At 32.4% G+C, this 61,770-nt stretch overlaps 1 protein-coding gene across 2 annotated transcripts; it reads right to left on the bottom strand.

Annotated features, from left to right (window-relative positions):
- Positions 1-500: 500 nt before the first annotated feature.
- LOC114332597 (uncharacterized) lies at positions 501-40,839 on the bottom strand. 2 transcript variants are annotated; one of them, XM_028282419.2, is made up of 7 exons: positions 40,769-40,839; positions 38,961-39,059; positions 28,748-28,879; positions 20,450-20,485; positions 20,285-20,396; positions 2,356-2,423; positions 501-620 (listed from the first exon to the last, which is right to left on the bottom strand). In XM_028282419.2, exons 2-7 carry the CDS (start codon positions 39,033-39,035, stop codon positions 603-605), a joined length of 441 nt encoding a protein of 146 aa, XP_028138220.1. In that variant the 5' UTR covers positions 39,036-39,059; positions 40,769-40,839; the 3' UTR covers positions 501-602. The 2 variants fall into 2 exon arrangements, with proteins under 2 accessions (XP_028138220.1, XP_028138221.1); XM_028282420.2 differs by having other exon boundaries at positions 40,761-40,813.
- Positions 40,840-61,770: the final 20,931 nt, after the last annotated feature.

Here is a 61,770-nt window from a genome sequence, read left to right on the forward strand (position 1 = left end):
TATAACATTTTTGTACTTTCCAATAAAGTAGGTGCTCAATAGTTGTCAGGAAAATTAATATTATCAGTGATGATTATGTTTCACTACGAAGCAGTTGATTGGGATAATTGGATAATTACTTGCACATTCTTCAAGCGTTCTGCAGTTTTTAACATGTAAGCAAATATTTTCTTCAGTACTGTTATCAAAGCTGATTACCTTAGAATCGCACAACATCCTATCCAAAATATAAATACAGTCTCATCCTCCTATTCTGCTATTGTGATCATTATGGTGTATAGTCTATCCGGAAATACTGACTATTACATCTTTTCTTTTTGGAGCGAACCATGAAGAACTCGTTTTTTTTTTGTAATTAACTAATTTGTGTGACACTAATTTCATTAAATTTAGCACTCAATAATGCATTGTTGTTTCGGAACAATGATCCATTGACAATTGTTTCTTCTGCGATCATACTTCGCTTAACGAAAAGAATGCGAGGTATAAAGAAAAACATGTTTAATATTGATATAAGAGTTTATTCAGAATTATTAACAGGTAATCAAATTGTTTTTCACATAATTTTTAACATATCAACTCCGGTAATCCAGTCTGCGTCTTTAGAAGAATATGTAGTGCTAAAAAACAAAGCAACAATTATATTTTATGTTTAACATAAACAGTTTTACTTGTAGACGCTAGTGTATAACAGATTCCATTTACCAGATATAATCTTGGTATATATTTTTCTTTGATAGTTGTGTTTACCCGCTAATAATAATACATACAAACATCGTATTTTGAACAAATATCTACAAAAATAACAAAATAAAAGTAAAAGTAGAAGAATAACTAACTGACCCAATTGATGCTGGAATTCGGATAAGACAGGGAGACTCCCTGAGTTCTCTATTGTTCAACCTCATCTTGGATAAAATATAAGAAAGTACGAACTAAAACAGGATACCAAAAAGAAACAACTTAAAATAATCTGCTATAAGAACTACTAATAGAAAAAATGATGCCGTTTAAATATCCAGGTACATATTTCACAAATGTGTCTCGAGACACACCTGGAAAATTAAGTGAATAGAGCAAGCAAAGAATTAAACAAATAAAACCAAGGTAGTTACTAAAAGTAGAAAATTGCTCCCTCGAAAACTTTTACAATGCTGACGAAACTGGAATTGGAAAGCTTTGCCACTAAAAATCATTGCATTTCTGATTTAGCAGCACCTAGACCTAAAATAAGCAAAAATCGTATCACAATAAAATAAAAAAAAAAACAGAACAAGTCATCAATCGAAGTAGCACAGAAAATGACAATAAATATCGTTCCCGTACCACCAGATTGACAACAGGTGGAATACTTTCTTTGGATACACCTCCTGAGATTTTCAAAACTTATAAATCAAACAGGATGCCGAGGAAATTAAGAGGGGAGAATTTTAAATAATTCACAACTCATCTGCTCAGGAAAATCTCTGGAGGTGTAACCAAAGAAAGTATTCCACCTGTTGTCAATCTGGTGGTATGGGAAAGATATTTGTTGTCGTTTTCTGTGCTACTTAGATTGATAACTTACTTTTATTTTCGATAGATGGCTCTAGTTCATCCGTGACATTTCTTTTATGGCAATTCGGAAAGTTTCAATGTGTGATACCTAGAGAAATCAGAGAGAAGAGGATATGGACTACTGATGAAGGGGAAAAGACCTCCGAAACCGGTATAGACTCTAGTATTTAATCGAGTTAACCAGAGTATTATGCTGCTGCTGCATTTTCGTGTTGCAAAGAAATTGAAAATATTTATACATTTTTAATTCATTTATTCTTTTGTAGGAGTATTAACGAATCTTTCTTGTTGGAACTTTTACCAAGCTGAGCGATGGGTTGTGAATGTGAATTATTTAAAATTCTCTTATCTTAATTTCCTCGGCATCCTGTTTGATTTATAAATTTTGAAATTCTCAGGAGGTGTAACCAAAGAAAGTATTCTACCTGCTGTCAATTTGGTGGTATGGGAACGATATTTATTGTCGTTTTCTGTGTTACTTCGACTGATAACTTACTTTGTTTTTCGGTAGATGGCTCTAGTTCATCCATGACATTTCTTTCTTTGCAATTCGGAAAGGCCCAAAGTGCGGTACCTGGAGAAATCGGAGAGAAGAGGATATGAGACTACTGATGAAGGGGAAAATACCTCCGAAACCTGTATAGACTCTTCCTGCAGTCTCCGATTTAACCAGAGTATTATGCAGCTGCTGCATTTTCGTGTTGCAAAAAATTGAAAATATTTATACGTTAAAAAAAACACGTTTCAACAAGTCAATTAACTCGCTATATTATATTATTTGTATTTTTTTTTACTTACTTCGTTATCCACTGACTTTTGAACGCACTTTTGCATCTCCCACACCTTCTGGACATGATTTTTGTTAGCTGAAATACAATCGTTTATTAATGTTAAACCAATAGAACATGTCATTACCAGTTATTCTGATTCATTTTCCTAAATTGGTGTAAGATAAAAATCTAGTGTAGAGGAGATATGTCGTATAGCGGATACAGTGCAGACAAAGTCTGCTTCCAAAACACTGTGCTAGGTGGCAACAGATAAATGGTTGCCATGCAAGCTCGTTGTCACTCAAAGCCACTGTACGTGATCTCAAGGATTTACGGCCAGTTTTTTCTGAACCGTGTCTTGCATCCAGGTCGTTTGCTTTCCAGCCTGCGATATTTTTCTCGTTTATTTTTCTTCTTTTTCGTCCTCTCACTAGGCAATTCTGCTTGTTCACAGGCAGATTGATATCTCTATTGAAGGTTGTCACTCCGTTTTTTGTGTGCGGTAGTCCAATTCTTTTTCTGCCAATCGGAAACTGGAAAGAAAATTAGTGAAGTAAAAATGTAATGAAAAATGATTACTTAAAACACATGTCAACCAAGAAAAAATAGGTACACGAAAACTACAAGGCAATAAGGAACTAAACACATGCACTTGTAAGAAGAATAAAAAATTGTCACTTGAAATGTTTTCAAAAGAAATGGAAAATGATTTGTATGGGTTACAAAAGAAAATTTGGCGCTTTATAAGAAATCAAAGAACTAAGATTAAGGAGCTAATAGAACCAAAACACATTGAGAAAGATACATGGCTTGACTATTAAAAAATTCTATGCAGAGGAACAACAAATGCCGCCGGAGTTACAACTTCCAGAAATTACCACAATTGAAGAAGCTAATAGCAGCACGTAAGGATGGAATACAAAACGAATTAAAAAGGAAATAATTTTAAGCAACATTTAAAAACTTTGATTAATAAAATGTAAAGACAACTTCCTGTTATGTTGTTAATCAAAGCGACATACAACACAATAAAATCCCATGGAAATGGCGAACGAGCAAACAAATTCTACTATTCAAAAAAGGAAATAAAAAATGACAAGAAAACTTCTTTCTTCTTCTTCGTCTAGCCATTCACGTCTACATCTGAACATAAGCCTCTTCAAGACTTCCTTTTCATTGTTTTTTGTTGTACGCTACTTGTAGCCAATTTTTCCCGACAGTTCGTTTCAGATTAACTGTCCATCTCTTAGGAGGTGTGCCTCTAGGTATTTTGTGTTGGTATGGTCTCCAGGTTAGAATTGTTCTGTGTCATTTGTTTTGATCGCTCCTGGCTACATATCCAGCGTAGTCCCATTTTAATTTTAATGATTTTTGTACTACATCGGTGACTTGGTTTTCTGTCTTATCCATGTGTTTGTTTTCCTGTCGCTAAGTGATATGCCAAGCATTGCTCTTTCCATCACGTGTTGAGTGACTCTGAGTATGTTCATATTCTTTTTTGTGTTTGTCCATGTTTGTGCCACATATCTTAATATCGGAATAATGCATACATCAAAAACTTTAGATCTAAGATGTAGTTGAATTTGCTGATTTCTGAGTATATAGTTCAGTTTACCGAATGATGTCCATGCTATCTTTCTTCTTCTTTTTATTTCTTCCGTTTGAATTTCCCTATTTAGTATTATTTTTTGTCCTAATATATACAGGGTGCGCCAAACCTCTGGTCTTCTTTGATTACGGCTAAACTATGAGATATACAAAAAAATGTTTATAACAAAACTAATGTGTATCAAAGAGGTCTATAATTTTAAATTATTTTTAATTATACAGGGTGAGTCAGAACGACGGTATGAACCAAAGTTGTATTTTTTTAAATGGAACACCCTGTATATTAAATCATTTTTGAATATATTATTTAAAAATATGAAAAATTTGTATAAGGTCTTATAGGCCTAAAGTTAATAATTTTCGAAATATTTACATTTTTATTGAGAAAAATGGTAATATTTATAGGGTTGTGGATTATGTTTCCAAGGAAATAAAAATTTAGGTGATAGGTCAAAGTTTTTAAAATATAGTGTTATTTTTAAATAATTTAATATTTTTTACTTTTAGCCATAAAATATACAGTGTGATCACTATTTGCAAATACAAAATTTTCTCATTTTTTTTAAATGGGACACCCTGTATATTAGTTTTGCGTTTTGTAGTAAATATTACAACCTTTCTTTTCGTATAAGGTTGTATGTACCTAGCATGTTTCGTTTTGTAGATATTTTAAAAAACTATAGATTTTACGTGTTTGCGGATTTTTTATTTAATTTTTTTTTTGCAAAAAAAATAATTATAATCTGGTTTTAGAAACATACACTAAAATATAAAATATGAAAATAAAAACGTAATTAAAGATTAAAATAAATCGTATGCTAGTACAACTCAATTGAATTTAATAACTTTAAATTATTTTACAAAAAATATTTTACCATATTAATGAATGCATAAAATAGTTACTAAATTAAATAAACAACCAAATTTTAAATCAACCATAGTAATTTTTCTACTACAGCAACTTTCCTGTACCAAATTAATTGTTAGTTAAATTGTATTTAGTTAAACTTTTAAATTGACTTACATACATCTTGAGAATATAAAAGTTATTATAAAGTATGCTTTGAAACAAATGAATGTTAAATGTATCATCCAAATTATTTATTAATATAAATAGTATTTACTGGTGTCACAAAAACTGGTAATACTTTTGTAGTTGAAATTTTGTAACAATTTTTTATATTTTTAATTTTAATTTTTTAACCGAAAAATGTTTGGATATGACATTTGTTTTGGGCGAAACCATTAGAAATTATTACCAGCTTTTGTGACACGAGTAGGTACATAGATACTATTTACTTCTTAATATACTTCCATAACGTTCATTTGTTTTAAAGCATACTTTATACGTTCTCAAGATGTAGGTAAATTAAAAAGTTATTAACTGATCTTACTCGTAAATACAATATAACTAACAATTAATTTGGTACAGGAAAGTTGCTGCGGTAGAAGAATTACTACGATTGATTTAAAATTTGGTTGTTTATTTAATTTAGTAACTAATTTGTGTATTCATTAATAAGGTAAAATATTTTTTGTAAAATAATTTAAAGTTATTAAATTCAATTGAATTGTACTAGCATACGATTTATTTTAATCTTTAATTACGTTTTTATTTTCATATTTTATATTTTAGTGTATGTTTCTAAAACCAGATTATAATTATTTTTTTTGCAAAAAAATTTTTAAATAAAAAATCCGCAAAAACGTAAAATCTATAATTTTTTTAAAATATCTACAAAACGAAACATGCTAGGTACATACAACCTTATACCAAAAGAAAGGTTGTAATATTTACTACCAAACGCAAAACTAATATACAGGGTGTCCCATTTAAAAAAATGAGAAAATTTTGTATTTGCAAATAGTGATCACACTGTATATTTTATGGCTAAAAGTAAAAAATATTAAATTATTTAAAAATAACACTATATTTTAAAAACTTTGACCTATCACCTAAATTTTTATTTCCTTGGAAACATAATCCACAACCCTATAAATATTACCATTTTTCTCAATAAAAATGTAAATATTTTGAAAATTATTAACTTTAGGCCTATAAGACCTTATACAAATTTTTCATATTTTTAAATAATATATTCAAAAATGATTTAATATACAGGGTGTTCCATTTAAAAAAATAAAACTTTGGTTCATACCGTCGTTCTGACTCACCCTGTATAATTGAAAATAATTTTAAATTATAGACCTCTTTGATACACATTAGTTTTGTTATAAACATTTTTTTGTATATCTCATAGTTTAGCCGTAATCAAAGAAGACCAGAGGTTTGGCGCACCCTGTATTATATAGCAAGAAAACTACAGAGATATAAACATGTTAAATACTACTCACAAATTTGCATATAAAATTTTACATGAACTAATGAATCCGAGCATTTGTTAAGCAGATAAACAACAAGGTTACAGATGCAGTATTCGACGTGAAACAACAAATTGCTGAGAAATCACTAGAGTATAATAGACCAGTGGTTCTGTGTTTAGTCGACTTTAACACTTCACAAAGTAAAACTCAAAGTGAAGCCCATCTTCTGTATAGTGGGGAAGTTCCTCTAAATATATTTACCAAAACTATTGAAGACATCTACTAAATCAACAAAATGAAAATCAGAATTGACGGACAACTTAAAACTATATAAATATATGTATAGCCTTACGATCAGTAACCTGACAATTTAAATGGTTAAATGATTAAATTTTTGAATGAAAATAACTTAACACTTCAGGTTACGAGACATATACTGGACACCAGGTACCTAGAGAATATAGTCATAATGATATTCATATTCAGCGATCTTTAAAACCGCCTAGAAATGACTTTGGACTGATTTAGAATGAAAATATGTAACATAAAACTGAAGATAACGAAAATACCATAAAGAGACGATTTCAGCCCTGGGCACCAGGTCGAAGCACTAGTCCAAAACCTAGTAATTTTCTGCAGTAAGATGAATCGTCATGCAACTTTTTGCATTCGATTCGAGAGAGTGTCAGACAATTTTGTGAACTAAATTGATCTCCGGCAAAAAAATTTTGTGCAGCCTAGGAAAATGCATTTTCAAAGTGCATCTTGAAGGGATGGAAAACGACAAACTCAGGAAATATTGACGCAAATGACCTCAATTTTTATACTTAGAATTTTTGGAGATCACTGAATACTAATTTCATGACGGCGATAGTATCCTACGTACTCGGTGCCCAGGGTGGAACTCGTCACCTAGGACGATTGGATAATTCGTGAGACGATCAAATAATTCGCGAAATGAAGATTAGATTGAAAAACTGAAAAATACGTTTTCAAAATTTTTTCAAAATCTATCGAATGGCACTAAACACGAACCAACCAACCCCACCCGTTGGAAGTGAGTTGGGGGTAACTTTAAAATCTTAAATGGAAACCCCCATTGATTATTGTAGACTTGCATTGCTTTATATTATGCTTTATATTATATTTACTTATTTTGTAAAAATAAGCAAATTTTATTCGAAACATTCTTTGGAATTTTGGATAGATGGCGCTATAATCGGAAAAAACGATTTATCGTGATACCATAGGTAAATTATAGAAACGGTCTAATATCTCGAGAAATACACTTCCAAAAAAAAACCAAAAAATAAGTTTTCAAAATTTCATATAATATTTCAAGAACCTATCGAATAACATCAAACGCGACTCTCCACTCCACCCCCTGGAGGTTGGGTGAGGGGTAATTTTAAGACCTTCAAAAGGAACCTCCATTTCTTATTGCAGATTTGGATTCCTTACGTACAAATAAGTAACTTTTAATCTAGACATTTTTTCGAATTATATACAGGGTGGGGCATTAGTAGGACAAAGTCCAAATACTCGTTTGTCGTAAGAGATACGAAAAAAAGTTATTTAGTTAAAAGTTGGGGCTCTGATAGGACCATAATTTAAAAATATTTTCAAATATACAGGGGCCTGCTTATTGACAGGGTGACACAAAATTATGTTTTTTAAATGGAACACCCTGTATATTTTTACATTTTTGGATTCTCCTCAATGTTTCCATTTTTAAAATATACGGTTTTTTAATATTATTCGAGGTAGTTTAAAAGATAATTACGTTTTTTTGTTAATTCTTGATTCTTAATTTACACCCTGTAGAATTGTAGTGATTTGATATCAAATTTTTGTTTTATGTTCAAACGATTTTTAATATAGTCTACTATTGTTAAACATTAACAGTATAGCGAAATGCTAAATTTTAGTATACAGGGATGGTCGAAACTCGGAATGAGTATTTTCATAGTTTTCTTAAATGGAACACCCTGTATTTTAGTATTGCAATGAAATGATATTTTATGGTACTTTTTTTATTTCTTAGCATTCCCTATACCTAAGTGTTTTAATTTTTAATTTATTCGTGATTCTTTAAGCCAAACATTAATTGCAACAAAAATTACGTGAAATTTTATTAGGTGGCCGTGAAACTATTCAATCAAAAATAATTTTTCGAAAAAAAAATACATTCTAATTTGGACTGATCCTTAATTTATTAATATTGGATGAGATATCCAAATAAATTCGTAGTTAACATTGTTGGTGCGCAAAATATTAATAAAAACATACAATATTCTACCTAGTCGGCTATGACACTAAATTTCCTTTAAAATTTGATATTATACTATTTTTATAGTTCCAGTTGCTTTGTTACCATTACTAATATGAATTTTTCTAATGAGGAACTAATTAATAAGATTTTTGTGCTAGTGGAGTATAACAAAAATGTGCTAATAGCAATAAGAATTTTTCACCAGAAATTCCCTGATAGACGACAATTAAGAAAAGAAACATTTAAAAATATACTAGAACGGTTTCAACGGACTGAACACTAAGATTATGATAAACCTGATCGAACAAAAACTATTGTAAGTGAAGAAAACAGGAAACATTAAAAGTAATCCTTAATGTCACTGAGAATCTGCATATTAGTACAACCGTTCTTACAATCTAAGTATCTAGTCTGTTGAAACCGTTTTAGTATACTTTCAAAAGATTATCTTTTTGGTTTTCTATCAGCGAATTGCTGATGATAAATTTTTATTGCAAGTAGCTCATTTTTGTTATACTCTCCTAGCACAAAGCCATTTTAATCAGTTCCTCATTAGAAAAATTAATATTAGTACTAATAACAAATCAACTGGAACTAAGTATAATGTCAAATGTTTAAGCAAATTTTCTGTCATAGCCAACTAGGGAAAATTTTGTATGTTTGATTAATATTTTAAGCACCAACAACCTTAACTACGAACGTATTTGGATATCTCATCCAATATTAATAAATTAAGGATCAGGCTAGATTATTGTGAATTTTTTTTGAAAAATTATTTTTGATTGGATATCTTCACGGCCACCTAATAAAATTTCACGTAATTTTTGTTGCAATTAATGTTTGGCTTAAAGAATTACGAATAACTTACAAATTAAAGCACTTAGGTATAGGGAATGCTTAAGAAATAAAAAAGTATCATAAAATATAATTTCATTACAATACTAAAATACAGGGTGTTCCTTTTAAGAAAACTAAGAAAATACTCATTCCGAGTTTCGACCCACCCTGTATACTAAAATTAAACATTTCGCTATAATGTTAATGATTAACAATAGTAGACTATATTAAAAATTGTTTGAATATTAATATAAGTTTTGGTGTCAAATCACTACAATTCTACAGGGTGTAGATATTGCACGAAATTAACAAAAAAACGTAATTAACTTTTAAAGTACCTCGTATAATATTACAAAACCATACATTATAAGAAAGGAAACATTGAGGATAATCCAAAAATGTAAAAATATACAGCATGTTCCATTTAAAAAAACATAAGTTTGTGTCACCCTGTTAACACGGACGCCTCTGTATATTTGAAAATATTTTTAGATTATGTTACTATGTATGCCCCAACTTTTACCTAAATAACTTTTTTTCGTATCTCTTACGACAAACGAGTAATTGGACTTTGTCACATTAATGCCCCACCCTGTATAAATAATCAACTATTTTCAATGAGAAATAAGCCACAATTTTACCAAAAAAATTATTTTATTAACGTTTCGACGCCCAGGTCGGGTGTCGTTGTCAAAATACAAAACAATACTAAATTAAACAAAAATGTTGTTGCTTAGTAAAAAATTCTTCTAATAATTTATTTAATCTGACTCATTTATATCGGCAATTCAAACATGTATTATACATTTTAAAGTAAAATACTTAAAAATGATATTGCCGATATTGATGAGTTACGTTCCTGGGACGACTTTACTAAAAGATAGTTCAATAGATTACATGAGATCAACCCAGCTCAAGAATATCCACCACAAAAAATCATAACATGTGATCTGTCTTTAAAAAGACAACCAAATACAACGGTGGCAGTAAAATTCTCGCGCTAGAGACTCCATAGTAAAAACCTCGTGATACTATCCCGACATCGTATTTGGGCTTACATTTAGTTTACTCTCCAATGTAATACCAAATTCCGACTTTATAATATATATACTATTATATAATTGATGGATTCGACAGTTACTTGATGAAAGTTCATTTTATCTAACAATAAAACACTGAAAACGTTAGTTTTCTATACTTCCACAAAATTTATTACAACTAAGTGACTACAGCTGTTTCGGCAGAGTGCCTTTCTCAAGTGATATAGTTTACAATGTGTTTGCCTTTTTAAGTCTTTAACTGAAGAGGTTGAGGAGTGGGGAGCTGTTTTTCTCGAGTTGGTCATTCAGAATTACATCCGTATTTTTCAATTTATTAATTTCCATAGATTCTAGAAAAGATAGCTTAAGGCCTTTATTTTGAATATGCAGATTTTAAAACTCTTAATTCAAAGAATGATTATGACCTAGAAGGTGAAGTGCGTATGTAGAAGTGTCTGTTTTTCTATTGTTGAAAGCCCTTTTGTGTTCTGCTATCCGTTTGTCAAAGGTTCTGCCAGTTTGACCGATGTAAGTTTTCGGACAGTCACCACACGTTAGTTTGTACACACCACTCTGCAGTTGCTTCCTTAAGCAAATATATTAAAAACAATAAAAGCCGAAAGAGAAAGAACTTAAGCAAATATATTAAGAACAATAAAAGCCGAAAGAGAAAGCAACTACAGAGTGGTGTGTAGAAACTAACGTGTGGTGACTGTCCGAAAACTTACATGGGTCAAACTGGCAGAACCTTTGACAAACGGATAGCAGAACACAAAAGGCTTTCAACAATAGAAAAACAGATACTTCTACATAGGCACTTCACCTTCTAGATCATAAACATTTTTTGAATGAAGAGTTTCAAATTATGTATATTCAAAATAAAGGCCTTAAGCTATCTTTTTTAGAATCTATGGAAATTAATAAATTGAAAAATGCGGATGTAATTCTGAATGACCAACTCAAGACAAACAGCCCCCCACTCCTCAACCTCATCAGTTAAAGACTTAAAAAGGCAAACACATTTTAAACTATATCACTTGAGAAAGGCACTCTGCCGAAACAGCTGTAGTCACTTAGTTGTAATAAATTTTGTGGAAGTATAGAAAACTAACGTTTTTAGTGTTTTATTGTTAGATATATGCTATTTTAAATAATAAATAATATTAACAATACATAGATATTATATCCATAATATTAAAACATAAAATATGTGTATTGATTCGATATGTTACTGATTTACTAATCAATAGAAAGAAAATACCACGATTAGTATGTCAGTAACATATCGAGTTAGTACATATTTTATATTTTAGTATTATGTATACACTGTGTCCGTAAAGTATGGAACAAATTCTTTTTTAGCTAAACAGAGCATTTTAAGAAATAATCCTGAAACACGTCGATTTTTGATTTTAATTTACGGTGTTTTAAAATAATATTCTGATATACAGGGTGAATTACTTTCGAATAATAACGTCACCGTCATTTTTTTTAAATAGAACACCCCCATTTTGTCTCAATTTTCGGATTACTCTAGCTGAGCTGATTCCAAAAATGTATCACATATTGATTCAAATTGGTACAGGGTGGACAAAAATACAATAGTTTTGTGTATGCTCATATTATTAAAGTTTAATTAATTTTTGATATTAAATTAAAATATTCAACTAAACAATATCAAAAATTAATTAAAATTAAAATATAATTAAAATATCAAAAATAAAATAAGTATTTTTGAAAATATTGTTAATTTAACTAACGCGTTAAACTACATCTACATATATACGCGTCTCTACATATGAGAAAAATGGTAAAATGAGTGATTTTGATAATATAATACAAGATTTTTAAAGAATAATCTATTAAAGCAGAAATTTTGATAGCATTTTTCGTCTATTGAAACAAATGGCCATAAAGGCTATGAAAAAAATTTAGACTTTTTTTTAACAAATAAACGTAACATATAATCACAAAGAAGGCATAAAATAGCATTTTCAAAAATTTTTAGATCCATGAGAAAAAATCTGCAAGGGGTAAAATTGTCATAGGGTTAAATGGCAATTCCATTTTTGCAAAGTTGCCTCAAAATTTTTGTCTTCAAATTTAACCTTCATTGAAGGTCCAGGATGACTACCACAGTCCATTTCTTTACTTTTTCTATAAAAACACAAAAAATAATATAAACATTTCACATTTACAAATAAAGTACCCACATAAGAATACTTACTTAACACAGACATCCGGTAAATTTTACCGTTTAAGATTTTTGATGTGTGCTACAAAAGAAAATATTGATAATACACGCTACACGCTTTGACTAGCACTGTTATACAAACTGCCCGAGAGCTACAGAGACACATGAACTTGTAAGTGGTGAGATTACCACGAAATCCGCATTTTGGGAATGCCCACCGGTAAAAAATACCGGATGTCTGTAGTTAAGGGTTAAAGCTACCCCCACCCCACCTACATGGGGTGGAGTAGAGGGTCGTGTTTGATGTTATTCGATAGGATCTTGAAATATATTAAAAAAGTGTTTTTTGGTTTTTTATTTGGAACATTTCTCGAGATATTAGACCGTTTCTCCAATTTACCTATGGTATCATGATAAATCGTTTTTTTCCAATTATAGCGCCATCTATCCGCAATTCGAAAAATGTCTCGAATAAAAGTTGCTTATTTTTACGTAAGAAATCCAAATATGCAATAAAAAATGGGGATTTCTGTTTAAGATTTTAAAGATACTCCAGCCCTACCTCCAGGGGGTGTTGTGGGGCTGGCGTGTTTAGTGTCGTTCGATAGATTTTTTAAAAATCTTGAACTGAGATTTTTCACTTTTTCGATCCAATTTTCATTTCGCGAATTATTCGATCGTCCCAGATGACGAGTTCCACCCTGGGCAACAGGTACCTCGGAGACCATCGGCGTCATGAAATTCGTCTTCAGTGACTTCCAAAACCCCTAAGTATAAAAATTAAACTCATTTTTGTCAATGATATTTCCTGAGCTCTAAATTTTTCATTTTCCATCTCTTTGAGATGATGCACTTTGAAAATGCGTTTTCTCATGCACAAAAATTTTTGCCGGAGATCAATTTATATATAGTGGCTAAACACCCCTTTAGGGATTACGCCGCTTACGCTCTCTAGATCTATGGTTTGAGGTAGATCAGTCCTCATGTTCGTTATTTAATTTTCTCGGTTATTTTTCTCCACTCTTTCCTGTCTCTGGTTTTTTCTTTCCAATGTCGTATGCCCGCCTTTTTGAGATCACTTACTACTTCTTGTAACCATGTAGATTTTGGTCTTCCACGTCTTCTCTTGCCAGCTGGTGTCCATTCCAATATTGAGAATATCGTCGTAGTTGATCCGGATCTCCATATGTGTCCTAGCCATTTTGCTCTTTGCTGTTTTATTTTACACACTATATCTTCCTTAATTTCATCCAGTAGCTCAAGGTTCGTTCTTTGTCTAAATTCATTGTCACTTATTTTTATTGGTCCTAGTATTGCTCTTAGTATTTTTCTTTCTTGTATTCTAAGGTTTTCCTCTTGTTTTTTTGTCATGCTAAGAGTTTATGCTGCATACATCATCGTCGGTCGAATTATTGTTTTGTATACTTTCATTTTTGATTTCTTACTCAATAACTTATTTTTAAGTAATTTTTTATTTGCATGTAAGCCCTTATTTGCTGTAATAATCTTTCTTTGATTTCGGTTTCTCTTTCTCCATTGTTTGTTATTAATATTCCTAAGTATTTAAATTTTTCGACTTCTTCAAAAGTGTATTCTCCTACTCTAGCCTTTCTCTTTTCAAAGTTTTTGTCAAATCTTATTATTTTGGTTTTTTCTTGGTTTATTTTTAATCCCATTACTTTTCCTTCTGTTACCAATTCGTTTAACATTCGTTCCATTGTTTTTCTATTTTTTGTTATTAGAACAATATCATCAGCGTATGCTATTATTTGTCCTTCTCTCGTTCGGAGGGTGCCTTTGTTGATATTCCTGACGATGTATTCTAGGGTAAGATTAAACAGAGTTGCTGATAATGAATCTCCTTGTCTCACGCCTTTATTGATGACAAATTCTTCTGTGTCGCCTACTTGAGTTTTTATGCTAACTACAGTTCTACTTATTGTCATTTGTATTAATCTTCTTAATTTATTTTGTATTCCCATTTCTTTCAGAGCTACCATTAATTTTGATCTTTTTATTGTATCAAATGCTTGCTGAAAATCTATAAAAAGCAGTTCAATTTCTATTTTATATCCATGTGCTTTTTCCATAATTTGTTTAATCGTATGTATGGCATCTGTTGTAGACTTTCCCTTAACAAATCCGCATTGATAGTGTCCTATGATATTCGTGGTAGCTTCGGTCAGTCTTCGTTGTATTAAGGCGGACATGATTTTATATGCTGTGTTTAATAGCGTCAGTCCTCTGTAGTTATTGCACATCTGTTGATCTCTTTTTTTATGAATCGTGATAATTTGTCCTTTGTACCATTCTTCTGGCATTTTTTCTTCGTTCCATATGTCTTTTATTAAATTGTATAATTTATCTTTTAATTCTTCGCCACCATATTTTATAAGCTCCATATTGATACAGTCCGATCCTGAGGCTTTACCATTACGGCTGCTATTAATAATTTCCTCAACTTCCTCTTTTGTTGGTATTTCTAGCTGGTTTCCTAACATCATCATCTCTTCTTCTATGTTTTCATTTAGGTCTTGATCTTCTTGTTCAGTTAATAAGTCTTTAAAATAGTTAGTCCAAATTTCTTTATACTCTTCATCGTTTTCTGATACTTTTCCATTTTTATCTTTTATGCCTTTTATCTTTCCTTTAAAAGTTTTGTTCTGCTCACTAATTTTCTTATAGAATTCTTTTATGTTTCTGTTCTTACTTTCTTTTTCTATTTCTCTTATCTTATCATCCAACCAGTCACGTCTAATTTTCCTTATTTTTTTCTTGCATTTATGTCTTATTCTATTGTATTCTTCCCTATAATCCTGTCTATTTGTTCTTATCCACATTTGTCTCATTTCTACCTTCTTTTTTAGCATGTTATGACATTCTTCGTTATACCATTCTTGTCTTTTTTTGTTTCTTTTTATCCCGATGTGTACATTCGCTGTTTCATTTATACATTTTTTTATATTTCTCCAATCTGTTTCTATATCCTTTGTAGGTTTAGATTGTTCCTTCAGTTTTTTGTTCATGTCGTCAGCATATTTAATCCTTATGTCTGGAGCATTCAGTTTTTCTACGTGCCATTTATTTTTTGTTGTCGTGTTTTTAGAGTTCTTTTGACTTTTTGTCTTACCTTTGCAGTCACCATAAAATGGTCTGTGTCTGCATGTGCACCTCTGTAAGTTCTTACGTCTGTTACCGATGTTTGCTTCCTTCTTGTAATCAGTATATGGTCTATTTGTGACAATGTTTTTTGGTCTGGGGAAATCCATGTTACTTTATGATATTTAGGATGTTCGAATTTTGTACTAACGATAATCATATTGGTACTAGCTGCTAGGTTACATAATCGTTGACCATTGTCATTAGTTTTTTCGTGTATTGTGTGCTTACCTGCTACTTGATTAATGTAGGGAGTTGGTGTTGTGGGGCTGTCGTGTTTAGTGTCGTTCGATAGATTTTTTAAAAATCTTGAACTCGTACTTTTCACTTTTTCGATCCAATTTTCATTTCGCGAATTATTCGATCGTCCCAGACGACGAGTTCCACCCTGGGCAACAGGTACCTCGGAGACCATCGACGTCATGAAATTCGTGTTCAGTAACTTCCAAAACCCCTAAGTATAAAAATTTTACTCATTTTTGTCAATGATATTTCCTGAGCTCTAAATTTTTCATTTTCCATCTCTTTGAGATGATGCACTTTGAAAATGCGTTTTCTCATGCACAAAAATTTTTGACGCAGATCAATTTAGTTCACAAAATTGCCTGAAACTCTCTCGAATCGAATTTAAAGAGTTGCATGAGGATTCATCTTACTGCACAAAATTCCTAGGTTTAACGTTTCGTTGCTTCGCCTATTATGATATTTACTTTCAGCGATCTCGAAAACCTCGAAACGTCAAGTAGAGAAATTGAACCCATTCCCGTAGAAATTCTTCCAGTTCAAAAGTGCATCTATTCATCTTACTATAGAACATTTGTAGGTTTAGTGCCGCATTGCTGCACCCGGTATCACTGGCGAAGCGTCCATGTAACCACTGTTACCGTTGGTAACAGTTCAAAATCTTGCAATAAATATTTTATGACTGTTATGAAATAATTCCATTTATATTTTTTACCAACAGAAATATTTGTTACTAGTACCTAATTCAGTAAATAGCCAACTAGACGCACGAACATATTGGCGAGATATGTGAATCCATTGCACGTTATTATATGCTGTTACCAATACTGGCAGTGGTAACGCAGGAGAAACCTCCCTATCGCTCGGGACTAGCTCGTTTCTGAAAATTTTGAAGGAGCGACGGCTCTGTTAGAGACTGTGCGCGGGCACGCTGTGTATATCAGTATTGTAACCATTTTGAGGATTGGTAACATTAGTTTAGTACCTATTACAGATTACAGTGTGCGTGCATTTAAACATGGAAGAGTGTTGCTACGTATTGCGTAATTGATCAACTACTTGAAAAGTTAAAAATATACTTGTATATTTTTTTTACATATAATTTTGAAGAAAGAAAGGATATTATTGAAAATGGAAGAATTAAAATACAGAGTGAGTTTTATGTATGGAAACACTCAATTATCTCGAAAACGTCTTTCACGATTTGTATGGATTTTTAGACTAATGGTTTTCTAATGCGGCCGATATTATAGTGCTAATTACATTGTTGTTGTATTTTCCGTTTTTCTGTAAATCTAATGAACTTTCTTATTTCAAATAGAATATCCTGTATATTTTTTGTTTTGAAGTCTTTAAGAAATACTGATTATTTTTCATGTTATATTTCCTATATCTAAATGCCATAATTTCGGAGTTATGGCTACATTTATTAAAAAAAAATTTTAAACAAATTATAAAAATCAATTTTTTTGGTCCGGGTAAACACTATTTTAAGTTGTTTGGATCATTGGGAACAAAAAGGTCTTTTGTAACTTTTCTCTAAAATTAATCGCTTCCGAGTTATAAACAATTTAAAACTGAAAAAAAAAACGAACAATGACGATTTTCAAGATACAAGAACACAAATTAACAATATTATTTTTAAAACAGCGAAGTACCCAAATTCAAGCTCAAGCCTTATTTTATCAGCTACCGATAAGTAATTTGAAATGGTTTCATTTTGAAACATTGATTTTTAGTTGTTAATGGAGCCCGAAAAGCCCGTCCTCTCATAATATGCACTTTATTAAAAATTAAAAAGCAATATTTTAGAATAAAATGAGCCAAGAAATCTTATGGCCAAGCTATTAGAAGACAAGTTGTACTTGAATTTAGGTACTTTGTAACTTCAAAAATTATATTTTTTATTTGTGTTTTTGAACCTTGAAATAGTCATTATTCGATTTTTTTGTTTTAAATTGTTTATTACTCGAAAATGATTAACTTTACAGAAAAATTACAAAAGACCTTTTTTGTTCTCAATGATCCAAAGAACCTAAAATAATCTCTACCTGGGCCGAAAAAATTGATTTTTATAATTTGTTTAAAGATTTTTTTTAATAAATGTAACAATATCTCCGAATTTATGGCATTTAGGTATAGGGAATATAACATAAAAAATAATCAGTATTTCTTAAGGACTTTAAAACGTAAAAAATATATAGGATATTCTATTTGAAATAAGAAAGTTCCTTAGATTTCCAGAAAAACGGAAGATCTGACAACAATGTAATTAGAACTATAATATCGACCGCATTAGAAAACCCCTACCTACCAAAAACTATAAAAATAGTGCAAGCCGTTTTCGAGGTAATTGAGTGTTTCCATACATAAAACTCACTCTGTATAAACAATAGTTTTCAAAATCTATTTTTCCTACTTGTTCATCTTTTTATGTTAATTTTATGGTATGGGCCATTCCACGAACATACGCCTGTTTTGGATTACTTCGACAACGAATAGTTTACTGTGCAACATAAGAAGTACGAAAGTAAATGGCGCTAATAATTATTCCAATAAACAATAATGTAATTTGCAATTTACTTTCGTTCTTCTTATTTTGCCCAGTAAAATATTCGTTGTCGAAGTAATCCAAAACAGGCGTATGTTCGTGGAATGGCTCATAGAATAATATGTTTAGTTTGTTTATTATTTATTGTTATACCTGTTACATATACATATCGTTCATTTGGAAGAAGATGGTTACATCTCAAAATGTTAAAGTTTTTTTTTATTGCATCAATATCTTCCAAATAATGACTTCTACTATGGAAAAAATAGTTACATGTGTAAGTAGAGTAGTTTCCGTGAGATGGCAGATGTAACTCTTTGGTTTTCCCCGAACTTTCTCTACAGAACGTTATTCGCTTTAGAGAATACAGTTATATCTTAGAATATAATAGACAAAAATAAGTTAATTTAATTGAAAGGGTGATTTATTTTTGGGATATAGAGTTATAAGTAAAGATATAACCATTTTTCTTAAAAATTATAACACTAAAAGTGAACAGTATGTTGTGATAGAAGGATACTTTCTTAGTTGTAACTTTTTTTTTGGATAATTCGTCATAAAAAAGAAGCAATATAATGTGCGTAAAAAGTAGTTTTGTGAAATGTAACCTTATTCTTCAAAGTTATTTTGTTATAGGTATGTGAATTATCTTTTTCTGCATTGAGTAAATTATTATAAATTAAACTGTAGTATTATTTAAGGATTAATTTAATTTAGCAACAAATGCTTGTTGTCTTTAATAGAGAAACGCAAGGTTTTCCTGAATACCACTTAAGTTTTCACAAAGATTTGTAAAGAAAAACAATTATTACTATTATTGCTTTATGTTTCATTTTGTGTTGTATAAGGGATACGATTTTAATGTTTTATTAATAAGTTTTATTAAATAATAATTGATATAATGGCATTTTTAATAATACTTTATAAATACAATTCCTAAAATGTAACTTTATGAGCAAACATAATGTCTTAAAAAGATAATATTTCTTTAGGGAAGAAGGTTATATAGTCGGTTCGCTAAGCTCAGACGCAACTGGCTAGATATTTTAGTCGATATTTTTTTTGTTTTTTGATAATTTTGCAAAAATTGGCAAAATTACTAACTATTTAGTGATTATTAACTATTTAGTAATTATTTTTTGCCAATTTTACTAAAATTGGGAAAATTACCGACTAAAATATCTAGAAAGTTGCGTCTGAGTTTAGCGAACAGACTATATCTAAGTTTTTTTTCTAAACCTGATATCTTAAAAAAAAAATTTTTTTTGTCAGAGCGATAAAAAGATCAGAAATCTATCATACTCAATCATTAAAGCCTATAATATCATTAAACACTGCACAAAATAAATAAAATAAACTAATATGAATCTTAAAACCTTTCTACTGAAAAAAATGAAAATTCTTAGTTATAACCCTCTTCTTCCAAATGAACGATATGTAATTACATACATATAATTTGGGAATAGTGATTTGTTTAATTTTATCCCACAGGATTGAAAACAAAAACTTATATTTGGGCGGTTCAAAATATTTTTTTTAAATAAGATTTTTTTACATCTGGTTTTGGTAACACTTTAGAAAAATTCACGCGTCGCCACTGCCCGGTATGTTATGTACAAGTATTAAAAACTAACTTATAAACTTATAAAAATAAGAAACAATTCTTTTGCTTTTTAGGTCGATGTTTGCTCGGCCGTTTTGTGTAAAACGTTTAACATAAAGACTTACGCAATTTTATAGCATCAGCGTTACATTTCATATAGTGGACAAAGTCAGCTTTGTGCATGTCAGGTATATAAACCCATAGTTGATTTTGATCCATTTTCATATTAAGGTCCATCTAAAAACAACTTATTAGTATAACCAATTAGACAGAATAATTTAAATTTCTACCTGACCACCCATATTCCATATGCAATAGGTGTATCTCTAAAACATAAGTACAATTTATTCACACATTATTTTTAAAATTAGACTTTTATAAAAAAGAACTTTTTTATAATAAAATGTTTTTATTATTTATAGGAGAGAATATAAAATAAGTTGACGATATAAAATACTTAAAATTAAAAAAATTACACTATAATAAAAAAGTACTTTTTATAATAACACGGTTGTTAAAATGGTATATAATATTTATTTTTTCTACGAGCGTGCTAAAATGTCTACTTTCGCGCACGCGTTTTAGTTTAGAAAGTTTTACTTTTCCGCACGCGTGTTCCTTTTCCGCACGCGTTTTACTTTTCCGCACGCGCTTTACTTTTCCGCAAGCGTGTTAATTTAGATATGTTAATATGACCTTAAAGTAATTATAATACATGCAACAAACTAATATTTAGATTTTACTAATTTATTTCAAATATATCTTATTGTGTTCATGTTTTAATGAAATTAACGCGAGAATTCAATGAAATAAAATAATGTTGACATAATATTCGAAAGTCAAATCAGTAGACAATAACAGTGGTTTTGAATCGTCGTCATGGAAACCAAGATCGTCGTCCTGCTAACCATTTAGGTATGCTGAAAGTTTGGTTTTGACAACCTTGTCAAAGAATTAATTTGTGTATGTATAATCAGTAGTAATTGCACAAGAGCTCTGAAATTATTGAATTTTTCCCGAGTGACATTTTGACAGTTTTAATTTCACGAGCCGAAGGCGAGTGAAATTATGTCAAAGTGTCACGAGAGCAAAAATTCTATATTAATTTCAGAGGTCCAGTGCAATTTTTTGCGATTATTTCATGAATAAAACTGTTCAAAACTAAAATTTTATTGTAATTTATTTATGTAAGTACCATTAAACACACAGTTTTTATAAATATTTGAAGAATGAAAGTCATCACTTTTATAATTTTTAAAACATTAATTGTCATTAATGTCACTGAATGTATTTTTTCGTAGCAACGAAGGACATCTGACGTAATATACTTAACGACGGGAGATTATAAAAAATTATCGATTTAATTCAGATTTCTGTAGCTTTCTGTTGGTCAGAGTCTCCTATGAATGAAATAATCATATTAATTAAATTAATTGATTAAGATTTGGTCATTTTTTAAAGACACATAGAACAAATATTGTTCGTAACGCTTGCAGAAAGTCTCTTTTCCGCACTCGACTGCTTGCCGAACTCCCGCTTCGCGTCGTTCGGCAAACTACAGTCACGTGCGGAAAAGTATGACTTTCTGCACTTGTTAGGAAAATAACTATATAATAATTAACTTATAAAATATAAATTTTAAGTATATCAACTTATCAACCTGACCAGCGAGATTCCATAATATGCAATAGGTGTATCTCTAAAACATAAGTACAATTTATTCACACATTATTTTTAAAATTACTCTTTTATAAAAAAGAACTTTTTTATAATAATATGTTTTTATTATTTTTATAGGAGAGAATAAAAAATAATTTGACGATATAAAATGCTTAAAATTACAAAAATTGCACTATAATAAAAAAGTACTTTTATAATAACACTGTTGTTTAAAATGGTATATATAAAATTTATTTATAATAATTAAATTATAAAATATGAACTTCAGGTATATCAACTTTTAATTATTTATTAAAAAAATTAAAAAAATTAAAAAAAGATACGCAACAGCCGTGTTAGAACTAGGGAACTCTCGATCTGCAGTCTAATGTCACTGACCCACCATCAATTTGTAGATATCGATTTATTAACGTATGTACTTTAAAATATCATTGCATTAGTCACATTTTTAAAATAGTTTGAAATTAAAAAAAAACGATTTATCCATACAGGGTGTTTGGTTAGTGGGGTAAAGCTCTGTAGATCCGTTATAGTAATAGATAGCAATAAAAGTTAATAACAAAAATTGTAGCCAACTTTGATTACAGATTGATAATCAGTAATCATAAATTATCAGTTTTAGACAATTCAGTCATGACTTACCTAAAATTTGGATAGACTTAAACCCGCAATTAATAATTTGCTTTGAAAAATGAAAATATTTCGAAAACTAATAAACTTAGACATAGGCAATGTTATATAACAATTAAAGTACGGTAATGGCACTTTTTGATAGTGATATAAAATACAGGAAGTTTCATTTAAAATTACTGAGAAAATAATGTACTTGCGTTTTGACTCACCCTGTATTCAATATAAAGAAAATTAGCAATATCGATCATTTATGAAAATTTTGACAATAAATAAAAAAAATATGGGATTAATAAATCATTGCCGTTATACTTATTTTTATTTATACAGGGAGTTAAACTTGTTACGATTTTCATATAAAATTGGTTATGACTTTGTAAAAACCCTGTATAACATACTAAACCTTTATATTTTTGTAATGCACAAGTTAAGAAGATTTCGAATATAAAATAAAATACAGCTTGTTCCATTTAAAAAACCACAACTTTGATCTGCCACTATGTTATCGAACACCCTGTAACATTCTAAATAATTTTGTAATGTGAAGTTCAAAGTTGACTACAATTTTTGTTATTAACTTTTTTCGCTATTCATTACTATAACGAATCTACGGAGCTTTACCCCAATAATCAATCACCCTGTATAATAGCAGTTAAATATTGCATTGCTAGCTAGTTCTAAGCTATTCTGAAAATTTCAGGTACCTAGGTAGCCTGCAACTATTTTTAAAATGGATTACAAAATTTGCGGAGACCGTGACAACAACCAAGCCAAGTATACATATAAAAACGTTTTAACCCGCGAGTAGTCGCGCGGTGAGATATAATCTCAATTTTTATTCTTTTTCGCGATAACTTGATGAAAAATTTTGCAATTTTGAAATAATTTCGTAAGTGCCTCGAGGAAGGGTGTAGTAATGCGTAGGAATTTTTTCTTCTTCTTCTTCTTCTTTTTGTGGAATTTATGGCTTTGAGGAAAGCCAATTAGCTTTAAAATAATAAAAATAAATACGATTATAACGAAATTTAAAATGGTTCACTTTATATTTCTTTATACGAGGCTCTTTCAGTTGAAATCCGTCTTTGGTCCAGAACAAAATTATGGCTAAATTCATCTACAAATGATTACCATTACACTAATTATGTAAAGTATCCCATTGCATCACCAAGAAATAAACACCATGCCTAAAAAATTTTTGTCGCTGTTGCTCGAAAAATTCTTTCACGGCATATTTTTTGTCTGGCTGAAAACTATTGTAATAGTTTAAAATGTAAACATTTTTACACCGTTTTCAAGTGGTTCAAAGATAACAAAATCAAAAGGCAATCAATCTGGTTTGTAGGGCAGATGATCTATAGTCTGGGCTGATTATCGGAGAATAGGCCATTTTTGGGAAAAGTTATTTAACAGCAATTTTATTGTTGGAATCGAATCTTATGATTGTATATACTAATAATATAGATATGCAAGTCCGCAGATAGTGTGCTACTTTTTTATAAACAAAATGGCGCCCTAAAATCGTGTTTTTTTCAATTTTTGCTCAATAACTCCAAAGATTTTAACTTTAGACCAAAAATACCCAAATAAAAATTCACCGCAATTAAATTATGCATAGAGATGTGTTTTTTTCCGATTTACTTCGACGAAAAATTTCCCCGGAGAAAGTGGGATTTTCCAACAAAATTTTTAATTTTCAACTAAACTTTTAGATAAGTAGTTTTTAATCAATAATTAAATAACTTGGTAACGTAAAAGCCCTTTCTGTGTATATTATAATTCCAGAAGCCGATGGAAATTGAATCGCCAAAAAAATGGATTTTGCGGTGGACATCAGAACTCATCACTGGATCACACGAAACAAAAAATTCAAAAAGATTTAATTAGCTTATGAGTTTCACGAGGTAACAACGTCGAGTTTTTTTATTTTTAAGGATTTTTGAATTTTTGGTATAACTCAGAAGTCAAAAATACGAAATTTTGATAAAAATTTTGTGAAAACCAACAGATTTAATATTGTTGAACAGAAAATAAGCACAAAACGAAAAATATCTCCACGTTGTTACCTCACGAAATGTCTATAGAAAATCTATGCAAAATTTCAGGTAGATCGGTCAAGTAGTTTTTCAGTTACAGTGTCCACCGCATTTGAAAAAGCAGTTTTGAGAAAAATGCGTTTAAAGTTTTGACAACTGCATCTTCATCTTCATAACAGATTTAATATTGTTGAACAGAAAATATGCACAAAACGAAAAATATCTCGACGTTGTTACCTCACGAAATGTCTAAAGAAAATCTGTGCAAAATTTCAGGTAGATCGGTCAAGTAGTTTTTCAGTTACAGTGTCCACCGCATTTGAAAAAGCAGTTTTGAGAAAAATGCGTTTAAAGTTTTGACAACTGCATCTTCATCTTCTTATTTGTCTGCCAAATCGTAAAGTGATGAACATTGGAATGTGTTTTTTGAATTGCGGAGTAATCTACAAAAGAGAAGGCGAACAGTTGTGTAACGTTTCTCACTACGCTCAAGCGTGCTGGCGCGAAGTAGCGGCAACGCGAGTCGAAGGTAGGGATATTCAACATCCTGTATCTCTGGTAATTTTACTCCGATTATTTTGAAATTTTCAGAGAGTATTCTTGAAAGTATGCACTTTTATTTGAAATAATAAAAAAAATTAAATATTTCAAACCATACCCCCCCCCCCCTTAGAACAACATACTTAAAATCTCAGACAAACACAAATGATAGGTACATATCAGTATGGCGAATATAAACATAGTTGCAGAACGTTAGTTGAGTGATTATTGATAACAATTGTTCCAAGGTTGACGCGATTAAAAATTATCCATGTCTTTTATGGATGACGAATGCAAGAATTATTGCCAGCTCAGGACAAGCCTTGGGACAACAAGTAAGAATCCACTGTTCTTGAACAGCAGAATCTCTTGGGATTAAAGCAGTGCGGCGGTAATTTGTAGGAAAGTGTCAATCATCCGTCTAGCCAACTACAGTCAGAGAAGTAGAAGATTACTTATTAATGTCGATTTATGGCCTGCTCTAGCTTACGAATATTTGTATTTGTGCAGTTTGTATACCTTGTTTATTTCTTTATAACAAGATATATGGAGACTCATCCATAAGATAAGAAGTTCTTCTTCTTCTTCTTGTGCCACTCCTATCGGAGATTGGAAATCATCAAGGCTACCCTGACTTTGTTTACAGCTGACCTAAAAAGTTCATTAGTGGTGCAGCCAAACCACTCTCTTAAATTCCGCATCCACGACATTCTTCTACGGCCTGGATTCCGTTTTCCTTCTATTTTTCCTTGCATTATATTTTGAAGTAATGCGTATTTATGACCTCTCATCAGGTGACCAAAATACTCGAGTTTTCTTCGTTTTATCGTTAACAAAATTTCTGGGTCTCTTCCTATCCTTCGTATTACTTCAAGATTTGTGATTCTTTCAACCCAACTTATCTTCAGCATTCGACGGTAGCACCACATCTAGAAACTTTCAATATTTTTTATGTTGTTCTGTTTGAAAGTCCAGGCCTCTACACCGTATAATAGCGTGTTAAATACGTAGCCTCTTAGCATTCTTAATCGTAGAGCGATGCTTAGATCTCTGTTGATGAAGAATTTTTTCATCTTTATGAAGGTGGCCCTGGCAATTTCGATACGTCTTTTTATTTCATTGTTTTGGTCTCCAGTTTCGTTTATTAAAGTTCCCAAGTATTTATAACTTGATACTTTTTCAATTTGAATGCCGTTTATACTAATATGTGCTGGTTGTGTCATGATTTTACTGAAGACCATATACTTGGTTTTTTTGATATTAATGTTTATGCCATAATTGTTGCAAGCAATATTTATGTTTGTAAGTAATCGTTGTAATTCTTCTACCGTTCTTGGAACTATTACAGTGTCGTCTGCGTATAGAATATTATTTAAAACCTCTCCATTGATTACGATTCCTTCATTTGCTTGCAAAAGGGCTTCCTGACAGATGCTTTCACTATAGACATTAAATAGCAGCGGTGACAAAATGCATCCCTGTCTTACTCCTCTACGTATTTCTATTGCTTTTGATATCTCGTTTTCTATTTTGATGTTAGCTTTCTGATTCCAATATAAGTTGAGAATTATTCGCAGATCTTTATTATCTATGTCTTTCTTTCAAGAATGTATCTTAGCCTATCGTGGCGTACTCTGTCAAACGCTTTTTCAAAATCGATAAAACATGCATGTACTTCTTGATTAACGTCTAGGCATCTTTGTGTAAGAACATTCAAACCGAAGAGAGCTTCTCGAGTACCTAGTCCTTTTCTGAACCCCATCTGTGTATTACTAATATCTGACTCCAACTTTTGATAAACTGGGTTGTGGATGATTTTTAGAAATATCTTTAGTAGATGGCTCATTAAAGATATTCTTTTGCATTGGATTTCTTTGGCAGTGTAACGAATGTAGACAGCAGCCACTCTTGAGGTATAATACCAGTATTGTATACTGTGTTAAATAAGTGCAATATTATACCTATTGATTCATCATTCAAGAGCTTTAGTAATTCAGTAGGAACCTCATCGGGTCCATTTGCCTTTCCAGTTTTGGAATTTCTAAGTGCCATTTCTACTTCACATTATAGGATTTCAGGTCCCGCTTCACCATTTACCTTGTCAATGTTATTTCTGTTTTGTCCTCTAAAAATTCTCTTATGTATTCACTACATCTATTAATTTTTTCTGTTAAGTCTACAATAATATTTCCGTCTTTGTCCTTAAGCAAACTTATTTGATCTCTTCTTTGGGTTCCTGTAAGTTCTTTTACTTTTTTATGTATATTGAATGTGTCATACTTTCTTTCATAGTCTTCCATTTCTACACATTGTTCTTTAATCCATGATTCTTTGGCCTTCTTTATTATTTGCTTTATGTTCTTATCAACCTCTCTGTATTTTTCTGAATTATTCTTCAATTTGCGTCTTTCATCCATTAGTTCTAGTATGTCTGGTGTCATCCACACCTTATGTTTCTTTGGAGATTTGGTTAGGTGTTTCTTTCCCGTAGTTCTTATTATAGTGTTTAATACTTCAGTTTTTCATATATGTTGTCTGTTCTGTGGATTTGGTTTTGTGCTACACTGAGGCCAGTGTTGATGTCTTCGCGCACTGTTTGTCGTCGGTGTTCACTTTTAATCTGACTTAAGTCTAACGCTGGGATGATGGTTTTTCTCATTTTCTTTGGTCTAGCTTCTAACACAGATACTACTGGATTATGATCCGAACCGATATCAGTTCCAGGGTAAGTTTTAGTACATTTCACGGCATTACGGTATCTTTTGTCACCATTATGTAATCTATTTGGTTTCTGATTACTTTTTCTTGTGTGTGTTGAGGTGACGTCCACGTATACAGTCTCCTTGGGGGTAATTTAAAGAATGTATTAGTTATTATTAAATCTTCGCTTTGACAAAACTGAACTAAACGATCACCCCTTTCATTTCTATTACCTAAGCCGTATTCACCGACATTTTCTCCAACTTTACCCTGACCTACCTTGGCGTTCAGATCGCCCATTACTATGTTAATGTGTTGTCTCTTTGTTGTTCTCATCACCTCTTCTAAGTTATTATAGAATTGTTCTATTTCCTCTTCGTCTTTGTCTGCTGTAGGAGCGTACACTTGTATGATGTTTATTATGTTTTTCTTATCTTTCAGTTGTATTAACATCACGCGCTCTGAGAATGGAGTAAAATTTGCTACAGCATCTTTACATTTTTTTGAGATGATGACTCCAACTCCGTATCGATGGGTTGTGGTGTCGCTTCCGGCATAATAAAACATACCATGATTAGTTGTGGGGCATTTGCCATTTCCTGGCCATTGTGTATCGCTTATCGAAGCTGTTGGCTAGTAAGTGGAGATTGCTTATACCGGCAATCGCTCGGTGGTTACCCTCACTTAGTATAGCCTACAGACCAATGCAGTTGCCCAGGTTGTGGCACGTGGAGCCATAAGTGACAGTTGGATGTCTTATGAGGACCAGTTACTTCGAACCATCTCCCGTATATTACGCTCGATGTGGCCGTTCTCATAAAAGGTACTACCTCTATAAAACACCCCAACACCGATAAGAAGTTAAACAACATTAAAGATATTCGCTGAGACAAAAAAATGTACTGAATCGGTGCAGTTCAAAAAGAGGAAGGAAGAAAAAATGTCATAAAGAAACGAATAGAAATTTTGTAACACTTCGACCTTAGACTAAATTTAGACTCTTACCTGTAAAGCATCATCGCCTTCGGGGAAAGTTCCATTGTAGACCCTATCTATTTGATCTTCTGACGCACCTGTTACCCTTCTGCAAATAGTATGCCATCTATCGACGTGCTTTAGGAGAGCCGGGCCGAAATCCTTTAATAAATAAAATTAAAATATTTACTCCACATTCAATTACTATAAACATCAAATATCTAACAAAATATCAAATATCAAGTATCGCATAAATTCATTATTTCGTAAACCAGCGATATTAAGAAAAAATCTCGAAACAGGTCGATTTTTATTTTTAAATTCCGATTTGTTTGGCATATATATCATACTAGTGACGTCATCCATCTGGGCATGATGACGCAATCGATGATTTTTTTAAATGAGAATAGGGGTCATGTGGTAGCTCATTTGAAAGGGTATTCAATTCTCTATTCACTAATATAAACATTAATATACTTATTTATACAAGGTGTTCAAAAAAACATTTTTTTAATTAAAATAATTGAGACAAAGAAGAATGTATGTAATATTTATTGAATTCAAAATACGTTTTACTGTTGTCAGGAAACAGGAAAAAAATGTTTATTTGACAAATACATATTGTTTTTCGCTTAAATTCAATGTTAAATCTGCCACCCACCTGCTATTGGCAGTTTAAACATTTCGTTTAAACGGAAATCAATGTTTATTTGTCAAATAATTTTTTTTTCTGTTTACTGACAGCAGTAAAATGCATTTTGAATTAAATAAATTACATATATTCTTCTTTTTGTCTCACTTATTTTAATTAAAAAAATGTTTTTTGAACACCCGGTATAAATAATTATGTTAATGTTTACACTATTGGATAGAGAATTGAATACCCTTTCAAACGAGCTATCACACGACCCCTGTTCCCATTTAAAAAAATCATTGATTACGTCATCACTCCCAGATGGATGACGTCACTAGTATGATATATATGCCAAAAAATCTTAATTTAAAAATAAAAATCGACCTGTTTCGGGATTTTTTCTTAGAGTCGCCGGTTTATGAAATAACGAATTTATGCGTTACTTTATGGACGCACTGTATATAACAAACATATTAACAGGAAAACTAGACGGATACCAATGTCGAGATCATAGTCCAGAGAAATAAGGTTTTTGTCGGGACACTTGAGCAGCCAGGATGCAAATGGATTTTTTGGGTACTATAGAAATACATTATAAATACAAAAATGCCTGTCACAGTTCGGACGAGAAACTTAGTTATTAACAAATAGGGGTCAAAAATGGCAGTTTTTTCGTTTAAATCGCTACAGGTAAAAATAGGGTAATTAAATATTTTATTTATAATACTCTTCTTTTTGTAGATGAGCCAATGTTTAAAATGGCACTTTTTTGAATTTTGGTCCGATCCTTTGTTGTTTCGAAAAGTGCAAAATAAAACTAAAATATCAAAAATAAAAAATGTGCTATAACTTTTGCGAAAATGGCCTTAAGACTTTCATATTGCAAGAAATATTGAGTCAAACATTCCATATAATGCACAAAAAATTTTTATGATGATTCGTTAATTAGTTTAAATTTTATTCAGTTTGTTTATCGCAAAGAGCTTTTTTTTCGCCATGTAATTGTTCAGAAAATAATAATGACATAGCAATTCTGTGAAAACCACATGCAAGAATGATAGTTATATTTTTAAAGTATTGGCAAAAATCATTAAAAATTCGTTTTTATCACTCCTAAAAAAGTTTAGTAAAATAGAGTCATTTTTGGCTTCTAAACAATTTGACTAAATTTGTTAATATTAGGTTTGTTCTAGCATTAGTTTCAAACGGTTTGAAACCATCAGCGAATAGTCGACCAGCGCGACTAGATGGGATAGCACTGGTGACTCTCACTGATTAACTGTTTGCTGACGGTTTCGGACTAGTTTGACTGTTTGCTAGAACAAACCTATTGACTACAGAGTAAATCTACTTTAGGATTTCAAAAGCTGGTATTTTTATACGAATTTTCAGAAAAAAAACTTTTTGCCTAGGATAATTAGGTTTAAAATTAGCCACTTTTATTATTTAATTCGCAGTCACTTCTATGTATTATTTACATCAAATTCTCCTGTAACAGTGTTAGTTACCATACTACTCCGAAACGGCTTGGCCGATTTTTATAAAATTTTACACGTTTACCCTGTAGGACGTTGAAGAGGTTTTAATCTATTTTTTATACCCATAAGTTATAAGGGGGGTTGCCCACTTGACATTTTTTTATATTTTTTTGGACAAAATTATCTACCTTAATTTTATATGATGTAGAATTAAAAAATACACACAACCCTTAATTTTCACTCTTCACCAACCCCTTTTTGTTAATAGCCATCTATATATTTACATCTATAAAATTCTCCTGTCACAGTGTTAGTTTCCATACTCCTCCGAAACCGCTTGACCGATTTTTATGAAATTATAAATGTATATTCGGTAGGTCTTAGAATCGGTCGTAATCTATTTTTCATATCCCTGAGTGATAAGGGGAGTTCCCCCTAACATTCTGTAATGTTAGGTGGGTTTGTGTGTACATAACGTACTCTATAAGACTACGAGTACATACAAATTAAAAAAATTATGATCAAAATCCATCAACAAGTTCCAACGATATTAATCGCAGCATATGTTTGCAGAATCAATTTCGTTTTTTGAGTGCACCTATTTTAGTAATTCCCCTCCACCGACCACGAATTATCTCCGTTCGGACGCCATTTATAAAGCTTTATTAACCACTCTGTTGAGGTTCAAAGTTTACTCAAACTTTTACACATAACCTATATATCTTCAACTTCAAAATGGCAATAGTTAAGTTGGTTAATTGTTATAAACAAAGTAGCCGTCAATTTAACGAAAAAAGTGGCTAACTTTGACCGTAATTAACCTAGGCGAAAAGTTCTTCTTTGAAAATTCGTATAAAAATACCAGTTTTTCAAAATAAACTGTTGTTTTAGCCTACAATTATTAATATCAACAAAGTTATTCAAATTGTTTATAAGCCAAAAATGACTCTATCTTAGTAAAATGTTTTCTGAGTGACGAAATTGAGATTTTAATTATTTTTTTAAATGTTTTGAAAACATGAATATTTTCCTTTCATGTTGTTTTCACATAATTGCTGTATCGTTATTATTTTTTGAACAATAACATTGTGAAAAAAAAAAGCTCTTTTGGATAAACAAATTGAATAAAATTTAAACTAATTGACGCATCGTCTTAAAAATTTTTGTGCATTGTATTTGACTCAACTTTTTGTGCAATATGAAAGTCCTAAATTTATTTTCGCAAAAGTTATAGCAAATTTTTTATTTTCGAAACTTTAGTTTTATTTTGCAATAACCGAAGCAAAAAAATATTCGGACCAAATTTCAAAAAACGCTATTTTAAACCTTGGCTCATCTACTAAAACAGCGTTTCTCAACCTTTTACCATTTGCGACCCAATTTTCCATAATTATTTTCACCGCGCCCCCCTGTTACAATAACAATCTATTTATGCAATAATAATGAACCTTGAATATTTCGACAAAAACAGTATGATGTTTTCTGCACTGAAAACCAAAGCGTTCCGTATACTATTACCGTTTTCAACATCCTACCTTTGCGAAACAGGATTTTCCGCGATGGCTGCTTTGAAGACCAAATATAGATCACAGCTAAATATAGAAAAAGATCTGAGAGCGTCTATTTCTTATATTACACCCTGTTTCGATAAACTTTGTTACATGATATACATGTGTATTTTATTTTTCATTTTGTCAGAATTTTGTTTTGCCTTGATTTTAGTAAATTAGTCAATATTGTTGGTGGTTTTTATTTGATATGCTCACGGCCCCCATTACTAAAAGCGCGCCGACCTAGGGGGGCGCGCCCCACAGGTTGAGAATAACTGTACTAAAAGAAAAATATTATAAATAAGACATTTAATTACCCTATTTTTACCTGTAGCGATTTAAACGAAAAAAACTCTCATTTTTGATCCTTATTTGTTAATAACTAAAATTCTCGTCCAAACTGTGACGGACATTTTTGTATTTATAATGTATTATTAGGTATATAGTACCCAAAAAATCCATTTGCAACCTGGCAGCTCAAGTGTCCCGGACATGGTATATTTTTGCCTTATTTCCCTGGTGTATCAAGCTCGATTCAGAAAGGGATATACCACAACAGACCACTTGGTAACAATGAAAATACTCACAGAACGTGCTAATGAGTACAGAATATTGCTATATATTGTTTTTGTGGATTTTGAAAAGGCCTTTGACAGCATTGAACAATGGATCATATTATAATCCTCGCTAATAAATGAAAGGATCGACTATCGATACACAGATAAGTTGAAAAACATCTACGAAAAAGCCACAATCACAATAAAACATCCACACCAAAACACCAAAACAATAATAATAAATAGAGGAATAATTAAGCAAGGGGACACAATATCCTCAGAATAATTTACAGAAGCACTAGCAGATAATATTTATAATAATTATGACCCCTTTCAGGCTGACACCTCAGTGGTTACAGGAAGTAGCAATAAGGGATGAAAGGGGAAAGTTAGTGTAGTCTTTAAAGGTTTTCACAACTTGCACTTTTACCCTGGGGTGGAGACCACCCCTTCTCGGGGGTGAAAACTAGTTTATTAAAAATAACCCCACATATCGATAGAGGGAAAAATTATAAGTAAAATTTGTTATATCAAGTTATTAAAATAAATCAATACTTTTTGAGTTATTAAAGATCAAATATTTGTCTGTCTAAGAGCAGATGCGTAAAGTTACTGATGATAAAAAGAACATGTTATTTATTTGTATGTTACTGAAATATTATTTTTATATTATTTCGATATTATAAATTTAGCAAAAGTGTATTCGAATATGTCAAATGTATCCATTATTGGACACCCCCAGTTTCTGGACATATTCCGTTTATATTGATAGAAATTCAATTAAATATCCAAATATTATAAAAATAATATTTTACTAACATACAATTAATTAACATGTTCTTTTTATCATCCGTAACTTCACGCATATGCTCTTAAATAAATAGACAAATCTTTGATCTCAAAACTCAAAAATATTGATTTATTCTAATAACATGATATAACAAATTTTACTTAAAATTTGTCCCTCTATCGATTTGTGGGGTTATTTTTAATAAAATTGTTTTCACCCGCGGGAAGGGGTGGTATTCACCACCAGGGCAAAAGTGCAAGTTGGCACCAAATCAGTTTTATTTCTTGAGGTATGCTCTAAAAAGTCACCTATTTTCATGCAAATCGATGGAGGTTTAACAAAATAGGAAGTAAAAACTTTAATGACTGCACTAACTTTCCCCTTTCATCCCTTATTGCTACTTCCAGTATCCACTGAGGTGTCAGCCTTAAAGGGTTCATAATTGTCAATATACAATGGACACATTTCACAGGAAAACCTCCATATTACTTGTGACGATGATTTTTCGGCTCTAGCTCTCCGTCTATTATTAAATGAAGAATTTGACAGACAGCCTGTAAAGTCAACGTAGACAGTAGCAGCAATGGTCGCCAAAATAACAAACGAGGAACTGGCTCAAGCGCTTCAAAAAATAAAGAACGGAAAAGCGGTAGGACCAGATGATACGGTAGGAACAAGGTGGCTAGCAGGTCTATTTAATACAATTACGGAAGTTGTACAAATGCCAGACGAATGGAGAAGCAGTATACTGGTACCTGTTTACAAAAACAAGGGAGATATACAACAATGTACAAACTACAGGGCTATAAAACTGCTTAGCCACACCATGAAAATATGGGAAAGAGTAATTGATAAACGGATACGTGAAGAGACCGAAATATCCGAGAATCAATTTGGCTTTATGCAGGGCAGATCAACAACAGATGCAATTTTCATTATAAGGCAGTTGATGGGAAAATACAGGAGTAAAGAAACAAACGCTCATATGGTATTTATTGATCTTGAGAAAGCATATGGTAGAGTTCCTCGAGAGATTCTGTGGTGTGCACTCAATAAGAAAGGAATCCCTGGCGAATATTTAAAGATTGTGAGGGATATGTATGACGGAGCAACGACTAGTGTTAGGACAGGTGTGGGAGAGACTGATAAATTTCATGTGAAAGTAGGATTGCACCAAGGCTCTGTGCTTAGTCCGTATTTATTCTCATTAGTTTTGGACCAGATAACAGCGAAACTACAGGGTAACATTCCATGGTGCTTAATGTATGTTGATGATGCCGTGTTAGTAGGAAATAGTGAAAGAGACTTAGAACAAAAACTGGAACAGTGGAGGCAACCTCTGGAGGAAAAAGGTTTAAAACCTACTAGGACAAAAACAGAGTATTTGGAATGTTCATTTAAATATGGAGTTACTACAAATAAAATGGTATCTTTGGATGGTGAACTGATTGTAAAAAGCAATAGTTTTAAGTACCTGGGATCGGTATTACAGAGTAATGGAGAAATAGATGGAGATGCATGCAGTAGAATTAGGGCTGGATGGATGAAGTGGAAAGAAGCGAGTGGTGTGTTGTGTGACAGAAAAATTCCAATGAAGCTGAAGGGAAAATTCTATAAAACAGCCATAAAACCGGCTATGATGTACCGAACTGAATGTTGAGCAGTGAAGAAGAAAGTGGAACAACGAATTCATGTGGCGGAAATGAGAATGCTTAGATGGATGAGTGGAGTGTCAAAGAAGGATAAAATTAGAAATGAGTATATCAGGGGAAGCCTAGGTGTGGCACCAATTAATGCCAAAATGAGAGAGCATAGGTTAAAATGGTTTGGTCATGTTCAACGTCGAGACGTTAATCACCCAGTACGAAGAATAGCTGAAGTGCAGATTCCTGGAAGGAGTAGGAGAGGAAGACCAACGAAGACCTGGGGGGATACGATAAGGCAGGACATGTTGGTAAAGGGGATTGACATTGATATGACCCAAGATAGAATTGTGTGGAGAAATGCAATAAGGTAAGCCGACCCCGCATAGGGATAAGGCAAAAAGAATGATGAATAGCGGTGATATCAGACAATATGAAAGATCTTAACAAAATAATGACACAATAATTGGTCTAGGTAGGTAGGTCTAGGTCTAGGTAGGAGATAGGTCTGAAAATGAACTACACAAAAGTTAAATATATGACAAAGGTAGAAGGAGACAACGAAACCATGCAAACAGAAACAAGTACAATACAGAAAGTCAAGGAGTACATATATCAATCTAGGGCAAATAATGAAACTAAGTAAAAAAAATCAAACAGCAGAAACCAAAAGGAGAATAAAACCCGCATTGCTGACATTCTGAAAAGTGTACTATATCCTGAAAAACCAGAACTATGCCCAATACTTCTGCCCAAAAATATATGATCAATATATCCTACCAGTACTTGAATATGGAGCACAGATATGGATCTTCACAAAGGAAAATACGGAAAAGATAGCTTAAACTCAAAGGGGAATGGAAAGGCAGATGCTGGGTATCAATATATAATATCAAGGTGATAAAAAATACGTGGATCAGAAATAAAACCAAAGTGAAACACGTAAACAAACATGCAACTACTGTCGAATTAAAATTTGCAGGATACAACAGCAGACAAAGAGACGGAACATGGGATGAAGCGATAACCCACTGGAGACCATGGAACCATAAAAGAGGAAAGGGCAGACCACAGACGAGATGGTTGAATGACCTAAAAAATACGTAAAGAACAGATGGACAGGATTAGCACTGAACCGAGAAGAGTGGAAGAATAAGGGGGAGGCCAACGTTTAACTTTGGACAAATGAAAGGCAATAGATAGATAGATCGAATATCTCGGTATTTAATATAGAAGAAGAAGAAGAAACTATAGAGACGAAAGAAATTCTGTAAGCGGAACTGACAAGAACGAAGGAAAACTACCAAGAATTCTTAAAGTTAAAGGTAGAGTTCAAGAACTGGCTAGAAACAAACCATCCGGAATACATAATCTCCCAGCTGAACTATGAAAGAAGTTGGCTATGAGACCATAGTACGAGTGCAGCTCATAAAAGAATATAGACACATGGATCCCCCTCGGTGATTGCAGTATTGGACTATTTTGTACCATACACAAAAAATTAAATACTTGAAAACTCTAATCACAGAAGAATTACACTTACAAATGTAGCGTATAAAATAATCTCCACTATACATACTACGTCACCGTATCGACACCATATGGAGAACGAAATAAATAGAAATATAAGAGGCTGGTTTCCAACTTGGTAAATCGACAATTCATCACAATGCAATCCTAAAATATTTTGGAAGAAAATTTTATAAAAAACACTAGAAAACGACATAGAGACACCGCATATTTATAGATTATAAGACAGCCTACGACACTGTAAATGGAAGATACATGTTCAAAGCAAAGAAAAAGCTAGGAGTACCAAATCAGTTGATATAATATCTAAAAAACTACCATTTGAAAAATTTTAATTTAGACTACGAATCCAGAGGAAAATGTCTAATACAATCAAAAATACTAATGACAATAAATTAATACTTCATCATCTTGGTGCTACAGCCCTTAGAGGGCCTCGACCTTCTCAAGATTTCTACGCCATTCTGTTCTGTCCCTTGCTTGCATTTTTCAGTTGCCGACTCCGATCTTCTCGGCATATTGTGTTACCCCGTCCATCCACCTCAGCTTTGGTCTACCCCGTCTTCTCATTCCCACGGGTTGCGCTGTTAGAATCTTTTTTATCATGTTCGATTCAGGGGCCCGGGCTACATGTCCTGCCCACTGCAGGCGGTTTCGCTTAATTATAGTGATAATATCTTTTCCACCAACCGTATCCTTGTAGATATTCTGCAGTTCAAAGTTATATCTACGCATATATTCCGTTCTCACAGACTGCTCCGAATATCTTACGTAGTACCTTTCTTTCAAAAATCGATAGAGCGGGTTCATCTGTTTTAGTTAGCGTCCATGCCTCTGATCTATATGTGAGAATGGGGACTATCAATGTTCTATACAGCCTTATACGAGTTTTTTGAGACAGACGTTTGTTAGCTAAGTACTTTGATAGACTATGATAACACCTGTTTGCAATTATTATTCGTCTTTTTATTTCCCCTGATGTGTTATTATTGGGGTTAACCGATGTCCCTAGATATATGAACTCTTTGACTGCTTCGAAGTTTTGGTCATTGATGATTAGATCTGCGTCAATATTTCCAGCTCTTGTGTTTGTGTTAGTCGCCATGAATTTGGTTTTATTTCGATTTTTATGTAACTCCATTCATTCTGCTGCTACTACTAGCTCGGTTAGGATTTCCGCAGTTCTCGCTCTGGTTCTTGTTATAATGTCCACGTCGTCTGCATATGCTAGAATTTGGACAGATCTATTGAATATTGTTTCCCTGCTATCTATATTAGCGTCTCGTAAGACCTTTTCTAATGCTACATTAAAAAGTTGACACGCCAGCGCATCTCCCTGCCTTAACCCCCTATGTATTTCAAATGGGGTTGACGAGGGCTGATATCATTTTCGCCATTGTCACTTTTATCATACATATGAGTTTTTTTGGAATTCCTAACTCATTCATAGCGTTGTAGAGACTTGGTCTTAAGACACTGTCATATGCAGCTTTAAAATCGACAAAAATATGGTACATATCTATGTTAAACTCTTGCGCTTTTTCCAGGATCTGTCGTAGTGTAAAGATCTGGTTAATGGTTGAACGTCCACGTCTGAATCCTGCCTGATATTCTCCTAGAAATCTTTGGGTATAAAGCTTCAATCTCTCGTGCAAAATATTTGACAATATCTTGTATGCTGTATTTAGGAGAGTTATTCCGTGGTAATTATTGCATTACAGTTGGATTCCCTTTTTGTGTAACGGGCATATTAAGCCTAAGCTCCATTCTTCAGGCATTTGCTCCTCAGACCAAATTTTACAAACAATTTCTCGCATCACCTTGGTGAGCTGCTCTCCACCGTGCTTAAATAACTCTGCTGGGATGCCATCGCTGCCTGGGGATTTGTGGCTTCTTAGTTTTTCTATAGATATTTTCACTTCTTTTACCGAAGAAATAAATTAATACTGTTGATACATATTTTTACTATATATCAACTATGACTAAAAGCTATATGATACCTGAAATGAAATTTTTTCATTTATAGACAGGTTATCGATTCGCATGGATCTACATGCTTACCTTTTTTTCTAATCTGGATAACGTTGAGTCAAACCAGCAAAGCAAAAGAATTCCTACTAAGATTGCTTTCATCATTGGTTCTATTTTTAATCCTTTAGCCTACAAATCATCAGTTAATTAAATTAGATAGCAGAAAAATGCAAAATGATGACTGTTTAGCAAATTAACATTATATACTAACTAAATGCAAAATAATAGTATATTATGCAACGAGCAATTTTAATGATGGTCATTATGAAGCGAGTATGCGGGATACGAAACGAGCCACCTAGCGGCGAGTTTCGTATAGAGTACGGGCTTTATAATGATAATTAAATGCAAGTTGTATACACGGTTTTTTCTATGATCATTCACAACAAACAATATATTCAAAGTTATTAATTTTGTAACGCAAAAAAATTATGTAAATAATTTGTCAGTTTGTTTACATATTGAGAACTGTCAAAGCGTATGCATTTGACTCGCCATTGGTCACTGCGCGTGTGCCACCTTCACCTTCATCGTGAATGCCATATCGCGATTCTATTGGTTAAAAGACTGTATCGTAATGAAAATCTGTATCAAAAAAGTTCATTATGATACAGGTATTGACATCATAATTATTGATATATTATACAGTGCATTCGTAAAGTGTGGAAATGGTCTATTATCTCATGACTTACCTATTTTCACAGTTAAAGCTCTGACAGGTGGATTTTTATTTTTAAATTATGATTTTTTGACGTATATCCCATAATAGTGACGTCATCGATTTGGGCGTGATGACGTCATCGATGATTTTTTTAAATGGGAATAGGGATGGTGTGGTAACTCATTCGAAAGGTGATTCAATTATCCATTCAGTAGTATAAACATTAACATCATTATTTATACCGGGTGGCCAAAAAAATAATTTTTGAATTAAATTAATTGTCGCAAAAAAAAAGAATACATGTAATTTATTTAACTCAAAATACACTTTACTGCTGTCAGAAAAGAGGAAAAAATGTTTATTTGACAAATAAACATTTCTTTTCGTTTAAATTAAATGTTCAAACTGTCAAGAGGCAGGTGTGTGGCTGTTTTACATTTAATTTAAGCGAAATGCAATGTTTATTTATGAAATAAACCTTTTTTATTATATGTGACATCAGTAAAATGTATTTTAAGTTAAATAAATTACTTACATTCTTCTTTTTGCGTCAACTATTTCAATTCAAAAATTATTTTTTGGCCACCCTGTATAAATAATGATGTTAATGTTTATATCACTGAGTAGAGCATTGAATCATCTTTCAAATGAGCCAACACACGACCCCTATTCCCATTTAAAAAATCATCTATGAATATTATGGGATATACGTCAAAAAATCATAATTTAAAAATTAAAATCGACCTGTCAGAGCTTTAACCCTGAAAATAATTAAGTCATGAGATAATAGCCCGTTTCCACATGTTACGAATGCACTGTAGTACGAGAATAGAAAAAATAATTAAAAGGGAGCAATGAGCAGTAGACTAAGACGTATTGCTGAAATGCGTGTGAGAAAAAATACAACAATTTATAATAAATATGACTCCATGAAATATTTTTAGCACAAAATCCTAAACGAATTGTAAACGACTACTATTATTCTTATGTTAGGAAGGCAAAGATGCAGAGAGATAAACTGAACAGTCTGTCATCTATACGTGAGGCAGGAGTATGTGCTTAGGAAATTTGCCAAAAATCAAGAAGGAAAAATATAGGTACGTAAATTCGACAAATAATTATTTTGACTTCGAAAGAAAATCATAATAAATTCACAATATATTTTTAACCTTAATACCTATCACTAGCTTCTAAAAAGCAAAATAAAAGTAGAGTTTAATACCACACAAAATTATCAGGAAACAATGAGACCATACTAAATTTTTGATGCTTAAATACAGAAAATTATAATGAACCTTCTCATTACAAAAAAAATAAATACATAATTTATGTAAAAAGTAGAAAAATATATTAGAAATAAATTCCAAATTGATAGTCGGATCATTATTTTACTCGTATTTGATATTCTATTCATGTAGGTAATTGATACCTATCGTCGACGTGCTTAAAAAAGTTGTATATGCTATACATTTTTAACAAAGTACCAAAACTACGTTAATTAAACCTTTAATGAGAAATCCTTTGATAGGAATATGTAACAATTAACGTTGTAAGTTTTCGACGCAAAAGACAAACCATTAAAAATTATAAATACATTTTAACCCTAGAATCAGAGACTCGTTTAGGTCAATTGACGCAATCGGTCAATCGATTTTCATAAAAATTTGTGAGTAGTTAGAGAATACCCCAAGGAACAAAGTTGACATGAAGCCAACTTGCGCTTTTAGCGTGGTGGTGGATGCCACCCTTTCTCGGGGGTGAAAATTATTTTTTTAATAATACCATAAATCGATAGAGTGACAAATTATAAGCAAAATTTGTTACATGTATAAAGTTATTAATATAAAGCAATACTTTTCGAGTTACTAAAGATCAAAGATTTTATTTTTTCATAAAAAAATGCATATTTTAAAGCGGTTTTCCACGTATAACTCAAAAACTATAAGCTATTACAAAAGAGTTATTATTACCAAAATTAAAGATAATAAAAAACTGAATACACTCCTCACTTAAATAACTAAACTAATGTTATTTCAAAGTGAGTTTATGGGTAATTGAATACATATTGTTTTCGACGAGTTTTCAAATATAAGTATTCAAGCTTAAATAATGGGAAAACGATGCATTTTATAAAATATACCTGCTAAGCACTTGTCAAAGTACTTCGAAGTACCTATCAAATGAGTTCCAGTAGAAGTTAATAGCATCACCTTTAAGCAAATTATGATAAAAATAAGAGAACCCTTTAGAACTTTTTAGGAGAAAGTGAAAAATAAAATATACGCCATTTCCATAAAAATTAAAATTTATAGTAATCCTTAGAAGAATTTCTTTATATTAGCATAAGTAATGATTTCAACAATTTTGACCGGTTTAGAATAAATATTTTTGAAAAAAAGGTATGATTTAAAAAAATCAGAATTTTTAAAATTCTGGTAATTTTCATTTTCTTTTGATAATAACTCCAAAAATACTCAATGTACGTAAAAAGTGATAAATATATATGTATAACCAAATTCTAGATTTTCTGTATCAAATATTTTACCTTTTTACTATTTCTATTGGGTAAAAAATAACCGAGATAGAAACCTTTAAAGCTTAAATTTTGCTGCGAGGACCATGTAACCGGGGCCATTTACCCTTTAATTTTTAAAAAAGTAAGGGGTTTAAAAGATTAAATTCAACTTGTAGTCCTGTCGCCAGGGGGATACAACGGCCTCCTTAATTCAGATGGACTTAGCCAAGTTCTTTTTATGTGTTTTGATCCGTAGAACACGAATTTTTTGGGTAACAGTTTATCCGCTTGTCGATAAGTTTGTTATAAACAAAGAACTTTGAGGAATTACATAACAGCGATTTTTCTGTAATGAAAACATTTTTTTGTATTTTTTGGGTGATTTTCAGCAAACAATGGTCTTACAAGTTTTTTCGTAGGATGCATAGTTTTAGAGATAAACGCGGTTGAACTTTCAAAAAATCGAAAAAGTGCAATTTTTGTGAACACGAATAACTTTTGATTAAAAACTAAAATAGCAATTCGGCTTTCTGCATTGGAAAGTTCAAGTCAAATTCTATCGGTTTTGATTATTTTCATTGCTAAAAATTAAGTTTTTATTTGTTAAACAAAGCCATAAACACATAGTGTTTCCCGTACAAAATGCATGCGTTTTAATTTATAGTCCGTCCACTCTAACTTGTCCCGTGCGTCACGACTTATTTTCAAACGAATTATGTCAAAACCTAAAGTGAAACGTACGCTGATGTTTGTAGTAAATAGTATACAATATACAAAATATATATACATATCGATGTTCGGTTCACTTTAGGTTTTGACTTAATTTGTTTGAAAATAAGTCGTAATGCATGGGAAAAGTTAGAGCGGACGGACTATACGTAATCTACGTAGAAATTGTCTGTATGCGCACCTACTCGTTCGATTTCAAATAGGAAATGCATAGAAAATATCATTCAATCACTATGGGTTTATAGCTTTGTATAACAATAAAAAAATTGATTTTTCGCAATGAGAGTAATCAAATCCGATAGAATTTGACTTGAACTTTCAAATGCGGTAAGCAGAATTCCTATTTTATTTTTAAATCAAAAGTTATTCAGGTTCAAAAATTGCAATTTTTCGATTTTTTGCAAGTTCAACCGCGATTATGTCGAAAACTATAAATCCTACGAAAAAACTTGTAAAAACATTTTTTGCTTAGAATGACCCAAAAAATATAAAACAACGTTTTGTTTTGCGAAAAATCGCTGTTATGTGATTCCTTATGTTCTTTGTTTATAAAAATCTTATCGACATCCGGATCCGACCCAAAAAATTTGTTTTCTACGGGTCAAAATATATAAAAAAACTTGGGTAAGTCCATAGAATTAAGGAGGCAGTTGTACCCCCACTGGCGACAGGACTAGTGGTTTAATAGCCATTACAATTAATTTTGAAAAATATTTGGTGCATAAATTTTAACGTTATCAACTTGTTCGGTGGCTTATTTAATAGATATTTCTAAGTACTTTGAAAAATGTTTAATAACGTTATGTTATAAAATAAATGTATCATGTTCCCGTTGTTTAAGCTTGGATACTTAGATATGGGTACTCGCCAAAAAAAATATACATTCAATTATGTACCTATAACTCACTTTTAGTTAACACTAAAATGTGTCTCCACTAAGGAATTTTGGTAAGGAGAACTGTTTCGTAAAATCTTATGGTTTTTGAGTTATTTATGTAAAAGCGGTTAAAAACATGCATTTTTCTCATGAAAAATTAAAAATTTTTATCTTTAATAACTCAATCAGTTTTGATTTATTTTAATAACTTTATGTAACAAATTTTGCTAAAATTTTTCCCTATATCGAATACCGGGGATATTTTTAATAAAATAGTTTTCGCCCCTAAGAAGGGGTGGCATCCACCCCCAGGGTAAAAGCGCAAGTTGATACCATGTCACCTTTGTTCCTTGAGATATCCTCTAACCACTCACCAATTTTCATGCAAATCGACGTTGGTTCAACGAAATCGGAAATAATAGCTCATATCCACCTTTAGTGACGGCACTAACTATTTTTTTTATTTAAATATTAAGATATGTCAATTAGTGATTTTATTGTGGTATCCAAATTACCCTCTACGTGAATGCATTCATGTACGAATGATGTATCTTAGTCGTCTTTATTTTGTATCAGATTTTCAGCTTCTTTAATAATTTCTTCATTGCTTAATTTTGGCAGATCTCTTAATAACACCAAAACGTTGATAAATAAGTCGATAAGATTCCAGACGTCTACTCAAGTCACTTATACGTCTTTTATATTTTTAAGAACCTATCGAATAACATAAAACACGACCTTCCACCCACCCCCTGGAGGTGGCGTGGGGTGTAACTTTAAAAATTTTAAATAGGAGCCCCCATTTTTTATTTCAGATTTGGAGTACTTACGTAAAAATAAGTAACTTTTAATCGAGACATTTTTCGAATTATTGATAGATGGCGCTATAATCGGAAAAATACTATTTATTAGCGCCATCTATTAACAATTCTAAAAAATGTTTTTAATAAATATTACTCATTTTTTCATGAGAAATCCAAATCTGAAATAAAACATGGGGATTCTCATTTAAGATTTTAAAGTTAACCCCCACCCCACCTCCAGGGGGTGGAGTGGAGGGTCGTGTTTGATGTTATTCGATAGGTTCTTGAAAAATATTAAATACGTATTTTTTGGTCTTTTATTTGTAAGTGCATTTTTCGAGATATTATACCGTTTCTATAATTTACCTATGGTGTCACGATAAATCGTTTTTTTCCGATTATAGCGCTATCTATCCACAATTCGAAAAAATGTCTCGAATAAAAGTTGCTTATTTTTACATAAGCAATCCAAATCTGTAATAACAAAAGGGGGTTTCCGTTTAAGATTTTAAAGTTACCCCCACCCCACCCCCAGGGGATGGAGTGGGGGTCGTCTTTAGTGACATTCGCTAGATTTTTGAAAAATATTAAACGCGTATTTTTCAGTTTTCGATCCAATCTTCATTTTACGAATTATTCGATCGTCCCGCGAATTATTCGATCGTCCCAGGCGACGAGCTCCACCCTAGGCACCAGGTTACCTCGGAGACCATCGCCGTCATGAAATTTGTATTCACTGACCTCCAAAAACTCCAATGATAAAAATTTAACTCATTTCCGTCAATATTTCCTGACATCTAAATTTTTAATTTTCCATCTCTTCGAGATGCACTTTGAAAATACATTTTCTCATGCACAAAATGTTTTGCCGGAGATCAATTTAATTCACAAAATTTCCTGACACTCTCTCGAATTGAATGCAAAAAGTTGCATGACGATTCATCTTACTGCACAAAATTCCTAGGTTTTGGGCTTTTTAGTGCTTCGTTGCTCCGTCTATCTACAGCGAATTAATCACTTATGGACTTACTTTGAATTAATTTTACACATTTTATTTATCTAATTGAAGGGCACACGGGAAAAACTTCCGTCAGTCAAAAAAAGTAATTTTCGAGAAAACAACCATTTATTGTTTTTAAACTCTGGAGGTTAAAAAAAAATAAACAATAAACTTATAGAAAACGTTTTAATTAATTTATTGACAATTTTGTTAATATTTTTGCAGTAAAAAACCAGAGTAAAACCTAACAAACTATTAAAAAAACGGTCTGAAGTCAATTCTCTCCATCATCAATTAGGGGGTCGTCAGCGTATTCGTCATCATTTTCTTCCTGTTGAACAGCGTCAGCAGTTAAATTTTGATAAAAAAGCTTTGCTTCGGAGTTTTTCAAATACTGGGATAAATGAAGAAAGTCGCGATATTTTGCAGCTGGTATTGGAAGTTTTCCATTGTGCAAATTTTGTAACTGGGTAATTACTGCAGTGTCTGCGCTTTGATTTTTCTTTGATTTTTTGCAAGGAAGTTTTTTTCAAGGACTGAGGATGCATAACGTCCAAAAAAAGTAGATTTATAGAACACAAGTCATCCTTCAGTTGCCGAAATTTTTAACATACGAATCGATCTCGTAGGAAATGGACATTTTCGGGGATAAAGTAATGATAGGTAAGTAGTCCAATTTTGAAAAACTATACTACTTCGCAATCAATCACTGTAAATGGAGAGAGTTTTACCCGAGTATTCCTTAGAACCTCCCTCCAGTCTTCTGGAACCTCTGTATAGGATTTTTGTTTAACAATGCTCATATTACGATCGCATTCCATGTAAGAGTACCCTCTTATCGGAAATATCATCTTAACTGTTTTAAAACGTTTATCTTTTGTTACCAGATGATGTAAAAACCGGATAAATGTATAATTTTTATTTTCACCCGCACATGAGTCGCAAAATATACAGAGTTCTTGCACTTCAAGGGGCAAAATTTTAAAAACAAAATGCCGAAACATGGAGCATTTGCCTTTTTTGCCACAGACTCATTATACGTATAAAAAATTGCTTGCTGCGTTGAAAGTACATGAATATTGAAACTAACAAAATTCAGTTGGCGTCGATAGTAGACATCATTAGTCGTGATGTAAGGACACGGCAGGTTTTTTTGGAAGTCCATGGTCACAGATTCCATCGTGATTGATTTCATGGAACGTTTTCGGTAAATTTGTTTTTTTTGTATAAAAACGCTCACCTCTCTTAAGATGCACCTCTTTTTCTGTCTGTTTTGTTTGCAGATTTTTTTTTTATTTACAAAATTGCATCAACCACTAAGGGTCATTAGCATGGTACAATAATTACATAGATGGCTAAAATGTTACATTAAATTTTGTGAACGAGTCTTGCATTTTTTAAAAAGTTTATAGTTCTGTCGTTATTTAACCCGTTTAGGCACTCTTTAGATGTAGTCGGTAATCCAACTTGATGTCGCTCTAGGGTGTATAAAGGGCAGTCCACTAGCACATGGTTTACTGTAGTTACACTATCACAACTGTAGCAAATGGGAACTTGTTCGCCACTTAGAAGGTAATCGTGTGTTAACTTCGTGTGGCCTATACGCAATCTAGAGATGCATACTTGGTCTCGTCGCTTACGTGGGAGATTGTATACAGCTACCTCTTCTTTAATGTTCTTCATAGATGTCTCTGAATTGCTCCAGTGAAGTTGCCAATTCTCACTTATTTTGTTTTTAAAATGTTGCTTCAGGTCGCTATGAACGCATTTAGTGACTAATATTGATTGTGGATTTTCTGTTGCCTCCCTTGCTAACTGATCAGCTTTTTCATTTCCAGTTATCACACAGTGTGACGGAACCCAAAGAAATTTAACAAATCGATCGTTTTCTTGACATCTCATTAGTTCTGACGTTATAAGCAATAAGATGGGATGTTTTGCGTATAACTGTTTCATAGAGCTGAGGGCACTTAAAGAGTCGGTTATTATCAAAGAATTTTTTATGTTTGTATTGTTTACAAATGTTATTGCTTGCAAAATAGCAAGAAGTTCTGCTGAAAATACGGTTGATCTAAGGGACAGTGAGAAGGAAAAGTCTTGGTGTAAAGTTGTAAAAGAAGCCCCTACCCCATTGTCAGATTTAGACGCATCTGTAAAAATGTGGAAGTTCTTAGCAGAGTTTAATTTCTCTGCTGCTATCTTTTTAATTATACTATGTGGTGTGTCATATTTGTCGTGGATAGTAAGACTTGTATCACAAATAGGCAGCTGTATTCTCCAAGGAGGTTGATGTTTAAGGTTAGTTACATTGTATGTCTCAGGAAAATGTATGTTTAAGCTATTTTGTAATCTCTGTATCCGGATATAAAACGGCGGACTTAATCTTTGTAAGGTGTTAAATGTTGATGTGAATCTGTCGGCAAACGTGTTTTTAAATGTCGGTATATGTGGATTAGCCGACAATTTAGCTGCATATACAAGGCTGAGGAAGTTTCTTCTTAGTTGAAGGGAAGGTTCACCTGATTCACAGTATAAACTTTCAATCGGGCTAGTATGATGAGCTCCCAGCGCTATTCTTATCGCTGTATTATGTACAGGATCTAGTAATTTAAGTATTGGTGCTTTGGCTGAATTGTAAGCAACTGCGCCATAATCTAGTTTAGAACGAATAAGCGTTCTGTAGAGAGTTATGAGTGTTTGGAAAACGGCTCCCCATTGTTTGTGAGATATGCTTTTTAATAAACTTAGGCCATTTTGAGTTGTTTGTCGAAGATGAAAGATATGATCTTTCCAGGTTAACCTATGATCTAGTTTTATTCCTAAAAAGGTAGTTGATTCAACATAAGCTATAGGTAACGAGTTTAAGGTGAGATTAGGTGGTAATATGATGTTTTTGGGGTTCTTGCTAAAGAAAATTGCTTTTGTTTTGTTTGGACAAAACTGTAGACCACATCTCTCTGACCAATCTTTTAGTTGATTGATAGAGGCTTGTATATATCTGATAAGTGTTAAAACATTTTTCCCTCTAGAAAATATGACAAGATCATCAGCATATAAGCGTGCTTTTACTAATGAACTAAAGGATTTAGAGATATCATTAACCGCAATAAGGAACAGTATTACGCTTAGTGTAGAACCTTGTGGGATACCGTTAGTTTGCGTTGTTGGCTCTGAAAAAGCATTATCTACACGAACTCTAAACTGACGAAATTTTAGAAAAATTTTTATAAATTTAAGGATGTTACCTTTGATTGACCATCTGGATAAGTTTTTTAATTTGTCAGATCTCCAAATTGTATCATACGCATGAGTTCTGTCAAAGAAAACTGCTAAACACTCTTGATTGCATCCAAATGCTTCGTGAATTTCGGATTCTATATCAACTAGATTATCTAAAGTAGACCTTGATTTCCTAAAACCACTTTGAATAGGGGTAAGAAGTTGTTTATCTTCTAGATACCACAGTAGTCTGTTGCTTACCATTTTCTCCAGAATTTTACATATAGAACATGTCAGCGAGATCGGTCGATAGACTCAGGGTCTGATTTACTTTTTCCATGCTTAATGAATGGAATAATAATTGACTGGTACCAGTTAAATACATTTTTTGTCCAGATAAAATTGTAAATTTTTAGTAAGTATTGTTTACCTTCTTCTAGTAATGATTTTAAAAATGTAACTGGAATGTTATCAGGTCCAGGACTGGTATCTTTGGTATAGTTTAATGAATATAGTAACTCATCCATTGAGAGTATGGCATTAAGAGGAGAATTTGTATGATCCTCTAAATCTATGTAAGTGTTCTCTAAATTTTGTTTGTGTATTATGGACTTAGTAGAGATACTGTCATTACTGGAGTGTCTTAGATATGTATCAGCTGGTAGAGCAGTTATTTGTTCTTTCGTCGAGCAAGTAAGATTGTTATATTCTAAGTAATGGATTGTATTGAAGGATTTTTTACCATTCATTTTATTAATCATTTTCCAAACTTCGGAAATAGGAGTAGATGAATTTAAGGACGAGACATATGTTTTCCACGCTTCTCGCCTACTTTTCTTCAACATATATCTACAGTAGGCTCTCTTTTGCTTATATTCGAGTTGGTTTTGAAGTGTAGGAAATTTTTTAAATTTGTAAAAAGAACTTTTTGACTCTCTGATTGCTACTTTACATTCTTGATTCCACCTAGGGACTGGAGGGTGTTTTTTTGGAAATTTTATAAAACCTACGGATAATTCTGCAGTTGTTGTTATAAGCTGAATAAAACTGGAAACTATATGATTAATATTTGCATGTTCATCGCTGGGAGGAGTTAGTTCAGATACGGATCGAGATATTAAAGAAGAATATAAAGACCAGTCGGCATGCTTTAGATTCCATTTATTAGACGGGATAGAAGAGGGAGTAGCATTATTATTTGTTATTAATATTGGGAAGTGATCACTTCCATGTAGATAAGGTGTTACTTGCCAAGACAGTCCAGGTTGTAAAACAGGGTCACATAGAGTTAAATCAATTGCTGAACCGCCACCTGTAGAGACATTAAATCTTGTAATACTACCGTCATTAAGTAAGTTGACATTAAGGTTAGTTATAATTTGTTCAATTTTACGCCCTAGACTATCTGATTTACTTGAGCCCCATAGGACATGATGTGCATTGAAGTCGCCTAAAATAATTCGTGGTTGAGGAATTTGATTAAAAAGGTCTGATAATTCGCGAGCTGAAGGATCAGTACCGGGAGGAATGTATATATTGCAGATGTTTATTTTTTGAGGTCCTTTCAGAGTTATTGCTATAGCCTCTAATTGTGTATTTAAATCTATTATTTCAGTATTATATTGGTTATGTACATAAATAGCTGCCCCTCCACTAGCCTGGTTTGCATTAAGTCTATTTTTAATATATGGTGTATAGTTTTTTAGTTTATAAAATTTCTGTTGTTTAAAGTGTGTCTCTTGTAAACAAATGATGGACGGTGTGAATTTTGACATTAGTAATTCTTTTAGACGGGTGTAAAACCCGTTCAGATTCCATTGAATTATGGAGTTGAATGTTTTTAATTAGTGGGTGTGTCGCTACAATCTGTAGAAGAATAGTCATCCTGTAGTTTGCTAAGCTTCTTCCTCAGTCTTGTACATCGAGATTTCAAGTATCTATGTGATAGCACTGGGTAAAGCTTTTTTAAGAGATCTATTAACCCTTCGATATCTTCCGTGTATATTTTAGCAATACTAAGTGGATCTGGAGATCCGTGAGCGTTTTCAAATAAATCTATTAGCTCTTCTTGACTTAAACAGCTACTGTTCGACTTATCTTGGAAAAAATTCACTGTACAGGTCGTAAGATCTTCAGCTACGTTATGATGGGTTTGGAGATCTGTTTTTGTTCTTTTGTGTTTTGTAATGGGTTCTTTAAAAGGATTTCCACCCTCTGTTTCACGAGAAGTTAGATCAGAAGCATTTCTTTTAGGTGTTTGCCCTTCTGTTTGAGTTACTGTTATAGTTTCATTTGTTTTAACCGGTTCCGTCACCATTGTTTGGGAGTTATCGAAAGATGTAGAGTTTTTTGGTGCGGGTGAAGTGATTGTTGCAGTGAAGGTTTGTGGTGCGAGTGAAGTGATTGTTTCAGTAGAGTTTTGTTGTGCGGTTGAAGTGGTTGTTTCAGTAGGTTGTGAATTACTGATATGTTTAGTAATTACGGGAGAATTTGCTGTTGGTTGAGTTTTATTTTGTTGTGAACTAACAGATTGATCACATTGTGATTGGGAAATGTTTATTGTATTGTCATCGGTGGATTGATTATTAGAATTTGGGCATCGAGATGCTAAATGATTAGTTTGTTTACAAATAAAGCACGTTTGTTTTTCTAGTGAGAAATATATTCGGTGGTTAGACTGATCGTGGTTAATTAATATTGAATCGGGAAGATTTTCAAGATTTTTAAGGCTATATAAGTAAAACGTCGAAAACTAATGATATGCATAAAACTAGGATTTGATGTTCCGATCCGTAAAAAATCTGCTGGTGTTATTTGATAGATTCCTATCTTCTTAAGTTCATTTTCTATGACGTTATGTGGTATGGAAGGAGGTACATTAGAAATTATTAGTTTTTCATTTGGAGTAATTAGCTTTCTAGCTTGAATGCGATGTTGATTTACTATTATTATCCCATTGTCTGTTTTAAAAAATGTTTCAACAATATTTTCTGAAGTGAAGTAGATGAATATACGATCATTAACAATTCGGGATATTGCAAGTATATTTTTGGGGTCAACTGAGTTGGCTACAGCATTCAGGTAATCCTCGATTTTTGAATTTGGAACTGAATTTAATACAACCGCTTGTTTTTTGGAAGGGAATAATATACTGGTAGGTTCATTTAAAACTGTTGAATATAACTTTGGTGAAGTAGTATCATTTTTGGGAAGTTCTTGTTGAGGAAAAACATTTGATGATGAAGCTTCGTTCATATTGATCTACGGAACCTGAGTACGGTCCTTACACCAACACGCATTCATTGGTAATAAGTCGATTTAATTAAATAAATTAAATAACTTACACTAAATGTCCAAGTATCGGTAATTTTTGTCGATAATTTGCACTTTTCACTTTTAGTACTCAACGTTTATAAACAAACCGCAAAAACTAGTTGTGATTAAACTAATTAGGTGTTGCTTCGTTGAACGCTCGAAGACCTTTGTTTGCAGATTCTGACTGGTTTCTCCTTTCTCAGTGGCAGTTTTAAGCTTATCCTTAAGCGCTAAAATTTGTGATTTAAAGAAATCACATGTACTACAAGAGTCCTTACGTGAATAACCAAAGGAAAGGTTGAAGTTGTTCTCAAAAATCCCACGAAAAGTTTCATAAGAAATTTTATGTTCTGAATAGTTAAGTAAATGGTATGTAGCTTTGAAATATTTAACTCAGCAGGAAGGTAAATTTTGTTGGTGGCTTTTAAAGAATACTGTGATTTTCTCCCTTTAAGAGATTTCAAATAAGTAAATACGTTTTATTTGGTTTCCTGTAAAAGTTTGTGGAATCTTGTTGAATGTATTCCACGACAGTCAGTGGAAGATTTACCAGCACTAAGCAAAGCACCCCTTATGTACCTAACCTTATCCTCACTAATACCATGAAACAGCATGGACGCTTTTAATCAGACCTGAACATCACATACAACATTGTTTTTAATAAACGAACTCTATGTGAAAATGGAGCTGCGTTATATCTAGGATCTGCATTTCGAGGTCCTCTTTGAACTATAGGCAACACTGTAATGAGGCCACTCAAATAAGAGTTCTGCTTTTCTCTTTCTCCCAGCAGATTATACCCTCGCGTGATTCGTTTTCGTCCCTCTTCTGTACATTCTAAAAGCATTTAAGTCTTTTGCACAAACAATCCGGTCCAAGCTCGTGAGACGCTGCTCGCAAATCTCTCATAACATCCCTAACTCGACCTGTTGTTTTTCGTTACTTACTCATTGGTTTTCTGAACGAGTCATCAGTTTCACTTGCAACTGTCTGAGTAGTCACTTTCCATTATTCTTAAACACAGGTACACAAAAAACTGACAAATAACACACTTTCGACAATACAAAAAAAAAACAGCTGTGTTGCTGAACAACAACTAACAGACTGACAAAAGTGTACAACACAAATCCCGGTAACGGATTACTACAATATTATTTGACTCAGGGGGATCTTCCATACACGCGCATTGACTGACGGGGTTTTTCCCCAGTGCCGCATATTTTCTAACGTGGATTTTAGTAGATCGACGGTGTTTTGTAGAAAGGCTAATAAATCAACTACCTATTTTCAATGCGAAATAAGCCACAAAAAACCGAAATTTAACAAAAAAAAAATGATTTTTTATTAACGTTTCGACGCCTAAGTCGGGTGTCGTTGTCAAAACGCAAAATAATACTAAATTAAACAAAAATGTTTTTGCTTAGTAAAAATGCCACAAGAAAATAGCTTCAGAACAACATTAAGCTAATAAATGTTTAAAAACTATTCGTTTGAAGCCACTAAATAGCGCCATCAGCCCATTTCTTGAAAAAATTTACTAACGGGGTTTTTCCCCTGTGCCCTTCAATTGTAAAAGCTTTTGTAAAGTTAGTATTTATTTTCATTAAAAATATTTGAAATTTGGAAACAAAACCTTCGCTATACCTCTCTGCTTCAAATTTTGCACTGGTTTTTTTCCACTTACTACTTGAGTACCTTACGAATTTCTTAAAGTAAAAGGAAAGCACAATTACGTAAAAATTAAGCGTTTTTAATTATGAAAAATTATTTGGTACATTTTGTGTTATTATTTCACTTATTTTGTATACTTTTTTAAGAGCTTGATTTGTAAAGTGGCTAAGCGATTCACTAAAAATAATATCAAACACCTTATAGGTAAATGGATACAAGTGTAGTTATACCTCTTTGCCGCAAACGCTTTTTAAATATTTCGTAAGTAGTCAAACTTATGGAGACCTGTAAGAAGGAGTGGAAACGCAATGCATCGTTTGGGGGCTAACTTTTCAACCTCTAATTCAACTTTCAGCAATCGCCGCTAGAGGCGCAAGTGTTCGAATAGGTGCTACAAATACATTAGCTCTTATGGAATTATTTAATATTTAACTCATTTTATTTTTGTTTTTAGCGTAATTAGAAATTAATTTATTGGTGGATTGTAGCTGAATATGTTTTAAGCCAAAAATAAATTATTTTAACCTTATAACATATCGACGTGTGGTAAAAAGTGTATTCTTTTTATACCATTGTAGATGGAGATGTGACATCAAATTTAAATTTGTCATTACTTTAATATGTAGGACAGCTTATTTTGAAGCGGAAATATTTTGTCACATTATCTAACTGCCACATTTATATATCAATGGTATTTCAACTGCAAATTAATTTTTTAATATCTTTGTAATTGATATCAAAAAGTTTGTTAGTTGAAAAAATTTACTTAACTGTACGTAATTGTTTTTAAAAAGTTTAAAAAGTTATTTAAATAATTTGAAGTTTATTGATCAATTTTTTTTAATTATTCTTTTTATCAAAATTTAAACTGCTTTTTCTTTTGAATACTATCATTTATCTATATTCTGAAAGCTTACCTATCAGATGTTTAAATTTAGTTAATAAAAATATATATCTATAAACTACGCAGACGATAGTCTGACTTTTATAAAATTAATGTTAATTTTTGTGAAATATTTTGTCTCAAAAAATGCATTGTTTCGACAGAAAAACTTTCAAAGATCCTCCTACTATTATCACTATAATTTTCAGGTTAAAATAAAAACCAATAATAGGCACACATTTTATTTACACCGAAGGAAATAACATACAAACGAATAGGTATAATCCATGAAGGTTATAAATAACATAAAGACAAATATTTATAAAAAGTCTTTATTAACTTCATTAAGTTCCCTTTTGAATTTTTTATCGGAACGATAACTCGATATAAATCCCGGTACGAAGCAAGTTCTTTTAGTGTAAGCTTTCTTGGCACTCATATTTAAATAATATTCATCACCAAAACCAATAATCTTATATTAACTACGAATAATTAATTATTTTCGAAATTTTCACATTTACTCCAATGCAAAAGTAGCATCTATCTCTACGCCACCGCCGCCCTAGCGAGAAACCAAGCAAACAGGCAAAATCGTGTACAAAAATTTCAAGGTCGTCCTATCTCGATTCCTCTCCTCTGTGTAGGTCTCCATAGTCAAACTAGAGCCTGCGATATGTCGCCACCAGTAGTTTAATTTACGTGTACCTCTTTGCCACTAAATTTTTAGTACTATCTAGTATTATTTTGTGCGCTTAACTTAGTTTACAATATTTTGTCACTTATACCCCTTAGCATCTAATCCCCTCAATTAATATATTTTTAACCAATAAAAATGAGATGGTTTAACTAAATAATGGGTGCGTTCGGACGACCATAGCGGCTGACTGTCAGCAGAAATCGGCTGAGTGGTTGTAACCAGCCGTGATAGGGAAAGCTTAGCGTACGACTCCACGGGCGAGAAATTGACGCTAGCAGTAGCCGGAAAAATACGGCAGCAGCACAGCTGTAAAATCTTGGCTTCACGAGAACGACATGCATAGCGCTGCATCTGGCCGAATCTTGGTTTGTAGTGGTTCCATGCAGGGTCGTCGATAAAGGGCCTACGATGGATGCACTATTTTTTTAACAATTGCAACGGCACGTGTTAATCTTACAACAAAAGGAATTTTTAGAAGTGAAAATCCCTATATAAAATTTAGGTATAAACTGGTAGGTTTTCTACCCTTATATTCAAGGACAAAACTATAATAACTAGAGATTTTAAAACAAAATTAAATATTGGGAATTTTGAGCTATTTGCTGATTTATTTAATGAGTATCTATAGTTACAACTGAAATTTCATTATACATCAAAGGTATATGGGCACACTTTTGTAAAATATGCAAAATTTTACATCTTTGCGTTGTTTTGTATAGAAAATATCCAATTTGCATATTTACCAAATCTACTTAAAGGTAGATAATATACAGGGTGTTTGGTAAAAAATGGGCTATTGGCCAACCTTAGATTCCTTACATTAAAATATGTAGGTCGATTAGTAAACTTACCGCAGTATCGATAGTTGATAATAACTGAAATACAGGATGTCAACGTTAAACTTTTATTTTATTAAGGAGACTAAGTTTTCACTCTAATGGCATATAAAACAACATAATGCTATTCTACACCCCACCAGAATGAAAACAATGGGAACCATCTCTGGTTACACCTCCAAGCCATGCGGCTTGCAAATTGTAGAAGCCTCGGAGGTGTAACCAGAGAAGGTTCCCATTGTTTTCATTCTGGTGGGGTGTAGAATAGCATTATGTTGTTTTATATGCCATTAGAGTGAAAACTTAGTATTTTTGCTAGCAGTTGCCGCTAGGGCATCTATGCCGTTTCGTTCGTTGCAATCCGGGACTGCACGCTGGGGTTTGTTTTGGTTGGATCAGAGAGAGCAGCATATGTGCCTCCTGATGAGAGATTAATAAGTTTCGAAACCGGTAGAGGTGCTTGCAGCACTCTCTGATTGGACTAGAATATGGTTCGGATGTATTTTCGTTTTGCAACGAAATTGAAAATGGTTATTCATTATTTTTGTTTTATTTTATTCTTGAATATTTCCTAACAGGCATGGGATATTAACATGAAATTTGGTAAGCGGGGGTTTTTTGGTAAGGGGGGTTAAAAAAGGTATACTACATTCATCTCGATTATATTGATAACTGATAAAAAAGAAGAATTGTTTGAAATGATGAAAGAACTGTATCGTATACAGATAGATCGAGCTCTATGGTGTTACCCTTCCTTATTAACTTATTTATTTTTAGCATGTAGGCAAAACGCTCAGACAGGTCAAATTTTAAAATAATCAGAGTATATTATATCATCAATGTTTCGAATTTTACGCGATCCCTCTTCAGGTGACAGGCATAAATTTGATTTTTTTAAATGGGAAAGTACATCATGTGACACCTCATTTAAAAGCTTTTGAAATACTGATTACAAAAATGTATAATACTTTAATCCTTTTTAAAAGCGTAGGTGCAAAATTTTGATCGAATTCTTTTTAAATGCATTCATTTTTTTTCCAATCCTGAGAAGACTAATAAATATTTTTGAAAAACTTAAACGCAGAATTAAATACTACAGTATTATCGAGGGTCAAAAGTCCCTGAGAACTTCTATAATGTTTATTTTAATAAGTCACAGGGGTAAAAAAAAGAGAAAATATAGTCTGATTTTTAATTTCAAATATATCATTCAAATGAAACTTCTTGTTTATTCTAAGGATTTTGAGCCCTCCGCATTAATGTAGTCTTTCATTCTGTGTTTAAATTTTTCAAAAATACTTATTGGTTTTCTCAGGATTTGAAAATATTGAATGCGTTTAAAAATATTTTGATCAACATTTTGCGCCTACGAACTCAAATAGGATTAAAGTATTATCCATTTTTGTAATCAGTATTTCAAAAGCTTTTAAATGAGGTGTCACATGATGTACTTTCCTATTTAAAAAAATCAAAGTTATGCCTGTCACCTAAAGAGGCATAGCGTAAAGTTCGAAACATTGATGCTATAATGTACTATGATTATTTTAAAAATCGACCTGTCCCAGTGTTTTGCTTATGTGCTAAAAATAAATAAGATAATAAGGGGGTAACTCTTATTCGAGCGCACTGTATGTATTACATTTTATATTTGATTATCATAAATGCATAACCAATAAAATACTTACAAATTAAAAGCTATTAAAAGGTAATTAGAAGGATTGCGATGCCCGGGATTCAATTCGACCATCTAAATATTTTGACCCTTTTTAATTTAGACATATTTATGGGACTCAATTTACCTCCGCCCCTGTAAATTACTGTAAAAATAGGTCTGGACTTATCCATCTGCGACATGACCTTGACGACGCGTCTTTTACCGATCTTGAGCGATAGTTTACAGCATCGTGGAGCCGCCTAGTATTATCGCTGTTGGTTTCATTTATCACTTTTCATTTTACTGCTACTAGTATAGTATAGTTGATCCAAAAGATGGCATAACCCAGACATCCAAAGTGAAAGTTATCCTTCAACACCAAATTGTTCTATATGGTCCACACAATATCCAGAAAAAAGTCACACCATTTTGAGCGTCGCGTTTGGGGGGAAGAGGGGGGAGAAATCGGTAAATTCGTAGTTTTTTAAGTTTTTCGCCAATATTTCTAAAACTATGCGGTTTAGCATGATCAACCTTCTATACAAAATTGTTCTACATTAAATTTTAAATGAAAAAAGCTCTATGCATAACCATTCTAAAATGAACGGTTTCAAAGTTACAGAGGTAGTATGGTATACCTGGTCCAAAAAAAGGCCTAACCCAAACATCCAAAGTTAAAGTTTTCCTGCAACACCAAAATGTTCTATATGGTCCACATATTGTTCAGTAAAAAGTTACACCATTTTGAGCGTCCGGTTTGGGAGGGAGATGGGAGAGAAATCGGTAAATTCGTAGTTTTTTAAGTTTTTCGCCAATATTTCTAAAACTATGCGGTTTAGCATGAACAACCTTCTATACATAATTGTTCTACATTAAATTCTAAATAAAAAAGGCCCTATGCATAACCATTCTAAAATGAACGGTTTCAAAGTTACAGAGGTAGTATAGTATAACTGGTCCAAAAAAAGGCCTAACCCAAACATCCAAAGTAAAAGTTTTCCTCCAACACCAAAATGTTCTATATGGTCCACATATTGTTCAGTAAAAAGTTACACCATTTTGAGCGTCCGGTTTGGGAGGGAGATGGGAGAGAAGCCGGTAAATTAGTAGTTTTTTTACGTTTTTCGTCAATATTTCTAAAACTATGCTTTAGCGTAAACAATGTTATATACAAAAATGTTCTACATGAAATTTAAAACAAAAAATGTTTGATACATAATTGTTATAAAATCAACGGTTCCAGAGTTACGGAGGGTGAAATGTCGAAGTTTTCGATACTTTTTATATTTTTTGGGCAATATTTATGATATAACTATACTTTGGATATCTGGGTTAGGCCTTTTTTGGACCAATTAAACTATACTACCTCCGTAACTTTGGAACCGTTCATTTTAGAAGGGTTATGCATTGGGCCTTTTTTATTTCAAATTTAATGTAGAACAATTTTGTGTAGAGTGTAGAGGGTTGTTCATGCTAAACCGCTTAGTTTTAGAAATATTGACGAAAAACGTAAAAAACTACGAATTTGCAGATTTCTCCCCCCTCTCCCCCACAAACCCGACGCTCAAAATGGTGTGACTTTTTTCTGACTAGGTTCTAGGTTTGGGTCTAACTATACCATACTATACTGCTAGCGTCAATTTCTCGCCCGTGGAGCCGTTCGCTTAGTAAATCTCTCAGCGCCTGACCTCCAGCGGTGACGTCTGACAGCTCTTGCTGGCTCAGCTGTCCAGCCGCTGTGGTCGTCCGAACGCACCCAATGTTTCAAATATGATGTGCAGAATAATTTTAAATGTAGTGCCGCTACTGAACTTGCTTTTATTTCATTAAAAGTAAAAGAACGCATTTTGACCGAATTTCGTTGCTATACATTAATTCCCACGATGTTGTCTACATTATTGCGTTACGACATCGGCACGCAATCGTGCTGTCGTGCGCCTTAGTTTATTTGGACAGTAAAAAATCTGTACGTGTTTCTCTTTAAGAGCCATACCTACCATCATTCAATATCTACCTTGAATATTTCGCAGGTGCTTTGTCTAAGATTTCGTTATATACATAGAATGGTTATTCCTTATTCCCTCCAAGTATTTGCAAGCCTATGGGCGGAATTAATCCTATTATACTGTTCCCGTGATAAAGGCTTCTTGTTACTATTAACTATATACTCCAGGGAAATAAACTTGAAATAGACCATGTTCGGGACACTCAAAGATCCAGGAAGCTGACTACTTTTTTAGTTATTGTAGACCTATAAGAAGAAAACGCCTACAGTTCGCCTACAGTACAGAAAACGCGTCCGTTTTTTAATTACAGTGGAACCTCGATAAGTCGGATTAATCGGGACCGCGGACTATCCGGGTTATCGAAAATCCGGGTTAGCCGGAGAATATGGTAAAAATTAATAAATACTGTATACTTACTGATAAACTTCATTATAATTGCAAAAACATGAAATACCTATGAACAATACATCTATCTAAATTACGTACAGTTGTATACAATATTGTTCATTTCTTGCTAAAATACTGAGTCAAACTGAAATAATGATTGTATTGTCTGATAAAAATCGGTCCGGGTTAGCCGGATTTCCGGGTTATCGGAGGCCGACTTATCAGGGTTCCACTGTAATAACAATTTAGTGCAAAAATCGCTATTTTTTAGATTTTTTTCACCCCATCCAAAAGCTAAACAGTTGACATAAAACTGTAAAATTTAATTTTTTAGAACGTGGAAAACCTTCAAAATGCCGATTTTTGAAAATTAAAATGTTAATTTGTTGCTACGCAAACTGCAATAGTATAATAAGTATGGAGAACGGTAAGGGTTTTATACCGATCGAAGACAATTGTTTGGAGGAGGAGCGGAGCGACGACTCCAATTATTGTCTGAGATCGGTTACCCTTAACGTTCGACATGCTTATAACGTTTTTTGCACGATTGATACCATTATAAATTATAAAATTAAACATTTTCGTCATATTGGCTAGTTTCATTCATTTTATCAAGATAGATACTTTGGTTGGTAGGTAGTAACTAGGGTGCATAACAACAATGGATAATTGAGTTTTTATTTAGTTGTCAATAATTTTAAGTACAATTTTGATTATTATATTATAAATTAAAATATGAGCGAAAGTGAATTTGAAGAAATTGAACGGGCTTGGGAAGAAGGGTGTTCCGCAATTATTCCCGAGAAATCCAAAATCCGTTATCAAAATACCTACCAAAGTTTTAAAAAATGGTGCGAAGGCAATAATTTAAGAATCGAAGAAAAGACTCTATTGGCATATTTCGTTCAAAGACATAGGCAGTTGAAAGCTCCTGGAAGCCTCTGGGCAGAATATTCAATGAGTAAATCCACCGTTTTTCTTTATGATGGCATTGATATTTCCAAGTTTTCAACTTTGATCGCGTATTTGAAGAGAAAAAATGTTGGATACTACTAATGTATGCGATTCTGCAGGAGTTTCTGTTAGAAGTGAAACCACAGCCCAAACAAGTGGGATTTCATTAAATAATTTAACAAATTGTACCATAAGTTTCAATATTAATAAATAATTCGTTAGTTTTCTTTATTCTTTCAAAAAATAAATTAAAATTAAGAGATTTTTTAACTCGACGGTAAGTGAATTACTTGCCGTCGAGTTGGAGTACTTACCGTCGAGTTGGATTAATTACCGTCGAGTTGCTAGTAAATGTCACCTACTGATGTAGAATCTGTCACGGTAAACAGTCAAAAATGATCAATCGTGCAAAAAATAAGTTAAAATCGTTATTTGTTAATAACTTTTAATAAAACTACTTTAGAACTTTGAGTTTCAATCAAAGTTGGGTATTGGGGTACTTAACAAACGTTCAAAATTTGAGACCGAACCAGTAATTAGTTTAAAAGTTATTCTATTTGTTTATCCCAGAGACCTTTATTTTGCGATAACATAAGACAGAAAATAATGAAGATGGGGAAATTCTGCGTATGC

Source organism: Diabrotica virgifera, chromosome 2 (assembly GCF_917563875.1).
Source record: "Diabrotica virgifera virgifera chromosome 2, PGI_DIABVI_V3a".
NCBI classification, from domain to species: Eukaryota; Metazoa; Arthropoda; class Insecta; order Coleoptera; family Chrysomelidae; genus Diabrotica; species Diabrotica virgifera.

Bases quoted from the DNA above. Each gene is read 5' to 3' on its own strand.
- LOC114332597 (XM_028282419.2), bottom strand. From the start codon at position 39,035: ATGATGAAAGCAATCTTAGTAGGAATTCTTTTGCTTTGCTGGTTTGAC. The intron at 20,486-28,747 runs GTAAGAGTCTAA...CTTATGTTTTAG, and splicing joins AAGGCGATGATGCTTTACAG to AGATACACCTATTGCATATG. The intron at 20,397-20,449 runs GTAGAAATTTAA...AGTTGTTTTTAG, and splicing joins TATGGAATATGGGTGGTCAG to ATGGACCTTAATATGAAAAT.